The 72,089-nt window shown below is 45.2% G+C and overlaps 2 protein-coding genes across 2 annotated transcripts; one reads left to right on the forward strand and one right to left on the reverse strand.

Moving 5' to 3' along the window:
• Window positions 1-14,020: 14,020 nt before the first annotated feature.
• On the reverse strand, window positions 14,021-18,476 carry LOC120031268 (prostaglandin reductase 3-like). The gene is made up of 2 exons (XM_038976945.1): window positions 17,899-18,476; window positions 14,021-15,225 (listed from the first exon to the last, which is right to left on the reverse strand). The coding sequence occupies exons 1-2, from the start codon at window positions 18,180-18,182 to the stop codon at window positions 14,298-14,300; spliced, it is 1,212 nt and encodes a 403-aa protein (XP_038832873.1). The 5' UTR covers window positions 18,183-18,476; the 3' UTR covers window positions 14,021-14,297.
• Window positions 18,477-19,120: 644 nt separating this feature from the next.
• LOC120031291 (teashirt homolog 1-like) lies at window positions 19,121-54,256 on the forward strand. Its single transcript, XM_038976975.1, has 3 exons — window positions 19,121-19,343; window positions 19,496-20,063; window positions 49,486-54,256. The coding sequence occupies exons 2-3, from the start codon at window positions 20,024-20,026 to the stop codon at window positions 52,965-52,967; spliced, it is 3,522 nt and encodes a 1,173-aa protein (XP_038832903.1). The 5' UTR covers window positions 19,121-19,343; window positions 19,496-20,023; the 3' UTR covers window positions 52,968-54,256.
• The last annotated feature ends 17,833 nt before the right edge of the window (window positions 54,257-72,089 follow it).

Raw genomic sequence — 72,089 nt, forward strand, 5'->3', positions numbered from 1 at the left:
AGCATTGGTTTAGTTTCCCTGGCACTTTCCTAGCAGTTTCCAAATGCTAACATTTTAGGATTTATGGCACAAATCACATACAAATCCTGGTACCGATATTAGCATTTTAAGCGCATCATGTTCAAATCATCTATATATGAATCTTTTGAGCTTCACAATCAATTTTAGATACTTTTGGATTATTTGAACATGATACACGAAAAATGCTACAGTAGTATCGGTATCAGGACTTGAATGGGATTTGTGCCACAAATGCTAAAATGTTAGCATTTGGAAACCAGTGCCAAAGCATGGATTACTGTCATACCTTGTCCATAGACTGCTTACAGGTTAAACAAACCAATGTGTCATTTGGGTAAACTATCCTTTTAAGAGAGTGGGATATACGTTTTGGAGGGAACTACTGTAGTTTAAATCATAGTCAATTTAATTTAGATTCATTCAGATTCATTGTGATCACTATCTTTGTCAATGAATTAATTGACAAAGAATCAGTGTATTTATGTTTCCTTTTCACCTTTTCACAAACGGTACAGGGGATGTTTGAAAGAGAATGTAATTCTCTTTCAAATTTATTCAATTAAGCTGCCATGAGAAATAATGTTATTTACACTTCATGAGAATATCTGGATTTAATTTCCAGTTTTTTTAAAAAAATTAATAATTGACAAATAGCATGTGTGTTTTTAACTAAGCCTTTTTTTATGCGCACAGTTGAACATGTCATCAGTTAATCTTTATGTGTTTTTTTTCCACCTACGTTTCCCTTTTTTTCCCCCCTCACTGTCTCCATAGTCAACACTTATTGAATTAATAATTCTCTGCAGATCAAACAACCAACCTTTTCAATCAAGCCTTCTGGATGACGGCAAGGTCTCGTCGACATTTGTTGATGTCTTGATATGCACATTTCAGTCGGAATGAAGCGAAACTTGTCAAACAACATATCCTACACACTTCATGAAAGAAATCCTCTGTTTGGAATATTTGACATGTTTTTCTTTGCTAATAAAGCTAAACGATGCTTGCCTTAGGATGCTAGAAGTCTTCCCTCGTATCTATTCAAGCTGCCATTTGTCTCTCGCCTCTGTGAATTGGGCACGGTATAGCGGGAAAATAACAAAGAAGATGGAGATGGAGAGATAGTAAGGAACGGAGGGAAATGGAGGATAATATAAAGAAGAGCAGCACTTGACGGTAACTGGTTGAGATTAACGCCTTAGGGGTACAGCAGTGGCTGTGATTTGGATACGGCGCCCCCAGCTAAACGCTGAAGGCCGCCTTGCCTAGAGGAACCCACGTTCACCCACAGGCAGTCAAAGATTGTTTTCTCTCTTACCAGCGCTTCCCACTTTCCTCTCTCCCCTTTCCCTCCCTCTCTCTCCTCCCCACAGACACCTGTCATATCCAATGTCAAAACTCCAGAGAAAGGAAAAGACAACGCAAAGAATAAACAAAGGAAACATGCTTTTTAAGACGGCACCCTGCATACAGATCTGTGATGGATCGGCTCTTGTAGAAGGATTATATTTTATATAATCAGCTCTAACCCAATGCATACCCAATACAAACCCACTGCTCCAGTGCATGGCCCAGATTTCTCAATGTAGCCTTTGTCAATGGGGCTCCCGAGTGGCGCAGCGGTCTAAAACACTGTTTCTCAGTGGTTGAGGTGTCACTACAGACCCTGGTTTGATTCCAGGCTGTATCACAACCGCCGTGATTGGGAGTCCCATACGGCAGCGCACAATTGTCCCAGCGTCGTTAGGGTTTGGCTGGGGTAGGCCGTCATTGTATATTAAAATGTGTTCTTAACTGACTTGCCTAGCTAAATAAAGGTAAAACGAATGGAGACCGATAACGAGGGTTTAAAATGATTCTATGCACTTCCTTTTTTCTTTTCACTTTCTCTTTATCTCTCTCTCTCTCTCTGTCTCTGTCTGTCTCTCTCTGTCTCTCTCTGTCTCTCTCTCTGTCTTTCTGTCTCTCTGTCTCTCTGTCTCTGTCTCTCTCTCAATTCAATTCAATTCAATTGACTTTATTGACATGGCAAGTTCATTATTACTTACGTTGTCAAAGTATACATATCGAAAATAAAAATAAAATATACGTGTATATATATACAAAATATATATATATTTATATATAAATAAATGGTGGGACCAACAGCAATAATAACAGTAGTAGTGGACATGGGATTACCATTAACAACAACTACAACAACAATATTAATCAGAACAACAATATATTAAATCAATGGTAGCAGACCAGTGTCAATATGACTTGAGAAGACACATGACCTGGTATGAAAGACAAAACAAAACTAAGCTAAATGGGAAATATTATCAACATTACTTTGCACTTTTCACTGGCTGTCCCTCAGGTTGTGGCAGGAGGACACATATTTGGCTGCCAAAACTGCACATTTTGGCTTTTCACCCAATAAATATTAGATTTTTTCTTCATCTTTTATAGTTTCAAATTCTTTGTATTGAATTATAATTTAATAATAGGAATAGGAAATGCTCTGTCTCTACCTCTCCCTGTAACAGTTCCAATGGTGGAATGAAAGAGTCAGGTGCAGAGAGCAGGGTAATCTCCAACAAGTGGATATTTATTCCTTCCAGAAATAAAGTACATAAACGGCGACGCCACACACACAACGGGCGCGTCAAAATACTGTCCAATAAAAGTAGGACTGAAATCCACTATAAGGAACACCACCAACACAAACAGAAAAACAAGCCCGCACAAAAGTCGGCGGGCCAACTGGGTTTAAATACCCCCTAACCTAAACACAAAACAGGTGATACAAATTAGACTAACTCAAAAGAAAACAGAAAAAGGGATCGGTGGCAGCTAGTAGACCGGAGACGACGACCGCCGAGCGCCGCCCGAACGGGAAGAGGCACCATCCTCGGCGGGATTCGTAACAGTACCCCCCTCCCGACGCGCGGCTCCCGCAGCGCGCCGACTCCGGCCTCGAGGACGACCCGGAGGGCGAGGAGCAGGGCGATCCGGATGGAGGCGGTGAAAGTCCCTCAAGAGGGACGGATCTAAAATGTCCCCCACCGGTACCCAGCATCTCTCCTCCGGACCGTACCCCTCCCAGTCCACGAGGTACTGCAGGCCCCTCACCCGGCGTCTTGAGTCCAGAATGGCTCGTATCCTATACGCCGGGGACCCCTCGATGTCGAGAGGGGGAGGAGGGACCTCCGGTACCTCACCTTCCTGCAGGGGACCAGCTACCACCGGCCTGAGGAGAGACACATGAAACGAGGGGTTAATACGATAGTAAGAGGGAAGTTGTAACCTATAACACACCTCGTTTATCCTCCTCAGGACTTTAAATGGCCCCACACACTGCGGCCCCAGCTTCCGGCAGGGCAGGCGGAGGGGCAGGTTTCGGGCCGAGAGCCAGACCCTGTCCCCTGGTGCGAACACAGGGGCCTCACTGCGGTGGCGGTCAGCGCTCCTCTTCTGCCGTTCACTGGCCTGCCTGAGAGAGTCCTGGACCGCTCGCCAGGTCTCTCTAGAGCGCTGTACCCACTCCTCCACCGCAGGAGCTTCGGTCTGGCTCTGATGCCACGGAGCCAGGACCGGCTGGTACCCCAGTACACACTCGAAGGGCGACATGTTCGTTGATGAGTGGCGGAGTGAGTTCTGGGCCAACTCCGCCCACGGGACGTACCTCGCCCATTATCCTGGCCGGTCCTGGCAATACGACCTCAGAAACCTACCCACTTCCTGGTTCACTCTTTCCACCGATGTGGCACCGATGGAAACTCCAACACACCTACCTGAACACTCCTCTGACCACCCCTGAAGAGCTCCCTGTCTCCAGGAAATGAGGGGATTGTGAATGGCTAGCCAGGGAACCCCCAACACCACCGGAAACCCAGGTGAATCAATAAGGTAGAAACTAATCTGCTCCCTATGATCCCCCTGCGTTACCATGTCCAGCGGAATCGTGGCCTCCCTGATCAGCCCTGACCCTAACGGTCGGCTATCTAAGGAGTGCACAGGGAAAGGGGGGTCTATCTGTACCAACGGAATACCCAACTTACGGGCTAGTCCGCGATCCATAAAACTCCCAGCTGCGCCTGAGTCTACTAGCGCCTTATGCTGGAGAGAGGGGAAAAACGCAGGGAAAAAAATAACCAAAAACATGTGACCGACAGGAAGCTCTGGGTGAGTCTTGTGCCTACTCACCTGGGGTGACCGAGAAGTATTCCGCCTGCCATCTCTACTCCCAGAGGCGCTCCTCCAGCACCGGTCTGAAGTGTGTCCTCTCCGGCCACAATAGGTGCAAGAGAAGCCACCTCCTCCGGCCCCCCTAGATGCAGCCCCTCCCAACTCCATCGGAGTTGGAGCGGGAGGGCTGGGAGGTGGAACTGACAGGACCCCCTCTGAACGCCCGCGGGCAGCTAGCAGATTGTCCAGTCGTATAGACATGTCAATTAGCTCATCGAGAGAGAGGGTAGTGTCTCGACAAGCTAGCTCCCGACGGACGTCCTCCCGAAGGCTACATCGGTAATGGTCCATCAGGGCCCTGTCATTCCACCCCGCACCAGCAGCCAAGGTCCGGAACTCCAAGGCGAAGTCTTGCGCACTCCTCGTCTCCTGTCTGAGGTGGAACAGTCGCTCACCCACCGCTCGGCCCTCCTGAGGGTGGTCAAATACGGCCCGAAAGCGGCGGGTGAACTCTGGGTAGTGGTCTCGAACCGAGTCTGGGCCGTTCCAGACCGCATTAGCCCATTCCAGGGCTCTACCCGTCAGACAGGAGATGAGGAGGCTAACACTCTCCTCTCCAGAGGGAGTCGGATGAACGGTGGCCAAGTAGAGCTCCAACTGGAGCAAAAACCCCTGGCACCCAGCCACCGCTCCGTCGTACTCCCTTGGGAGCGCGAGACGCAATGCGCCTGAACCAGATGCCGACGTTGAAGGGGTAGGTTGCGACGTCTGGGAAGGAGCTGGTGTAGCTGTCGGGATACCACTCCTCTCCCATCGCTCCATCCTCTCCATCATCATGTCCATAGCCGACCCAATCCGATGGAGAACGGCGGTGTGATGAAGGACACGCTCCTCCATCGATGGAAGAGGGGTGGTTGCTGCTTCTGCTGACTCCATGTGAAGGTGCGGGCTTCTGTAACAGTTCCAATGGTGGAATGAAAGAGTCAGGTGCAGAGAGCAGGGTAATCTCCAACAAGTGGATATTTATTCCTTCCAGAAATAAAGTACATAAACGGCGACGCCACACACACAACGGGCGCGTCAAAATACTGTCCAATAAAAGTAGGACTGAAATCCACTATAAGGAACACCACCAACACAAACAGAAAAACAAGCCCGCACAAAAGTCGGCGGGCCAACTGGGTTTAAATACCCCCTAACCTAAACACAAAACAGGTGATACAAATTAGACTAACTCAAAAGAAAACAGAAAAAGGGATCGGTGGCAGCTAGTAGACCGGAGACGACGACCGCCGAGCGCCGCCCGAACGGGAAGAGGCACCATCCTCGGCGGGATTCGTAACACTCCCCTGGAGCAGAGTGAGCACAGCCTGTCCTCTCTGGGCAGCCAGGTTTGTCTGTGACGACCGGTCTCTATAGCCAGACTGTGCTCACTGAGTCTGTACCTAGTCAGTGTTTTCCTCAGTTTTCTATCAGTCACAGTGGTCAGATAGTCTGCCACCATGTACTGTCTGTTTAGAGCCAAATAGCATTGAAGTTTACTTTGATTTTTTGTGGTGTCTTTCCAATAGGTGATATATTTTTCTTTTTGTTTTGTGATGATTTGGTTGGGCCAGATTTTCTGAGGGCTGTCCTGAGGCTCTATGGGGTTGGTTTGGGTTTGTGAACTGAGCTTCAGAACCAGCTGGCTGAGGGGACTCTTCTCTGGTTTCATCTCTTGACATTGTAGAGCTGTGTGATGGAATGTTTTGGGGTCACTTGTTTTTAGATGGTTGTAAAATTTGATGGCTATTTTTTCTATTCGAATGAGGAGGGGGTATTGGCCCAATTCTGCCCTACATGCGTTATTTGGAGTTTTTCTTTGTACTTGCAATACAGTCTTGCAAAACTCTGCATGCAATATTTCAATTGGATGTTTGTCCCATTTAGTAAATTCATTATTAGAGAGAGGACCCCATACTTCACTGCCATATAGAGCAATTGGTTCTATAACTGATTGAAAATTTTTGAGCCAGATTCTAATTGGAATTTCGATTTTGATGTTCCTTTTAATGGCATAGAATGCTCTTCTTGCTTTGTCTCTCAGCTCATTCACAGCCATGTGAAAGCTACCTGTGTTGCTGATATTTAGTCCTAGATATGTGTAGTTTTTGGTCTGTTCTAATAGAACTGTGTCCAAATAGAATTTATATTTGTCATCCTTATTTCCGGACCTTTTTTGGAATATCATTATATTTGTTTTTTTTAGGTTAACGGTCAGAGCCCAGGTCTGACAGAACCTGTGAAGACGATCTAGGTGCTGCTGTAACCTCTCTTTAGTGGGAGACAGCAGCACCAGGTCATCTGCGTACAGCAGACACTCTCTCTCTCTCTCTCTCTCTCTCGCTCTCTCTCTCTTTGTCAGGCCATCACTAACTGATATTGCAGTCATACTTTGTCAGAAGTGAAATATGTGATGTTCTACTCAAACAATTGCAGGTACACAAACAAAAGTAAGGATTTAAATGTATTCATGATTTTTAATAATGAATCTGTTCTCTAGTTGAAGTTGGACCGCTGGTTTTGACGTGATTGGACGTTTGGATGACCCTTGTGTTAGCCCAGGGGGTGGTGTCGTAGCCAATGGGGGGCAGAGGACAGCACAGAGAGTAATGCCTGTTACATGCCACCAGGTTCAAAATAAACATTTCATCCTTTTCCCCCTTGTTTCGCCTGTTATGTTTTTCTCCATTTTAATTCCTTTTATTTGTTTGTTTGTTTGTCGACCTTGCCATGTCAGGTGACCTTCCTGCAACCACAACCGACAAAAAAGAAAACCCTGACGTTTCTGTTGGTCCTTGAGAGAGAAAAAAAGCAGGACAAATGCCCTCAGATACATTTACTCAGAAATAAGTGTGCCTGGAACGCCCGTGCCTGTCCAGGTTCCCGGCCACCATTGCCAAAGAAGTGTCAGCGGTGTCCTGACAACTTCAGCGACTGCAGTGTGAGATGTGACCCCTGGCCGGAGAGGGGGGGGGGCTTTGTCCCCCCAACCTCCCTGGATTCTGACAGATGTCATATACCTCCTCCATAGGCGCCTTCTGTTTCCTGCTCACCTTTCTCCATCCTGCAGCGTTAGGTCTCCTGTCGTTGCCGCGTCAAAGCCTCTCCCAGCACTCGCACACACACACACACACACACACACACACACACACACACACACACACACACACACACACACACACACACACACACACACACACACACACACACACACACACACACACGTCCCTGCTCAGGTGCTGCAGACACTTAGAGCTACACAAATTAGGGATGGGACGGAAAAACAATAATGATGAATTAATTTGCCTTGGGTTACAATGACGAGGAAGTCCTTGGGAAGGGGAGGAAAGGCGGGCCTTCGCTGCAGTGCTAGTTCAATTGTTTGCTGCAATAGAGTCCATATTTGTGTCTCTTTTGTCTCACGCTCTGTGTGAATCTCTCTAGAGGCAAGGCTGGCGCACCATGCTCGCTCAAATCTGTTACTCAAAACCTCTGAGAGATGATTATGCTCTTAAAGTATTTGCTAAACGATTCCTTTCCGAGGGAGATTGCCTGGTATTTAAGCATACCTCCCGTTCTACCAAGTGTTTGCTCTGATATTGCTCAACATGCATGAGAGTGACACCACTCCCTGGCAGACTTGAAGAACTCCCACCGAATGAGATTGTGTTACTCTATTGCCTGAGTACGTCAATGGCCTACTACAGGAATAACAGACACAACAAACCGTCACGCCTAATGCAATTAGATTGCCATAAGCATTTTGCTTGGCCGCCCCCGTAGGGGATTGTGTATCACTGAACCAAATGCACTCTTGGATGGAACACGCACTCTAAATCTGATCACAGGCGGAGATGTCGTTCACTTCTCACTCCAGCACGACACACTCCTGTGAAAACAGAGGGACTCTGTGAGTAAATCCATCAATCAAAGTGACGGCACGGCGGAGTGATGGATATCGTAATCTCCGCGTTATAGACAGGTCCAAGGGATGGATGGGTGACGATTAATGGACGAGACGACTGTTTCCACCAAACAATCAGCTCACATCTTTGTCCGGCACAGCTTGTCTCCGGGACGGCGAAGAAGACGAAGAAGAAAAGAAAAAAGAAGAAGAACAAGAACAATGACAAGAAGACGACAGCTGCTAGTCTATAGAGCACTTTATTTATTGGATGTCACCGTGCTGTGCGTGCTACTTTCTTTAATAGCTCATATAAGAAAGTTGAGACAACATGTGAGTCCCGAGGTGATGTAGACGTTAGCACAACGATGTCTTCTCTCTTCTGGGACCTAAAACAAGTAGTCATTTCTTGACAACCCTCAGCATCCCTGCCTCACCTCATTTTCACGCAACCCGTTTGTTTCTCACATTCTGTCGTCGCTATCACCTCCGTAATTATCCCTTTGTTTTTACTTCACTTCAAACTTCTTTCACCACGATTTACCACAAAACACCACCCTCTTCAGGCAAAGTCTTAGGGTCCAATTTCCAGTAGCTGAATTCAACCAAAAACTTCCAGATCATAATGACCATGTGTTGTCTCAATTCTGTCCCCCTCCCATTGGTTCCTCATGTGTTTTCAAAGGATCGGGGAGGCAATATCTGAAGAACCTCTGAGCTAGCGTATGATGCTAGCAGCTTTAGCTCCTGCAGTAGCTACCATGCCTGTTGGTCCCAGTTTTTTGTCATAAAACCTGGTGGTTGTCCGCGTGTTCTGAAATCAACATCTCTCTCCTTCCTTTCGCTGTGCCTTCACTCCCCGACATACCGTAGCTACAGTTAAACGGTTTCACTTTCGCTAATTGGCCGGTGTCAACGCTGACACGGTGGTAAACAAACTGAAACAAACGCAAGCTCATTAGACTGATCGGAGAGGGAGAAAAAAAAGGAAGAAAAGGAAGAGATGTTCAGAGAAGAAAAAAATGATTTCCTGCTTTGAACGTTCTTCTTTTCTAAATGCAGCTAGCATATCTTGTTCATTGAGTAGGGGAGAGACAGAACTACTTCTTTAAGCTCATCTTTGATGGGACCCGAGAGAAGGGGTTCCATTGCTTTCTTTTTTTTTTATATACAGGCAACGCAGTACTTATCTTGTGCTTTCCAGTCCACCTCTTCACCATTGACATTGAACATATAGTTATCGTCCGGAGGGTTGAGGATTTGTTTTTCATAACACCAAACACTTGAGCATGAAATCTCTCTTCCTCTCTGTCCTTCTCGCCATCTCACTTTTATCTCGCTCCCTCTCTTTCTCATCCCTCCCTCCCTGTCGGAGCTTGTCCCCCTGGCCATCTGTCATACCATGTTTATGGTCCCTTTTGCTTTTGTGTCCTGATGACCACTGTCACCGGGAGGTTCCCATTACCGATGCGCCCTGATGAACGATGTCGCCCAGATGCCTCGCTGCTGACACCCGAGTGTCCTTGGCTGCAGTGGCGTTTGGCGGGTAAAGAATGGGGACAGGGGGACCTGGTGTTTGAGCTAACTGAGGACCTGTCCGTCATTCACACGGGGCGGGATGGACTGGGTGTTTCGATCTTTACGTCTGCAGTGGAGAGACACCGACCGATGAAATTGGGACGCTGTCGTCCGGCATGGTGTGCTGATAATATCATCCATCCACTGTATGAATACTTACTGCCCTTGACTTTCACCTGCACACATAACATCAGACTCAATGACCGTAGGCTAGCCTTTCCCGACTGTACAGGTTGCACTGCGTTGTTACCTGGCTCAGGTTCGCTACTTTGTATATCGCCACCAACATCAGATACATTTGGATACGTTTGGTTTCTCTGCTACTCATATCGTATGACCAATATGCATTTTGACTGGTGTGTGATATTGAAATGCAATCTGAACAGTATTTAATACACATATAGTACGTTTATAGGCACCTGGATGTTTTTCATTCACATTTGAAATAAAGACATTGATTTGGAACATGTAAAATAACATGCGGGTTGAATCAATACATGAATTTATAGTATAATATTAAAGGAACATTCGGGCCTGTACAAAATAAAACCTCATTTAATCAGGCCTCCCTTTCGGCGCCCTCCCCTCCTCTCTCTCGGCTCTTTTTCTCTCCAACTCTGTGGATGTCTTCACTGGGCAGTGGAGCCGCTGATGAATTCTTAAGCAGATCACACTGATAATTGTATTTCCGTCAGCTGTGCGAAGGCTGTCCGTGAAGGGAGGGTGACTGCCAGCGCACTGAGGATCTATTTGTGTTGTCGCCGTGTCTCCCTGTTACACCCCCCCCCCCCCCCCCCCCCCCCACTGTAAAACCCCAATCACCAGGGATGTGCTTACTGTCTTCAGCCTCAAATTACTCAATCAGGAGACATTTATGGATGACACCTTTATTACAATTAATCAGGGGAACTTGATTAAGAAAGGTATTCCTCCTCCTCAGTGAGACTTGAGTGGCCCGGCTGCATATTCTAATTCATGTCCAACTGAGTCCTTGTGACCCTGACAGACAGACAGACGGATTGCCAGCAGTACTGACGCATGTACACACACACACTGCTAGTCTACACTCTTAGAAAGAAAGGTGCTATCTAGAACCTAAAAGGATTTTTCGGCTGTCCCAATAGGAGAACCCTTTGAAGAACCCTTTTTGTTTCCAGGTAGAACCCTATTGGGCTCCATGTAAAACCCTTTCCCCAGTGGGTTCTTCATGGAACCCAAAAGAGTTCTACCCGGAACCAAAAAAGGGTTCCCCTATTTTCTCCTATTCTCCTTTTTTCTAAAAGTGAACCATAAAAAAATGGAGAAATGCAAAATAATGACATTAGTATGGAAAATGCTCGCAAGAGAAACCTTGTGTTCATATTTCTATGCAATACAAAATGAGCAAAAGTAACATATTATTATATATTTTGTTAAATAAAACCACCAGGAAAAAAATATTGGAAGTCACCTGTTTTTACCTTAACTTACAGTGTTTGGGTGTGCATTGACAATTAGTTCAGTGGGGTTTTGTAACAAGGGGAGGAGTGATGGTGATTGAGGGGTCTGAGTGACTCCTTGTGACTCTTAGTGACTGAGAGTGGACCTGAGCCATGACAGAGTCAGACACAAAGGCACCAGGTTATACCAGACCACACCGAATGATGTCTATGTTAGGTGTTCCAGTATGGGAACAGGGACGGTAGAATCTAAAGTAACACCGTTGATTGAATACCCAGCTGATCAAATTGATTTGATGTATTACAACACTGGCATTTCACTAACTGTTGACAGTATTTTCCGTGTATTCTTATAATCAACAATTATATGGTTCAATTGAATTGAAAGCAAAGCTGTAAAAAGGTCACAGATCCCATTTTGTGTGTGTATCCGAAATGCACAAAGCACAGACCTCTGGCAAACCAAGTATCACACCTATTCATGACATGCACTTTTGGACATTTATTTTAGATTTGAACTTTTCTCACATAATTGTTGTGGTTGTTTCACGTTTGCCATATTCTAATCTTTTCAATTTTACGTTTAGGGTTTCAGGGCTATACTCAGGTTAAAGGTGGATGCAATATACTGGATCTCAAAACCCCTAACGATAGTCTAAGCAATAAAACAATCACTAATATTCTCAAACTACGTTGAGAAACACCACACTTCTCCAAAACATGTTTGTCACTCCACCAACATTTGTCATGTACCTCAGAAGGTGACTACAACGGGTATGTGTCTATATGATTTGTTAAGAGCCCGCTAACAGCTGCAAGCCAATTAAATAAAATGTGTTGTTTTCTCCAGGTTGTCTTGTGCTTTAATTGGACTGTGAATGCGCACTAATCACGGCTGCTACAGGTGGGCCCCGGAGGGCCAGTGAGACCTCGGTTGGTAATTGAAGACAGACACACATTGACAGTCCGTACCTCTATCCAGAGTATGCACGCAACTGTACTCAAGCGCGGTAAATTCACGTGAACATTCATTCGTATCACCTCTCTCACCTTTCTGTGACGAGCGTGTGAGAGTATGCTCTTGGGTTAGAATGACTGAGTGAACAATCCATTTTTATGAACGGTAAGTGCATCTGCCTTTAACAAAAGCTTTCAGGCTGCTCACCTTCATTCATGCCGTACAGTGACACTGTTCTCAAACACTTACAAGGATGGGTGCAGAGATGGATGACTTAATTTCTATATTTAACACAGGAGTAGAAATCAAAGAGGACCTCAAATTTAAAAAATACTAAAGATAGTAAAGAAGCAATCTACAAAAATAGACTGCATGCATTACACAGACCACTGTTCTATTGGAACACATATGTGTGTGTATGTGCGTGTGAGACGCACTGGTGCAGGTTCAAATGGCTTCATGCTGGTGGGTATGTTTCTGATTTCCTGAGCTGACTGCCTGGCGAAGGTAGCAGCTTTGCATGCTGGGGTCACACCTGTAACGTATTTCACACTGAGATCTTTTTTGAGTGGCCACCTGGAGGAGGATATTGCATGTCCACAGTCCATGAACACACAGACATCCCTCCCCGGTGGAGACAGGTATTTGTTTTGTGTTCCTAGGCTTGATACATAACGTATTGTCTTAGACATTTTTTTAAATGACCTTTTCTCACGTCTAAAAAAATAAAAATAAATTAAAAAAGGCCACAGAGTAACACCCACATTAACTTGTAAATAGTTTTAGAATTAATATGTAAGATAAGGCATTTCTCCATGACAATTGTATCCCACCTAGTATCTCATCTACCCTCACCTCTAATGTAGGCGATAACATGATACTTAGCTTAAAAGGGTTCTATATTTAAATTAGGAAAAAAAAAAATTGTGAATTGGCTCAACAGAATCCAAAACATCAAGTGGAACCTTATCCTCACGGTAACAAAAAAGAAAGAAAACCTTAGGCCTACCTCAGAAGGCATTCCACAATACATTCAATAGAAGTGGTTTCTGCTTGTTGTGGGAAAAACTAATGGTATTTTCAACCCCAAGTTCTGGTTAGCTGGACTAATTTTTTATTATGTGCAGCTTGGGGCATGTGAATGGAACGATGGATGATACGAACGCTGTTTCTGTCAGCCACAAACATGCTATAAAATACCAAGCACACCTGATGCTGCATTCAGCTCTGACAAGTGTATACAGATTTTACTACAACAAAACACATTTCATTTTATAATCAAAAATGTAAGATAAATAATGTATTCTAGATATGACTGTTAATTACATATGATACATTGCAAATACTTCTCAAAATGTGCTATTTTAAAACCTACTGAACATCTACAATACATTGAGAAATGTGCAATCTTTTCTGTTGATTTAAGTTAATTTATTAATTATATGAATGTGTAATCTGTTGTGTGTGTGTGTGTGTGTGTGTGTGTGATTAAACGGGGTCAATTGCTCTGGGCATGCTTAGGCCTGTATTCCAAAAGTATGACAGAGGTTAAAACTGGTAACACTAAATGTGATCATTATGCAATATTGTCCTCAGCTACTTTTGTTTCCTGTTAAACAGAGGGACAAGTTCAGCTGATATGCTGGTACATTGTCTGGAGTGCAGTAATCATGTGTAAGCTGTGGACAGTCAACGCAGCCACAGGTCTAGTTACTGTAAATACACATTTTAATAGGATTACATTTTAGTTAGCTCTAGTCTTGAGCACAGAGCAATTAAACAAGTGTGTGTGTGTGTGTGAGAGAGAGAGCATGAGAATGAGGGAGGCATTTGATCTAGAGGGGTACAATATTATTTTCTTGAGATAACCTTCTGTTGTTACACCAGCAATCTTCACTCTACAAGTATGATCCCCGTTCATTGGGACTTTGGCTTTGTTTTATTCAATACAATCATCAAAAACATTAACAAGGAACTGTCTCGAACAGAACAACATTTTAGTAATATCAAAATAGATTCAGGTGAAATAAACTGTTAAAAAAATATATTCAACTCAAGAGTACTGTAGATTGTCACAGTTTGGGTAATTTGCCTTCAACATATGTACTTGCATAGGTAATTTCAATGTGCATACATACATTTGATTTGTTTGAGGATTCCAGTGCATTCACATTAAGGCAAATCACAGTTTGCTCTCCAGTGAGGGTGGAGTCACCTCAACCACCACCTTTCCAACGTTTTTCCCAGCGTACATGTAGTCCACAGCCCTAAAGACGGACTCCAGCCCCACAAAACGGCCCTCGGGGGCCATGTCCCCACAGTCCACTTCACACACCAGCTTCCCTTTAGCAAACATCTGCATCATGCTTCCCATCGCCTCCTTGTAGTCAGCCAGGAAGTGAGGTAGGAAGAACCCCCTCACGCTGGCTGACTTCTGGAGCAGCTTCACAGGCAGAGTCCCTCCTTTAACAGTTGGGACCCCTGATGCCGTTTGGTACCCTGAGATGAACCCGATCACGATCAGCCTGCCCTTATTGGCTAGATTGTTGACCGCCATGTCAAAGATTCTGCCGCCTATGGACTCGTAGACTACGTCCAGGCCTTGTGGGTACTCTTTGCGCAGCGTGGCGCTCAAGTCCTCGGACGTGTAGTTGATGGGCCTGTCGCAGCCAATGGTCTTTAAGAAGCCAGCCTTCTCGTTGGAGGAGCAGGTGCCCACAACATGGCAGCCGGCCTGTTTGGCAAACTGCACGGCGAACTGTCCCGTGCCACCGGCAGCGGCCGTCACCAGCACCGTCTCGCCCTTCACCAGGTCGCCAAGCCGCTTCATGGCGATATAAGCCGTGGCACCGCTTAACAGCAGGGTGAGGAACTCTGGCTTCACCGCGGGTACAGGTACGGTCTTGATCATGGGTATCACTGTGTACTCTGCAAAGGCCCCATCAGCAAAGTAGGCCACGGTGTCGCCAACGGTGTAGCGGGCGCTGGCACTCAGGCCAAGGCCGACCACCTCGCCAATGCCCTCGAACCCGGCGTCAAACGGTGGCTTGACCGTAGGGTCGTAGCGGCCTGCTGAGTAGTTGATGTCCGAGGCATTGATTCCAACAAATCTGCATGGAATGGAACAGAAAAGAAAATATAAGTGAATGACAGTCAGAATGATTAACAATTGTTACATAGCATTATAATCAATTTTCAGGTATAGGATACTTTAGTGATTTTGATAATAACATGATAATAGTTTGTTATAATGACATAAAGAGGTGCACTTCAGAATGCCTACAGTAATGTCTGCCAAGGTCAAGATGTCACTTCTATTCCCTAGAAAACGCCTGCGACATCGTTCAGGAAGGAAACATTGGTTTGTTTTGGCACTGATTCCATTTTGTCTTGAAAAAACACCCACCCAAAGCACATTGCGTGATGTCACGAGTCATTGTCTTGAGAGACACACAAGAACAAACTGCACTTTTAAATCTTGTATGTTTCTTTACCTCGACATGAAAAAATAAAACTGTTTTCATCTCAGCTGATGACATGGAGAGAGAAAAAAAATCCTTGTGTGAAAGAAATGTATAAATAAATCATTTTCTATCCTCCAGAAGAACCCTTGTTGCGACTCATCATTGTGCATGTCACAAATGCATTTTTAGCACTTAAATGTACCAGCCCGGTTTAGTTACAAATAAATGGCTCCAATTAAATATAGGAACACATCTAGGTTTGACTATACTTTCCAAATCATTTTTTATTTGCAGCCCTTCTGAATTTTTCCATACCAGTAAATATTTGAACCTGCATCTCTCATAATGGACCAACAGTACGGAAACACCATGCATTAAGGAAGAGCAAGTTCAAAAGTTCAAACTAAAGTGAACTGGGATCTCTAGTCAGGGCCGGGCCTGGTATTCTTAAAGATGCTCGATTTAAAAAACGTGAAACTTTGAATGCGCAATCATCTCGGTCACTGAAACATGACATTAATGCATATCTCAATTTAAACTCAACATTTGTCAAATTCTGGTTAATAATGCAGAAAAGAAAAGACAACATTTTCCTGATACACATTGCATTGTGAACCAAAGCATTGCAGAGGCCAACAAGTGGTCCAGCCGTGTCCTGTCCGTAGACATGCCACACAACTACAGTAACGTTCTAAAACCTTTATCTACATCAATACATTATCTGATATTACGTTTAGCTATCACTAATGGTTCCACTTTTGTGCAATTACCTTAGCAGTGGAGCTGACCCACTCAATTTTCTAAACAAAGCTTGTTTCACCTGTGGTTTGCAGCTGTGTGCGTTTTAAATGATAGCCTACACTATCTAATTCATAAAGTCCAGCCTAATTCATGGGTAAATCACAGTTCAAAAGTCAAGGGTCATCAATAGCCTATGGAAATGATCATGGGCAATAGGCTATTTGTGCAATTAAATGACCTTGGACTACAGTAGGCTATGTTGTGCAACTGTCTTCTCACCTCAGATAATTTAACCAAGCAGACGTTATACAAGGCCTACATGCGACATCACAGGCATTTCTGCTAATTCCGAGCTCTGCATTGAGACCATAGAACTGGCCTTTCTGATGTAGTGATTAACAAATAAATAATAACCCATATCAAGAAATATGCCTTGATAACTAGGCCCTTAAACTTGTTTTTGTCAGTTGAAGGTGCCTGTGAAGCCTAGTTGTTAGCTAATAGCTATATGTTGTAATTTTCCAGGCCAACTCATATGATGGGGATTCATTACAGACAACACACAAAGAATTGCTAAAAAAGTACAAGGGCATAGGCCCACATTAAATTATAGAACAATACGTGATGCCATACATTTTGAATCTATTTCAATCTACAATTCAAGGTTTCGGGCGGGGGAGAATAACCTACCACTGTTCTTTCCTTTTCCCAAGATGAGAGAGAAGCTACTTCTCCATGGGAAAATGTATTTAGAATTCAATGTTCCACATTTTCAAGTTATAAATGCGTTATTTTTTTTTTATTCCCTAAATTACGCATACACAATTAAGCACACAAAACAAACCTGTGAAAAAGGTTTAGGCTACATATGAACATTTCTGTAAATGTTCAAAGCTATTTGATCTTTAGATAATGCTACTATGTCCTTGGTCTGTAAACCATCATGCAAGACCCTGCCTTCATTTCACTGATCAATTGCGCTCTAATAGGCTACACCAGCATTGACCCGCATTTTAATATCTCTTTGACTTAAATTGTAGTAAATAATCGGTTAGATTAAGTAGCCTACATTCCTGCTCTGTTACAGTACCCTGTTCATGTAATCAACATTTGTAAATATCTTGCTTTGAACCGGACAGACATATATTGAGTCTTATGCATTGGTTTTATGCAGCGGAAAATGATGATCCTGCCGCAGCCCCACATGCCATGCAAAGCTGTTTCTCCATCTCCTCATCTATTCGTGAGTCTTTACACCCCCCCCCCCCCCCATTACTTTCTGTTTGCAGGTTCGTGACGTAAGGAGACAGGACAGAGCGAGATGCCGAGATGGATTGATAGACAAATGTAGGGGCGGAACTTGGAAATATCCCTCACGTATTTTGCTCGCTCCTGAAATGGTCGCAAGTAGGCTACTAATTCTAACCGAGGTAAGAGACCCTTTCATAACTTGAAAACAATACCAAATAGTTTATCAAAGATATTGGCTCCAAAATGTGCCCAATATTGGAATAGTCTATACATAGGCTACACACCCGCGGAAAATGGGAACCTATCCAATTTCTAACAAAAACTTACCGATTTCTTACAAGCAAGTCCCCGTCGCCAGGTGTCGGGACTGGAACAGTTTGCAAGGCAACGGCGTCTCTGAAATTCTGGCTAAGCTTCGTTACGACCAGCTTTTTCATGGAGCTCGGTATCGAGGAACCTTTAAAATCCATGAAGTGCGTGGAGTATGACAAATCTATAATGAAGCGGCGCGATATAAAATTAACTCTAGAAAGTGCATCGGTTCCTCTGCACACCCCGCCGAATACTGAAAACACCCTCTTACCGTTTCTCAATAAGAACGAGGTGGACATTGCACCAGGGAGGGACTATGTGACAAAGTTCACGGGCACTGGCTGTGCGTTGATATCAATATGTTTATCGTTAGCCTATGCTAGGCTTTCTTCACGTAGCAGGGTAGGCCACGCCGATGCAATGCGATTAAAACAATATTACCAGCGCGGTTTTTGTCGCATAAAATCGACACGCAATAACGTGCTTTTAGAATGTTTGCTTTGATGATAACTAGGCTATAGCACGGCGCAACCTTGGAGCAGCAGCCAAACACCTACTGAAGCCGCGTGTCTTCTTTAGAGTCCCTCCCCTTCCGGGACATGACACACTTCCTCGTAAGGTGAAACATATCAATCGTATTCTCAAACGTATCCTCAACGATTGTACACAAAAAGCCAAAAAGTTGCCAACACAGCCAGTGCCGACCACCACCATTCATGTATTAACAAGCACCGTTAATAGGCTATTATCTGCAGAAATATATTTTCTCCTCAAGCATGCGTAAATATTGGCGCTCTCACACTGGGAAACTTCAGCCTGAATGTTCCGAAAAATATTGCAAGTTCAAAACATTGCCATGTTGGGTTTGACATAGGATAGCATATGTCAGGCAAAATAAAGTTAGGGTAAGTTTATGTCATATGATGAGGATGACTAATGATTAGCCTAGTTGTAGTAATATAGCCTAACCTAGGAATAGCTTTGTAATAATTGACTAATTGCCATAATAACATTATGCAGGAAGTTTATGGATCAATATTTCAAAAAAACTATTTGAAATTTAGCCTACTGATGCACGCTGTCCTTTGTCAGTCATTTCAATTTTAAGCGGAGGAAAAACAAGACAATTAAAAAGATTGACAGGTGGGTTCTACTGTCAGGGTGACGCTTGTAGCGCGAGGGGAGGAGTGAAAATGAAGCAGGAAAAGCCACTCGATGCGTCTGTCTATCAGTTGAGACTGTCTGAAACGCGTCTAGATTCCCTGCGTTTCATTTTTTTTCCGGAGGAGCAGACGAGACCTCAGTTCACTCCCTGGAGTTTACAGAAGGAAAATTCTCTCCGGCGAGGGTGGATGCCTGCATCTTGTTTGTTTCTCTTTAGTCGCAGGCTCCCCACCACATCAACCACCTGCATATTCCTTGGTCAGCGGCTGATAATAATCATTTTAACGACTAGAAATGTAAGTAGAATCCCAACCACCCCGACTCAAGCTAGAGAGGGGAGAAAAGTATCCGCTGACGGCGAGGCTTGATCCGAATAGGTGGCGTGGTGACGGACTGACATTAACCATCTAACGCCTGTCTATTTTCTCTCAATTCTGTTTTGTTTCAGATCTGAGCTTGAAGAAGCGCAGCCTTCCACGGAAATACATTGTGTTCGCTCACACTGGACTTATTTGTTTACCATCAGAGTTTATTTATTTTGGAGTGAAGACGATACAAAGTAGCCCCAACACCGCCATATAGCCCCATATGGCAGTAGGGGAGTGACTGAAACTTGGCTTCGATGTCTGCCTCTTTTTTCTGACACACAGAGATGAGGGAAGATGATATTTGATAGACATGTTATGAGCTGGCGAAATTCGTGCGTCGGTTTGATATCACAGAAACCCATTTTTCGTTTGTCCTTTATCTTCTGTAATTTCTTTCTATTCGTAGGCCTAAAGGACATATTTAGTTACATTGTGGCCGTTTCAGGTTGTCTGGCATAAGCCCACGATTACAAAAGAAACAAACCATTCTAATAGAAAAACTGTTCACAGTTATTTCCGAAAACAAAGCTACGGGATGGTTTTTCTCCACTGACAGACTTATTGTTTTGATTCCTGCATGAAAAGTACCGTGGAACTTGACGGTCACTATGCCGAGGAGAAAGCAGCAAGAGCCCAGGCGATCAGCAGGTAAGCACGAGCGCACACATACATTCATTTTCACCGTCTCTTACTAAATGGAGATAAAATGTTGGACTTTTTACATTTTAATTCACTAAATGTTTTATTTGTCCATTTTCCATTTCTCGTGTTATGCATACGTAATAGCCTAAAAATACGTTTTACTTTCAGCACATCTTCATTTGTTGACCATTAGTATTTTCTATTTTGCCGTATGATTTCAGTAAACCAGGTGCATTTGTAATGACACGATAGGCCTAATGTGTTAACTTGCCAGAAAAGTCGACTACTTAGGTAGCTAGATAAACGAAACGTTAGAGTTAGAGTTTCTATTGGTGTTCGTTGCAGTGTTAAAGAGCGAGTAATAATGAATAATTGACCCCGAAAGAGAGGGAGAAAACCGGCTCTGGACAGTTTTTCTTTCTTTTCGGTTTTATTTGAGGATTGGTGTCATTGATTTGATGCGTGATTGATCGCCTGTCATGTGGCAGCCTTTGATCTATTCATCCCTGATAAACATCAATACATCTCTCCGTGGAGACACGCATGCTCCTTACCGGATTTAGCCACTCAAAGGACAACCCCCCCATGTTGTCAAAAACAAAAAAAAGGACTTAAAAAGTTTTTAAAAGGAGGGGAATCCTTATCTCTTTTATATTTTCTCGAGAAAATACTAGAGGGGAGAAAGAGTGAGAATGAAAGAGGGAGGAGGTAGAAGTGTTTTGAGGATCACAGAAAGGGCTAAATCCTAATTAATTCGGGCACCTGAGCCAGCCTACCACCAGTAGCACCCCAGGTCTGGGTTAAAGACAAGGAGGTTTGCATTTCTTATCCAAATGCACACCCTCTCCTCTCATCCTACAGAACACTTTACCAACGCAGCCCGTGTCTACATCCACAGGACTGTAGTATTTACTATCTGACAACCACTGATAAACCAGATGTCGAGGTGGAGGTCTAGTGGTTTGGATTTTGACTCTCTTCTCTTTTTCATGCCGCTTTAAAAACAAATGTAAATGAGTGACAGGGATTTCCACCTCTGTGCTAATGAGGCGCAGCCTTTGAAGTTAGGCATTAACAAGTGGAGTGAACAAAAGACAGTCTTGGAATTTTAAAGAGATTCTGAAATTTGAGGTGTAAAGCGGACCGAACAGGAGGGCCGGGCAGCGAAGACTTTGAACTCGGCAGGTTTATCATTTTAAATAGGCGCCAAGTGATGGGGAGTCAGTGTGGATTGACTGTGAAAAGTATTCAACTAGTACTTCTCTCTACAGCTCATACGCTTCTGATGCACAGTGATGAATAGCCGTCTTATGCTTTATACTCACTGTTTGAGTCGCATCTGATTCATCTCTTGTCTTGTATCACATTTATAAAAAAAGAAGCTGGGTAGCAGGCTATAGGATCGCATATAGGATGGTTCCGAGCAGATCTTACATGAAAACATGCCATCACCTTGACCCCTGCACATGACCCTATTGATCCGCTTGACTGTCATTGACCGGCTTATACATCATGGCCTTTAATGGTCAATCACAACTTGGCAGACAGGAGTGTTTCCTATCTGTCATGATCATGACAGTTCGTTGGAAGTAACAGCACACTCCAACCCTCCCCTGTTAACACAAATACAGACACACACACTCAACTAAAGCACGATGGTCCAGTGTTTCAATGCTAGCTAGTAACTACTGAACCATGCCTGGTCCTCTGTAGCCTATAAGGAAATAGAGAGGGAGAGTCGAGGGGGAAATCGCCATGGTAATACCATGGTAATAGAGGTTTAGAGAATGAGTACTCGAGCGACCATCGGGGAAAAGAGGTTGTTGTGAGTTATGTTTTCACTGAGAGGGTAAACCAGGTTCAACCAAAACAAATGTGGAACCCCAGGGGTACAGGACTGGAGCTTTAGAGGAGGGCTGAACGGAGCACCACAAGGAGACATGTCTGGACAAATTTTATACGCACAATATATAGTATTGGGCACCCTTATTTTTCACTAGTGGGGGGGGGGGGGGGGGGGGGGGGTAGAATAGAGCGACATTTAATATAGGGCCTTTTGCTTTCTGTGTGTGTGCGTGTTGGTTTGTGTATGTGTGTCTGTTTGTTTGTGTGTGTGTGAACGTTTTAACGGTTCTAATGGGGCCATAGCATTACAAAAGGCCTTTCCCATATATACAGTATACGTAGTGTCATGGGAAAACCATGATATCTATCTACTCCTCTTATTTCACATATCCTGTCATTTACGGTTAAGACGAGCTACAGTTTATCTCCCACAGTGTATTTAAGGCAGTTGGTAAGAGTGTGTGTGTGTGTTACACGTCACTGTGTGTTGCTTCATTTCAGGCCTCATTTTGTCCTTGAATATCCGTTTCAGTCGAGGGTGATGAGGACAGGAGTGAAGAGGGACGCTGTCTTTCATTAAATTGGGGGCTGTGTGTCTCAGCCAGTCAGAGCTAGTAGTCTGGGGAGAAAAACATCTCTTTCCCAGGGATCGAGGCTTCTTCATTATCAGAGAAGAAAGGTAAGGTTGCTTCTCTGGGCTTCATTAGAGAAAGCCCCTAATTATCTGTAAACCTGATGGATTTGTGACAGGCCCTGACGATTAATGCTGACAAATTCAGTAAGGTGTCAAGTCCGCAGCTGCCTTGATGTAATCAAGTTGGTATTATACAGTCCCCATAGCCCCTAGTGCAGTATCAACTCAATTTGCTGGTGCAGGTGACAAATGGACTTTGCTACCTGACTAATCATGTCGGAGGAGACAATGCCACTTAATGACCTCCCTAATCCTCTGCCTTTAACGACGTAATAAAGGCCAGACGCACCGAACCAAAATCGGCTGCGTCGTCACATGTAGGCTACACTCCTGCATCAAATGGCGGTGCAATGTTTATGTTTCCCTTTATATATTATAAGAATACGATCGTTACTGTGCGTAAGAAGAAAATTATACACCTCAAACTAGTTTTGAGGGTTTGTAAATGTTTTTAATGCGGGAGTTGTAGCTACATTTTCCAGAATTTATTTTTGGGGGGCCTATTTTTTTAACAAAATTTGGTCAGTGTAAAATGAAATAATAATAATCAGATAATATGTTAATATGTTTATGCAACATAATTCTAGCATACAAAGTATAGCTTTTATTTGCTAGGCATTTTCATTTGATGGTACATTTTGTAAACGTTTTGAAGCAGCACATTGAGGGAGACACACACACACACACACACCTTTTCACGTCTTCATGTCTAAACCACGTATAGCCCTAGTCTTAATGTGTGGAAAATGTATCTCTCCCTCTCTTGTGTTTAGGGGGCATTCTAGAAACCTGGTATAAAAAATCTCCCAGTGTAGTTCTAGTGGGTTAAGAAGCCCAGTGCTCTGGGATTAATGGTTTAGCATGCCCGGGGTAGCTAAGATTACACAGCGACCTTTGTGCTCTAACTAGACGATGCTGTTACATGATATTCTGCCCTCGAAATAATCAGCATGCCGAGATTTATGTGGCCCACTCTTAAATCAACGGCCCGAGGAGGACAATCTTACACAAGGTGTATTTTTTTCCATTTTATTTCCCTGTAGTTGTCTGCCTAAAATATCTTGGGGAGTAATCTGAAAAATGATATTAGTACCGGGAAAAATTATAATCTGGAAGCCGGGAGAACATAAAGATTTGTTTTTGGAGGTGCGTGCGAATGTAGTGGACAATTTAGTCAAGGTCAAGGAAATGTTAAGCGATAAATGCTTCACGTGCTTTCTCTGAAGTCGACTGAGACATCAGCGCTGGTCGTCGTTAGAATTGTGTGTTTTTGTGTACATCTAACATTTCTAAGGAAATGTGAATATGACATTTGTGGGTGCAAAGATGTGCCTCTGAATAGGAACATGTGTGTGTGTGTGTTTGTGTTTTGGTGGAATAAGTGCTGATAACAAGAGTAGTCGTTGTAGCACTCTAGTGTCTCCCTTCTGTTGGGCCCTGCGTTTCGAGTATGTGAGAGGGCAGTACATTGACACTCTGTTTACCATATTAGTAACACAAGGACTCCAAGCTAACTAGGACACACAAGCGTCACACACGTATCACTAATGTACAGTGATATACAGTAGTTTTTTTTCTGTGCTGTGTGTGTGTGTGTGTAACAGTTCCCTGAGTGTGTTTGGCGGTCAGGCTCTCTTCTCTCTGCTTCACTAGAGGTTACTTTAATTGGAGCGCCTGTGTCGTTAGCAGGTGGCATCGATTTCTTTCGTCGATAGCCAGTTTTGCTCTTCTGCCACCCTCTGAGACTAATAGTTAAATTTGCATCTGGGAATTGAGCCAGTCAGTCGCCCAACCTCTACTGCCTTGGCTGGAGTTTGTGTGTGTGTGTGTGTGTGTGTGTGTGTGTGTGTGTGTGTGTGTGTGTGTGTGTGTGTGTTTAGTTGTGACACATCTATTCCAGATATAAGGCATGAGAGTAGTAGACATTGGGAATATTTTTTGTAAGTGTTTAAGCCGTACAACCATGCATATTTTTTTGTATGCATCAGTACTGTATGTGTGAAGCTAAGGACACATTTCATATAAGGTTTAAGCTCATGTTGTCTTTCTCTATCTTTCTCATTCTTTCACTAAGCTGCCCTCAGGGCACGAAGCTACCATCAGAAGAGTGTCGCCCTCTCTGCACTGTAGACACACACACACACACACACACACTGTGGCACGGTGGGAGGTCATAATGGGGGTGGCTTAGTATGATGGGAAATCATATCATTAAAGCAGCCAGATGTGCTTTGTTGCCCGGGAGAAAAATGTCTCTCGGAGTGGGGCAGAAAAGAAAAGCAAACAACGGCAAACATATAGAAGGCAACCCTGCGGGGTTGGATTCACTAGCCCAGTCCTCTCTGTTTGCTTTGTCACCGTTATTATAGTCGTAACTTTCTTTTTTGAAAGTGTTTAAAAAAAATTTTTTTTACGTGAAAGTATTTTAGGAATGTTATTTGTATGGATTTTTAATTCGATTGAGAACAAGAGTACATGCAATACAATAACTGTGATATACATTTCAATAAATGCGTGTTTGTTTGATGTTAAAGTCCCGTTTTGTTACATATGTTATTCCGTAGATAGCGTTTAATGCTGAGTAGCCTTATTGTTTTCCGTATACTATTTACAGCGGGTCTGGGTGGTTTAACAGCAAATTATTGTAAAAATTGTTGCCGCTTTATTTGGTTCGTAATTTGAGTCCAGTAACAGGGAAATGTTTTTTTTATCTCAAAAATGTTGTTAAGTAAAGTCTTCTATTTCCAGTGAGTTAGTTTGTTCTCTTGATCAGTGGTAATGTTCCTCCTCGAGAGGCTTGGCAGTGCTATGGGAAGTCTGTACCAGCCAAATTTAACATGTTTCTGCCATCAATAAAAGATGAGCAATTACAGAATATTTTGTCTAGTAAGTATTTGAATTCCTCGACACAGAAAAACATGTAGCTTACCCACTCATTACATCAGTTAGCAGGGGACGAGCACGGAGAACGAGAGGCAAGCGCTTTGATGCCAACAAACAAACAGACAAACGAGGTGGGCCTACTACAGAGGAGCCGAGCCCTACCCAGGGACACCCTCACACTCATCCTCCTCCTTTGCCTCTCTCTTTCTGTTTTTCTCACGTTCCTTCTTATCTCTCTCCCCCTATCTTTGTTGCCCCTTCCCTCTTTCTAACATGCATCCCTCACACTCCCTCCGCTCTTACTAGTGCAAAGACCTCTCATTGTATTTCCTACTCTTTTTCCCAACATTGCAGAGATTAGGTAAAGCTCTCCGTAACCAGCGCTTAAGATAGCCATTTTTTTTTTTTTTTACTTTTTCAAACAAAGCAGTATGTAGATTGGCGGCAAAATGCAGGCGAGCGAAAGGAAAGGGGGTGAGCATGAGAGGAAAGCAGGAGAGGGGGTAGGTACTAGCTAGGCAGGCAGCAACAGGGCTGGGAGGGGGGCAGTTCCACAGGACGGGCATTAAAGCTGACAGAGGAACGGGACGATGGACAGATTCTCCTGCAGCAGCTGTGACTGCCGCCATTATCCTGACAGGTGTCAATTAAGAATTACTGCCGGGTGGAGTGGGCCAGGGCGACCCCTCCTCTCTCACCCAGCTGTCGGCGTGTGAAAGAAATAACACTTTACTCATGTCACTTTGGTTAGCCCCCCGAGCCGTCGGCCCCCGAAAAACAAGGGGCGCCGGCGAGCGTGCCAATCGATAAAGTGCTGTATTAGTAATTATTGCGCCCTTCGGTCCGTGGAGGGCTGTGGCGTCCGATGGGTGTTGTTAGCCAGAGATAAGGACTTCCCATGACCCTCCTCTTCACCAGGCCTCGCCGGGGTAGCTGGAGAGGGGTGTGTTGAGGGATATGTGTCGGGCCGGGTGGACTCTATCCTGTGTGGAGTACCTGCGGGACCAAAGTCAGACTGGCAAACCTTCCCCCTGACAGAGAGACCAAACCTCCTCACCATCTATTTCACTGACCCACTCTACCCCTCTCTATTTCAGGACAGGCTAATCTCACAGTCGCACACATTGTAAAGTGGCTAGCGCTGTTCAGCGAGTGAGAAAATGAACACTTGTCATTGGCAGTCCTGAAGGCTTATTTCCTCCCTAAGTGTTGCTTTAACTCGCGTCTAACACACACACCACTACTCGTCCCAATCCATTTCACTGTGGTTGGCACGTGTGTGTATTTAGAAAGTCAAAGAAAGTCAAAGAAACAGGTTTTTCCCCAACTGTTGGCAGGGGTTTAGTTGAGTGTGAGTGTAGTTGGATGTTTGAAAGACAGGGAGGGAGGAAGTCATTTTGAGGCCCATGCTGCTTCCACCTCATCATTGCTGAGGAACGGCGTCCTCCCGAGCAGGGAACTACTGGGAAAGAGGGTGCTGCTGGGAGTTGTAGGAAATGATGTCATTGGCATGACTGGTAAAATGCTCTTTTCACTGACTATGCTCAGCTCTTGTAGTAGGGGGTGCAGAGACGTGTGTTGGTTTGTCATTAGGATAGTTTAGCTGGAGGTGTGTGTGTGTGTGTGTGTGTGTGTGTGTGTGTGTGTGTGTGTGTGTGTGTGTGTGTGTGTGTGTGTGTGTGTGTGTGTGTGTGTGTGTGAGAGAGAGGAGAACATAGATAAAAAGTGGTAGCTGAGCAGTATGACTGTAGGTGTGTGAATATCATTTTGTATTGCACCACGTCTTCCACATTCCGAATGATTGTTTTTCCAAAGATAATATTTTTGATCACAACACAGTCTCACACACGGTTGTTGAGAGAGTGAGTACGTATCGCATACATATTACATAGTATTACCAAACCAGTTAAACACCTAGTATGGGATATAGAATATGAATATTCTGAAACCATTTTAGAAACAGCCTTCGTGGAATAGAGAATCGGTGACAGAAGAGAAGTAGCCTAGGAGAACTGAATTCTGGGAATATTTGGCTATGGAGATTTACGTGCTCACGCGGGAGTTATTTCTTTGGAAATTCCTCCCTAGAAATCATTTGCCACACAAAATTACTGGGAAAGCAAGATACTATCAGTGTTATTTTTCCATTCTGTTGTATTTGCATATCTCCTTGTTTTCAATAAGGCATCCCTCCAAGTGGAATGCTAGCTTTTTATAGCCTCTGTGATTCACCTTTTCCTACTCAGGCCTTCCTGCTCTCTCTCTCTCTCTCTCTGTGTCTCTCTCTCTCTGTCTCTGTCTGTCTGTCTGTCTGTCTGTCTGTCTGTCTGTCTGTCTGTCTGTCTGTCTCTGTCTCTGTCTCTCTGTCTCTCTGTCTCTGTCTCTGTCTGTGTTTCTCTGTCTCTGTCTGTGTTTCTCTGTCTCTGTCTGTGTTTCTCTGTCTCTGTCTCTGTCTCTCTCCCCTCTCCCTCAATTTCTCACACTGGCCCCAGACTGCTCCAAGCTATTATCAAACTTGCGTTTTATTCCATCATATTCCATATTCCATCCCCATGCAAATCAGATGTGCTCTCTCTTATCACTTTCTTCCCCCCAAACGTTTGTGTGTAATCAAAAGTAAACGGCAGAGCTAAAGCTAAAGGGAAGCAGAGCTTCGCGCCGAGATGGATGGAGGGATTAAATATTAACCGGATGCGGCTGACTTAAGGCAGTGTTTTACACAGTAGCTCCCGTCGCGGCGGTCCGTCATGCATTGATCCCCTCGCCCGGGCGCCTTCACATTTTTTTTCACCATCATCTTTTCCAACGGCCAGCCCTGGCGCGGTGGGTGGTGTGGGGGGGACAAGGGGTGTACAACCCCCTGCTCTTAAAGGGGTAGGTGAGATGGATGATAGCAATTTGAAATGTTGTTTGTGTGTGTGATCATGGAGATTGTTTTATTATTACCACAGTATAACCACTGGGATGATTCATTGAGGCAAACACACAGCGTACCAAGGCTCAGGGAGCAGAGGTACCGGGAACCACAGAAATATAATTACTAGACGGGATGAAGCCCCTCAAACTAAGGCACTTTGACTCAAATCAGTCTATTTCTATGCCTTTCAGCATCGCTGGGCCAGTTATGTGAATTTAGGGTTCTGTTTAGCCTCCCGTGATCAACCATGGAGTCCGACACTGTGGACTGTGTCGTTTAGCGACCTGCCCCTGTACGGTCGCTTATATACGCACTCTGAACTGTGCAACTACCATACACTGGCCTTTCTGTTTCATTTTTCCCCTATTTCCTTTCCCCACCACTTCCTCTTCTGTGATTAAACGTGAACCCCCCCCCAAAAAAACTAAAAACAAAATGTTAACAATGGCCTCAGTGTGTTTGTAAGCGCAATGACGTTCTACTAGCTAAAGGCAATGGCGTTTGTTGGGTCGGTCAGTGGTGATGCCTCATGAAAAACAGCCAATATGCAGCGGGTCACACAGGCATGCTATGCTGTTAGCAGGGCTGCTACGGGTGTGTGGGGTTAGTCTCAGTAGCGGGTTGCTCAGGAATCGTGTCGGTGTGTTTTATGTGTGTTTAGGCAGTTTGTTTCTCTCTCTCCCTCTATGTGTGTGTGTGTCTCTCTCGCTCTCTGTGTGCGTGCACGCGCCTGTGTGTGTGTGTGTGAAGGCCCTCTGGCATTTATAAATGCAGTGTCGGTCCTATGGTGGAGCGTTGCAGCCCTGTAGTCACTGAAGGAGGAGGTCAAACATGGCAAGGGGCTCATCACTCAGCCCTAATGATGCCTTGTTTTCCCGCCCCTCTCCCTGCTAGCACCCAGCCAGAGTGCACATCTGACGGGGTCATCCGTGGGTCACGACCCCCAGGTGGCTGCCCGGGCCCTCTCACCAGACGACTCTTGTTTTTGTTTGCTCTCTCTAGCTCTGTGCTCTCTCTCTCCCTCTCTCTCTCTCCTCTCTCTCTCCTCTCCTTTCTCTCTTTCTCTCCCTCTCTCTCTCCTCTCTCTCTCTCTTTTCTCTCTTTCTCTCTCTCCTCTCTCTCTCTCTCTCTCTTTCTCTCTCCTCTCTCTCTCTCTGTCTCTGTGCTTTAACTATCTCTTGTCTCTCTTCTCTCTCTCTCCCTCCCCCCCTCAGTCAAAGTAGCTGGTCCCCATAGCAACACATTGTGAACTCTTTTAATGTTGTAGTGGCTCAGTGGACCAATAATGTGTGGAATCCGTGTTGATGAATACCCTGTGTTGGTGCCTCTCCTATTCCTCATTCCTGACATTTCGGACGGAACCCGAACTGATCTCGTATCAGTCGCTTCTCACTCTCCCTCGTCGTTCAGGAACGATATCAAGTGATTCCCTCTGCAGTATCTGGCTGTCTTTTTTTTTCTTCAGTCGACCACATGGTTGGATGATGTGTACTGAACTACTGATCCGTATTCCCACCCACTTTGTTGAAGGCCTCTGATTTTCGGGACTGGCTTTTGGTCGCATGTCGATTGAGAGGTGACACTCAAAGATTTCCTATGTCACAGCTGATTCACACGATGGGGTGTGTTGGCTGTCAAATCTCCAGAGAACTGATAACAGGTCAGCCGTTATTGAGAGAGGGAGGGAGGGAGGGAGAGAGAGTTTGCCTCACATGCTGCTGTGTGGGCGGCGTGCGCAGTCGAAGGGTCAGTGGGGAGCTGTGATAGGCTAATCTGACAGGAAGGGAGGGTCGGCCGTGTCTCGCGGAGCTCTTTATTGGCTGTGCTCGCTTTCTCTCTCATTTGTTCCGCCAAACTATTTTGGAGTCTGATAGTCAAACAGATATATACAGAGCTATTCGTTAGTTCGTGCAGTGTACGTTCATTCTGTGGGATCATGTTTTTTACTGCATTGTCCTTGTCATAGACAGATGGATGACAGATGACCCAGTAGGGAGACAGTCATCCTGAATAACCGGAATGTGCTCGGGCCCCGCTATGTTCCGACTTTGTTTACTTCCTCACTGTGATAAGTCTTCGATTCACCTCAGACGCTGCAGTGTCTTTCCTCGAGTTACTAGATTAGGGTGGGGGGGGGCGTACTGGGCTAAAGAAAACCTAAATCCTCATCAAAAAAGAACATGCACTCTGCCCAGGACAATAGAGAGAGAGAGGTAGGGAGAGAGAGAGAGAGAGAGAAAGAGAGAGAGAAAGAGAGAGAGAAAGAGAGAGAGAAAGAGAGAGAGAGAGAGAGAGAGAGAGAGAGAGAGAGAGAGAGAGAGAGAGAGAGAGGAAAAAAGTTGATTTCCTTTTTCAGCAGAGCTATACATCACAGGGCCTCCCAGCTGCAGTGTCACGGGCTGACAGAATGACATGTGTCATTTATCAAAGGGGCCAGGCCGGGGCCTTGGGAAACGTGCACCACAAAGCCTGAGAGAGTTCATTCCAACCTCAAACCCCCCCCCCCCCCTCTCTACGTCTCCACTCCGCCCCCGCCGTTCTCTCTCTTTCCTCACCCCTTCGCTCTCCTCGCTTCGCCTGGTGCCAAAAAAAGGCCCTGTACTGTTTTCTGTCTTCCCAACACCAATGCTGCACTACTCTCTCTCACACACACACACACACACACACACACACACACACACACACACACACACACACACACACACACACACACACACACACACACACACACACACACACACACAGGGGCCATGCCTGTACTCAGCTGTGGTGTGTTTGTGTGTGGCTCACTGTAACTCCTCCGGGGAACTGTTACTAGTGCTAAGCATGGTTTGGCCCTGCCTGCCCCCCTTCCTCCCACATCATTCTTCACTGTAGTCACTAACATACTAGTAGCTACTTATGTTACCTTCGTGTTTTTTGTCTCTTGCTATGGTCTACAACGTCGTCTCCCAGTATCTCGTTTTGTTAAGGGTTTGTGTGTGCGCCCGTGCGTGTGTTTGTTTATGTCCGCGTGTGTGTGTTTACGTTTGTGTTTGTGTTTGTGTGCGTCACTCGTTACCTGCTGTTGCCGGAGTTGTTTGTCAGAGTGATTATCTCCTACCCAGGCTCTTATCCCCCAGTGAGGTCCTTGGGGTTAGCAGCACTACCAAACACCTCACCCCTACCCCCCCTCTACCCCCACCCCCCTCTACCCCCACCGGCCACGCCAACAGGGTTAGAACACGACATCACCAGACGCCTCCAGAATCAATAAACAAACTCACCTTGGCGTGGCAGGGAAGCAGGGGCACGGAGCACCAGACAAGGCTTAGGTGTCTGCTCTCTCCCTCTCTCTCCCTCTCTCTCTCTCTCTCCCCCTCTCTCTCTCTCTCTCTCATTTCCTCTATCGTAGAGACAGATTGGGGTGTGTGGGAGGGCCCCTGTCAAAACGCTGCACTATATCACAGCGTTACTTAGGTTCTCTCGGATGCTTTGTTAGTGCAACTTAAGCTACAGCAGATAGTGTTTACAGTAGGGCTAGTACTACATCTGGCCTTGTTGAGTCACAACCCTCTGTTGTGAGTGAGGCCATAGAAGTGTATGGCGACAGGAAGCATATGCTAGTCCAATTATGCGACAAAACTCTTGGAGATCGCGTGAACGGACGTAAATGCCTTTAAACCTTCTTCAAAGTTCTCGTTTGGTGTCATTTTCAGAGCTTTGATAGTGCCCTTTTCTAATCTGTAAACCCGCCGGAATAATCCGAAAGCCTAGTTTATGATTTATTGAAGTGTTTGCTCTCACACCGCGGCCAAGCTCGATAAAAAACCTCAGGTCGCGCGCCTTATGACTGAGTAAATGTAACGTGCGTACCTTTACATTTTTGGGGTAAGAAAGTAGAAGATATTTTGACTGGAGCAGAAGCAGCGGCTGGGTGGACATCTCTGTTTAATAATTAAGTTCAGACTCAGGGAGAGAGAGAGAGACGTTAAAAGACGTGCTACATCATTAAGGGGGAACATTCACTGTGGTGTGGCTGAGTGACAATATCGGGATATTATTTTTGACAATATATGGTAGCTTATCGTTTTGACAATATCGCAATATTATTTTTGCACTAGTTGGCTGTACCTGCACCAAAACGGCATCATTTTTTCTTCATAGCTTGTTCTCCATCTTTTATTTCCATGACCGATCAGAACTTCCTCATGGCTCTCTCTTGTTCCTCTGCAGCAGACAATATGTGAGCAATATGTTTGGAACATCCAATTGCAATCAAATCTAATTATCGAATCGCAATACATGTAGAACTGTGAGAATCGCGATACATACAGTTGAAGTCGGAAGTTTACATACACCTTAGCCAAATACATTTAAACTCAGTTTTTCACAATTCCTGACATTGAATCCTAGTAAAAATTCCCTGTCTTAAGTCAGTGTATTTTACACCACTTTATTTTAAGAATGTGAAATGTCAGAATAATAGTAGAGAGAATGATTTATTTCAGCTTTTATTTCTTTCATCACATTCCCAGTGGGTCAGAAGTTTACATACACTCAATTAGTTTTTGTTAGCATTGCCTTTTAAATTGTTTAACTTGGGTCAAACGTTTCGGGTAGCCTTCCACAAGCTTCCCACAATAATTTGGGTGAATTTTGGCCCATTCCTCCTGACAGAGCTGGTGTAACTGAGTCAGGTTTGTAGGCCTCCTTGCTCCTTGCCTTACCCTTTTTCCTCCAAACATAACGATGGTCATTATGGCCAAACAGTTCTATTTTTGTTTCATCAGACCAGAGGACATTTCTCCAAAAAGTACAATCTTTGTCCCCATGTTTACAGTTACATTTAAGTCATTTAGCAGACGCTCTTATCCAGAGCGACTTACAAATTGGTGCATTCACCTTATGATATCCAGTGGAACAACCACTTTACAATAGTGCATCTAACTCTTTTAAGGGGGGGGGGGGGGGTTAGAAGGATTACTTTATCCTATCCTAGGTATTCCTTAAAGAGGTGGGGTTTCAGGTGTCTCCGGAAGGTGGTGATTGACTCCGCTGACCTGGCGTCGTGAGGGAGTTTGTTCCACCATTGGGGTGCCAGAGCAGCGAACAGTTTTGACTGGGCTGAGCGGGAACTGTACTTCCTCAGAGGTAGGGAGGCGAGCAGGCCAGAGGTGGATGAACGCAGTGCCCTTGTTTGGGTGTAGGGCCTGATCAGAGCCTGAAGGTATTTCAGTTGCAAACCGTAGTCTGGATTGATTTTCACTTTTCGCACCAAAGTACATTCATCTCTAGGAGACAGAATGCGTCTCTTTCCTAATGGGTATGACGGCTGCGTGGTCCCATGGTGTTTATACTTGCGTACTATTGTTTGTACAGATGAACGTGGTACCTTCAGGCGTTTGGAAATTGCTCCCAAGGATGAACCAGACTTGTGGAGGTCTACAATTTATTTTCTGAGGTCTTGGCTGATTTCTTTTGATTTTCCCATGATGTCAAGCAAAGAGGTACTGAGTTTGAAGGTAGGCCTTGAAATACATCCACAGGTACACCTCCAATTGACTCAAATGATGTCAAGTAGCCTATCAGAAGCTTCTAAAGCCATGACATCATTTTCTGGAATTTTCCAAGCTGTTTAAAGGCACAGTCAACTTAGTGTATGTAAACTTCTGACCCACTGGAATTGTGATACAGTGAATTATAAGTGAAATATTCTGTCTGTAAACAATTGTTGGAAAAATGACTTGTGTCGTGCACAAAGTAGATGTCCTAACCGACTTGCCAAAACTGTAGTTTGTTAACAAGAAATGTGTGGAGTGGTTGAAAAACGAGTTTTAATGACTCCAACCTGACTTCAACTGTATCATATCGGCACCTAGGTATCGTGACAATATTGTACCGCGAGGTCCCAGCCCTAGTTCACTCCCCCCCCAATGCATCTTCAGACACCCCCATGTCTACACTGCACAATCACTGAGGATGAAAGGAAGGAGACAGTGTCTTGTCTTTGGTCTTCTTCATACTGCGGCCATATTGCCATCTAGAATGTTCCTGTCGTGCCACTCAACGACTGATTACAAGAGAGGAAAAAAGAAGAGAGAGAAGAGAGAACGACAAGGTTTTGACTAAGTGAGCTCGGTGTCTTTGCAGCGTGACTACGTTAATGGCTGCTTTGCTTCTCTCCCCCTCGCTCCCTTTTTTATTCAGTCTCTCTCTCTCCGTCTCTCTCTCTCTCTCTCTGCCTCTTTGTCTCCTCTCTCCCTCTCCCGCTCTCTCACTCTCGCCGTGTCTCGGCGGTGGCGGCAGGAACAGCCCTTTTCATTTGTCTTCATAAGCCGAGTTTATTTTCCCAGCCAGATGTTAGCTGACAGACATCACTCAGTAGCCCGCCTCCACCGGGTCCCCCCCGTCCCCCCACCCTAGTCCCCCGCCAGGAGGTCAGGAAAACAGTCACGTCTTCCCTCGGCTCCCCCCTCCCCTCCACACCTCTCACACTCCCCTGGAACCCCCCCACCCCATCAGAATTACTGAAGATGGATGTGTCTTTAAAGCAGAGATTGATTGTGGATATCAGAGTTATGGCGCCATTTATCACGGCCGATATTATTTAGACGAGAGGGATTGAGCGTGGAGGTGTAACTCAGAGCCCTCCTGGGTGGTAGGGGGAACAATATGCGAGGAAGTTTAATAGATTGAAGACAAGCATGTGTCTCAGTTACTCTGCGCCTTTGTGAGAGGGTATGTGCGTGTATGTTCAAGGGTGTATATGTGTGTGTTTATGAGGCTGCTGTTCAGCCTGTGTGTACTTGCATGCGCTTGTTTGTGTCCTTCTAGCTGTGTGTGTGTGTGTGTGTGTGTGTGTGTGTTCGCGGGCTGTGTTGTTGTCTCCTCCTTTAGATGTGTCTCCATTGATCCCCGGCGATGTGATCCTCCTTCGGAGTCTTTTCTCACCGGACGTTTGATTTATGGCTTCATTAGGATCCGTGTGCTGTCTCCCCTTTTCCCTTTGTCTGTTTCCTCTCTCCCAGGTCACTCCTCTATGGAAGAGCCAAACCAAAACCACTCTCTGTGGGGGAGACCAGGAGAAAGGGACCCCACTCCCAAATGTTTTTTTGGGAGGTGTTTTCTCGTTGAGCGTAAGTTGGTTCTCTCGTGGTTTTCTGCCTTGTGCCCTGAAAGTACCTACCCTGCCAGAGTTGCACCCCAGCATACCCCCCCTCTAAGCCCCTCTCGGGTAAAAGCCTTCATTGTGTGTGTCGTCTTTTATGGTTCTTGTCTTCTCTCTGGATGAAGAGGAGGGATGCACTCCAACCGACATTCAAATGCATGTGGTCATGTGGCCAACAGTGCAGGACAAACACCACAGGGTGTAAACCTTGGCACTGAAAAGGAAGTGTGTGTCTGTGTGCATGTGTACGAGTGTGTTCGTTTGCTCTTGTGCACGTGAGTGTGTGTGTGTGTGTGTCTGTGTTAACCTCCACTTTTTGAGTACAAAACAATGGGAACACCTGCTCTTTCCAGGAAATAGTGAACCTGGCAAACCCAGGTGAAGGTATGATTCCTTATTGATGTCTCTTGTTACGTCCACTTCAATCAGTGTAGATGAAGGGGAGGAGCCAGTTAAAGATGTATTTTTAAACACTTGAGACATGGATTGTGTGTGTGCCATTCAGCGGGTGAATGGGCAAGACAAAATATTTAAGTGCCTTTGAACGGGGTATGGTAGTAGGTGCCAGGCACACCGGTTTGTGTGTATCAAAAACTACAACGCTGCTAGGTTTTTTCACACTCAATAGTTTCCCGTGTGTATCAAGAATGGACCACCACCCAAATGACATCCAGCCAACTTAACACAACTGTGGGAAGCATTGGAGTCAACATGGGCCCAGCATCTCTGTGGAACGCTTTCAACACCTTGTAGAGTCCATGCCCCGAAGAATTGAGGCTGTTTTGAGGGCAGAAGGGGGTGCAGCTCAATATTAGGAAGGTGTTCCTAATGTTTTGTCCACTCGCTGTGTAGCTCACATTTAAAACATTCTTTTTTCACTCCTCTCCTATAGCCAGTCGCCTGCCATAACTTACCTGCTTTCCTTCACTAAGAAGGGAATCTAAGTGTATTCTTTCTCCTGTTTCAAATCCTCGCCATTATCAGAAGTCGTGCAGAAATGTAAAAATAGGCAAGGTAATCACACTTTGTGCGGCTGCCTTTGTCGTCAGCGCGTGATGGAAACGGGTCCAAATATGAGATTAAAAGCCGCCGGTGACTGACGCTGTTAGCCAGATTTGCCATAAACTTGACTATCTCCTATTGCGGATTAGCTCAAATTATACAGGGAGACAGCCTTGGTTCCTGCCGCGCCTGTTCTTAGGTGGGCATTTGAGGCATTCTAAGTTGACAGTGTCTGTCTCTGCTTAGCTCACTGAGACAGGTCACGTGACAGCAGATGCCCGGCACACTGCTTGCAAAGTGTGTGTGGTGTGTGTGTGTGTGTGTGCGAGTGAAAGAACGAGTTATTAAATGACAGAAAGCATGTGTGTTTCAAAGTGATTGTTTGTGTCTAGATAACTGCCAAGGAGTGACCAGTTTGAACCTCTGTATCTTTCTGTTGGTGATATTGTTAACTTGTGTAAGTCTTATATTGATGGGCAATAAGGAAATAAATACAGACTGATGTTGTTATCAAGTTTTCCCGTGAGTCAGTTCAGGCGAAGTCGGGTAGCGATGGTCTGCGTCCGAAACGGCTCCCTATAAAGCAGTGCACTATGTAGGGAATATAGTGCCATTTGGGACACAGACTCGGACAAGGTTAGAACTGGAAGTGATAGAGCCGGTGCTGAATTTGCATTAGCAGGGCCCTGTTCATTAGAGCACTCAACAGACATTGTTTTGCAACAGAAAGGGAAAATGAGCCTTCCTCATTGGAAAGGTCAAGGTGGTCCCTCCCTGTTTCAGTCCGTCGGCTTCCAGCTGATGCTTTATGAACAAGTGCTGAATTTGAACGCTGCAATGCGGTTACGGTTTCTCTATTGCCTGTGTCCACCCCTTTCTTTAAAAATACGACCAGCAAGTTGAGTGATTAAACTGAGGTCCTCCACATTTACCTAATGATTATAATCTCTGGTTTAAAGAGTTTCTCAGGTAGTTTTGTGTACTTTTTAGCCAGTAGTTCTGAAAGCAGCCAAAAGTGTCCCCCCCCCCCCCCCCCCCCAACGTTGTCTACTATGTCACCTACGGTATGTGCAGATATGTGCAACACGTCATTGCTCTCTCACTCTGCTGTGCGTGCATCTTGCTAGCCGTCGGTCAAAGGGCGAGGGGCCGAAGCTCATTGGCTGGAACTCGAATTGCTAGGGGGCTGGTCCGCATGGGGGAAAATGTAAGGGAAGTGGCCACGTACAGCTTCCAGTGAATAGCCACTTTCAAACTAGGGATTTCGTGGCTAATTGAGGTGAGACAGTAATTCTGCTCATAGATTATGCGTGTACTGCATGGACTACGCATTGAGAGATCCAGGCCAAAGCAGGAGGTTTAAAAAATATTTACTACTCACCAAAATTCTGGAGCATGTCTTTAAGTGTTTGTACTTTCAAGTTAATACACACCAGTCAGTGAGGGATTTTCTCATCCGATATCCACTCCCCCGGAATGTTGGAGCGCCAACATGCAAATAGAGCCTGTTTTGAACTTCCATCTCCAACGCAGAGCCGGAGTGATTTGCGACGGTGACATGTCCTTTAATGTTATGCAGTAAAAATTGGAGGGGATTTATCAGCGAGACCCCTGTTTCCCTCGCGCTGAACGCTCTCCTGGGGTCACATGATGGCAGGTAGTTACAGCCTCGCCGCAGTTATTTACCGTCACCACACTTTTGATTTATGGCTTGCATCCTCTCTCTCTCTCTCTCTCTCTCTCTCTCTCTCTCTCTCTCTCTCTCTCTCTCTCTCTCTCTCTCTCTCTCTCTCTCTCTCTCTCTCTCTCTCTCTCTCTCTCTCTCTCTCTCTCTCTCTCTCTCTCTCTCTCTCTCTCTCTCTCTCTCTCTCTCTCTCTCTCTCTCTCTCTCTCTCTCTCTCTCTCTCTCTCTCTCTCTCTCTCTCTCTCTCTCTCTCTCCTCTCTCCACACTCCTCTTCATTTTTCTTTCCCTTTGGTCTTCACTCTCTTCTCTCCCCCTCCTCCTGTAATAATTGCAGTTTGCGATGTACACGTGACATGAAATTGAGCGAGTTACTCAGTAATAACCTCTTTTGCTCAGTAGTGCTCAGGGTGACACAGTTACACAGTAGTTTTGTGGCTGGGACTCTGGGCTCTTATTGTGTTATCCAACCCCCCCCCCTGCCACTGCACATGTGTTTCCCCATGAACGACAGTAGGCCTACATGTCCAACCCTTTCACTATGCTGACGGATTACACCTCTCAAACAGAGACCGAAAGAGAGAGGGGGGGGGGGGACGAGAGAGATTGAGCCATGGGGAGAGAGAAAGAGAGCGAGACAGGAAGTAGACGGGCGGTGTAGATGTATTGAAGGACAAGGCAACTTCACGCCGGCCAGAAAGACTGTGCTGAACACCTGCTCCTGCCTCCATCGCCCCTTCAACTTCCCCCATTACCTGTCAATCTATCACACGCAGAACCAGGTCAAACATCTGGAACGGGGAGGGGGGGAAAGGGGGGGGGGGGGGGGGGGGGGGAGAGGTAGGGAGGTGTGTAGGCAGTGGGAGAGAGGAAGAGAGGGAGGGAGGGAGGGGAGTGGAGCTGGAGGGAGGAGTGAAGTAGGAGGCAGAGAGAAGGGACAGTTTGTAAGACTAGTAAAAAAAGGCTGAACCTTTGCTAGTGAGTAAACTGTGCTTTGGACAGTTCTACGTGAAATCTTTAGGTTATTTAAACTTGTTTTGGACTTTTTGTCACCATTCCTCCTCAATCCAAGTGTGTGGCTTTGTTTTATACTGGTATGCTATACAGTGCAGTGCACCCCCTCCCCTCTGGCTTTTGGACCGGTCTGCTCTCCCCTGCCTTCTCAATGTTTTGGGCTGCTCTGTCTGGCCTTTGATTGGCGCCTCTGTGTAAAGAGGTGAATCTCTGACAGACAAGCGCCTCTGCAGGGAGGCGGGGAATGGGGTGTCGGATTACAGCGACAAGGCTGCTGCCTCTGTGTTCCTGCCTGTGCGTTTGTGTGTTCCTGTGTTTTTGTGTGCGTGTTTGAGTCAAGGGTGGGGGGGTCTGAGCTCATCAAGGTGCATTAGTGCATGCATGACCAGTTCCACCCCCCTCTATTTTTGATCTCTCTCTCTCTCTCTCTCTCTCTCTCTCACCCTCTATTTTGCTCTCTCTTTTGTATTTCTCTCTCTCTCTCTCTCTCTCTCCTGCTCTCCCCCTTAGTGTCTGAGCTCTTGTGATTTACGGTAATTATCCATCGTTGGGGTCATCTATCAGGCTCGCCGTTGCTAGGCGATGGAGACAGCTGCGGCTGGCCGGGCCGTTTTCTAGGCTGCACTGTTGTCTTGTCGAGGTGGAGGGGAGGAGGGGTGGGTGGGTGGTAGCTCAGGTGAAGTTGGGCTTGCTGGATTGTCGGGCCTGGGCAGGGCCTGACACAGAGATTTAAAGTCACAGGTGCCTTTATAGCGAGAGAGGGGGAAGGAAGGAGAGAGGAAGGGGTATTGATGTTGAAAGGGGGCAGGTGGAATTCAAAGGAAGTGTTTGAGGGGGAGGGAGGGACGGGGGGGCGGCAGCTTAAAAGGCACAGGTGACGTGTGTGTGTGTGTGTGTGTGTGTGTGTGTGTGTGTGTGTGTGTGTGTGTGTGTGTGTGTGTGTGTGTGTGTGGTGGTGGGGGGGTACGTTTTAAAAAGGGATTTATATGGGCAGATGGACGTTTGGGGCCTTGCGAGAGAGCGGATGTTTTAGGGGCTGTGAAAATTAGGGTGGAGGGAGAGAGAAAGGATTTTATAACTGTCGTCAGGTGCGACTCGGAGCCTTATGGCGTTGTGTTAGCCCTCAACCCCTATGTTATTTTGATGACTCTCACTATGCTAATCGGAAGGTACATAGACTGGGTTAACTGTGGCTGGACCGTTGAACTTTTCACAAAGTGGCAACTACATTATGACAGTGTTGTTGTTAGTCTGACATAGATGCGGTCCCTTTACCAAAACAGCACACACACACACACACACACACACACACACACACACACACACACACACACACACACAACCCTGCCCTCTCCACCCCTCCCTTTACCCAGAACTAATTACAAGCGGTTAGTGTTTGTCATCACGTTGTTTGGGTGGGAGATTAAGAACACCTCTCTGTTAATTTGTAATCAGCTGTTTGTTAATTAGCTAACCTGTTGTAAGTGGCCTTAAGGGCTGTTGTGTAATTAGCTAAGCTGCTGGAAGCGACGAGTGTGTGTTGACATTGACCTGAAGCGTCCACTCGACCGTCCCAGCCACTGTCGTGTCTGTCCCCCTGTCGTCTGCTGTCACGGTCACCCTGGACAAGGAGGTGGCCTTCAATCAATTATTATACCTTCAGCCCATTGTGTTTGTTCAGGGAACACACACACATAATGCATACACTGCCGTGTAATACACACACACACACACACATCGGGCATGTACGGGCACTCACGCACACACACCCACACCCCTAGTACCTGTACCCACTACCTCACCAGCCTACTACTTTCCAAGCATTCCTGGAGAAGTACCAAAAAAAATTTAAAAAACACATACGCACACACACACACACACACACACACACACACACACACACACACACACACACACACACACACACACACACACACACACGCATTCTTTTGAACATTACATCTTCATATAAAACATATAAAACGACATCCCACCTAAATGAACAGCATCTGTGTCGGAGCGGTTTTTAACTCCTCTCTTCAAAGGCGCCTGTTTACTCTCCCGCCTCCCGACATTGTCTCTGGTAATTAAACGGACGCGTTGAAATGTGTGATTTAGTTATACAGGGCTTGTTATGCAGAGGAGACGACGGGGCTGAAACACCCAATAAATACATTCCATATTGTTTTATTGAACCTCGTACTGTTTGTGTGCGTGTGTTTGAATGTGTGTGTGTGTGTGTGTGTGTGTGGTGTGTGTGTGTGTGTGTTTACATGCACGCCTATACGTGCACGAACGTATTTTGTCCCTCTCCTAACAAGCTAGTAACATGCTCAGTGTGTGTGTGGGTGAGAATGAAAATATAAAAAGTGAGATGAATTGCGATCGATCCCTGTTGGTCGACTCTATTGAACACACAGCACTTCCCAGCCCAGCTGTACTCCACCAAGTGCTTTCATTCAACACCCTCTGGAAACAGCCACTCGTTTTTACATCCCCCTCTTTACAACCAGACAGGAGAACCAACAATCATGTTGCTAAATAAGTATGTGGGTGTGTGGGATAGTGTACATGAATACATGGTGCAGAAATTATGTCTGTGTGTGTGTGTGTGTGTGTGTGTGTGTGTGCGCATGTGTGTGTGTGTGTGTGTGTGTGTGTGGTGCTTCTGTTTTATTTATAGAGCCAGGTCTATTAATGCGCACACACACACACACACACACACACACACACACACACACACACACACACCATACCTCTTGTATCTACACACACATACTGTACATGTACACCTCACACCTCCCCTCCCTCAATATGTCATTCAATATGTCTAAACCTACACACAGAACAGTGCTACCTGTCTGCCAGGCAGTCGTTTTCCTCTCTATGTCCTCTAGATGTGTCATGTAAGAGCTGTTACCACACAACACTGCAGTGTCCAGTGTGTGTGTGTGTGTGTGTTTCCCATCATAATCTCACATTTGAATCTCACGACTAATAATGGTATTTTGTGCCGTAGTGAAGTCACTAAGCTGTGGTACTACTGTATGAACACAGAAGGGAATAGAGCAATCTGGAAGGAATTCTGTTGACATGACTTCATCGCCTCACTCTTCACCCTTGGCTAACACTGAAGCTGACAGAAATATTCAAGGTTATGAGGCCACATTACAGCGACTGTAACTATGCCTCGCGAGTTGTGTATACATCAGCTTTCAACCCCCAACCTTGTGGGGACACACAATTGATACCCATTCAAACTCCTATTTTCATTAACCCCTAACCTTAACCTTAAAGCTAACCTTTAACCCCTCAGCCTAATTCGAACAACTGCTCTCCGCACCTCTCTGATTCAGAGGGGTTGGGTTAAATGCGGAAGACACATTTCGGTTGAATGGATTCAGTTGAGCAACTGACTAGGTATCACCTTTCTCCTAACCCTAACACTAATTCTAACCCAACCCTAAATCCCTTACAAAGAGCCTTTTTCCTTGGGGGGACTGTCAAACTGTCCCCAGTCGGTCAAATGTTGGTTTGTTTACTGTTCTTCTGGTCCCTACAAGTATTGTTAAACATGTCTACACACACACACACACACGCGCGCTCCGGCTCTGTCTACAGGAATAGTGTGTGCGGCCACCGCTCCACTCTGCTCCGGCTGGCAGTTTTCTCAGATGAGTGGAGATGAATCGGTACGGTGAGGTGGAATGGCGCAGCAGTTATTTAAGGCTCTTTAGGTGCTTGGCCATATGCTCTATTCTTCCACTCGGGAGGGGCTGACGTCGGTGGTTGGACCAGTGTGGAGGACAAGAGAGAGAAGCAAGGGAGGGAGGAAAAGGAAAGGAAAGGAGGAGGAGGTGGAAAGAGGTGGGGGTGGCAGTGGAGGGGGATTGTTTTAGGAGAACCTATATCACGCACATCTCCAGACTAGATATGAGGACTTAGGAAGACGATGCAAGGGAAACAAATAACGTATTGCAGAAATGGATAATTATCTTATATCTTTTGATTTCTCTGTATTTTACAAATACTTTTTACCTCTTAAGTTTAGGTAAGATGGTCCCTCCAGTGGTGCTAAACTCCAGACACTTACAGTAGATATCCGTTCTCTCTTACACATCTACATGTAGCCTACTCTATATGGTCCTGTATGCAACCCACTGTATCATGGAGGGTGGGGAGTGGAGGGTGCCAGGCCCAGAGTGGAGGGTGCCAGGCCCAGAGTGGAGGGTGCCAGGCCCAGAGTGGAGGCTGCCAGGCCCAGAGTGGAGGGTGCCAGGCCCAGAGTGGAGGGTGCCAGGCCTAGAACGGAGGGTGCCAGGCCCAAATGCTGGCCCGCTGTTGTGCCTACAATCTTAGGAAAAAAAGGTGCTATCCTAGAACCTAAAACGGTTATTCGGCCGTCCCCTTAGGAGAACCCTTTGAAGAACATTTTTGGTTCCAGGAAGAACCCTTTTGGTTCCATGTAGAACCCTAGAACCCTATCACTGTCAAACTCTCCCTAAAACACTTCAGCGAGCAGGCCTTTCTAATCGACCAGGCCCGGGTATCCTGGGAGGATATTGACCTCATTCCGTCAATAGAAGATGCCTGGTTATTCTTTAAAAGCGAATTCCTCACAATCTTAAATAAGCATGCCCCATTAAAAAAATGTAGAACCAGGAACAGATACAGCCCGTGGTTCACTCCAGACCTGACTGCCCTTGACCAGCACAAAAACATCCTGTGGCGTTCTGCATTAGCATCGAATAGCCCCCGCGATATGCAACTTTTCAGGGAAGTTAGGAACCAATATACACAGACAGTTAGGAAAGCTAGCTTTTTCGAAGGCTAGCTTTTTCAAACAGAAATTTTCATCCTGCAGCACAAACTCCAAAAATTCCTGGGACACTGTAAAGTCCATGGAGAATAAGAGCACCTCCTCCCAGCGGCCCACTGCACTGAGGCTAGGAAACAATGTCACCACTGAAAAATCCACAATAATTGAGAATTTCAATAAGTATTTTTCTACGGCTGGCCATGCTTTCCACCTGGCCACCCCTACCCAGGTAAACAGCCCTGTACCCCCCACAGCAACTTGCCCAAGCCTCCCCCATTTCTCCTTCACCCAAATCCAGATAGCTGATGCTCTGAAAGATCTGCAAAATCTGGATTCCTACAAATCAGCATGGCTAGACCCTCTCTTTCTAAAATTATCAGCCAAAATTGTTGCAACCCCTATTACTAGCCTGTTCAACCTCTCTTTTGTATCGTCTGAGATCCCCAAAGATTGGAAAGCTGCCGCGGTCAGCCCCCTCTTCAAAGGGGGTGACACTCTAGACCCAAACTGCTACAGACCTATATCTATCCTACCCTGCCTTTCTAAGGTCTTCGAAAGCCAAGTTAACAAACAGATCACCGACCCTTTCGAATCCCACCGTAACTTCTCCGCTATGCAATCTGGTTTCCGAGCTGGTCATGGGTGCACCTCAGCCACGCTCAAGGTCCTAAACGATATCATAACCGCCATCGATAAAAGACAGTACTGTGCAGCCGTCTTCATCAACCTGGCCAAGGCTTTTTTGACTCTATCAATCACCTTATTCTTATCGGCAGACTCAACAGCCTTGGTTTCTCAAATGACTGCCTCGCCTGGTTCACCAACTACTTCTCAGATAAAGTTCAGTGTGTCAAATCGGAGGGCCTGTTGTCCAGACCTCTGGCAGTCTCTATGGGGGTGCCACAGGGTTCAATTCTCGGGCCGACTCTTTTCTCTGTATACATCAACGATGTCGCTCTTGCTGCTAGTGATTCTCTGATCCACCTCTACGCAGATAACACCATTCTGTATACTTCTGGCCCTTTGGACACTGTGTTAACTAACCTCCAGACAAGCTTCAATGCCATTATTTCCCCACTATGGCCTATTTATGCCTTACCTCCATTATCTTACCTCATTTGCACACACTGTACATAGACTTTAAAAAATATATATATATATTGTGTTATTGACTGTATGTTTGTTTATTCCATCTCTGTGTTATTGTTTGTGTCGCACTGCTTTGCTTTATCTTGGCCAGGTCGCAGTTGTAAATGAGAACTTGTTCTCAACTGGCCTACCTGGTTAAATAAAGTTTTATTTTTATTTTTTTATATTGAGTTCCATATAGAACCCTTTCCCCAGAAAATTTTACATGGAACCCAAAATAGTTCTACCTTGAACCAAAAAGGTTTCTCCTATGGGGACAGCCAAAGAACCCATTTGGAACCCTTTTTTCTAAGTGTGTACCGTCAGGGGAGGGAGAGGAGGGCCTCGGTGGGCAGACCGACATGCAGGCAGACCACTGCTCTCTCACATTAGCCGCTCCAGAGGAATCCACAACCCAGCATGCTCTCTGTCTGCTCTCCCTCTCTCTGACACGACGGGCCCGGCAGCAGACATTACCATAATTGGGTTTTCTACATGACGGGACAGAATAAGTAATAATGTCATTTTATTTACAACCCCCTCCCCTCTTGTCCTGGTCCGAGGAGCTATCACCCCCCCACCCGTCCTCCTCATCCCCTTCACATACACTCATCCTACCCCCCCACCTCCCCCTCCTCCTCTTCTCTATCTCATCCCTCTCTCTCTGGCTGGCGCAAGTCGTTCTCGTCGGGCTGCCACGACGCGTAGGTCAAGCGATGGCTTTTTGATCAGCTCCTGTCCAAAGCCATCAGGGCTGAGAGGACTGTAATGGAGGAGCGGGGTGACAAACAGAATGTAGGGGAAGGAATAAGACTGCCAGTTTCCCATTAGAGCGTGGGATAAATGGCCCCTGGCCCCCACCTCCCTCCCAGCTCCCCATACCCCCAATAGCCCACTCCAACACCAGCCTAAATCACATGAGTGAAGGGGGCCGGGATTGGACATTAGTGGCGCAAATGACTGCGGTGATTGCACCCCTCTTCCCAAAATCACATCAGATAAATAGAGAGATGTGTGTAAGGAAATAGGAGGGGTGTTGGGGACGGGAAATGGGGTCGGATGGCGGAGTAACTGACTGGTCTCATCCCCCGTTCTCTCCCTCTCTCTCCCTCTCTCGTTTCATCGCCTTTCTGCTTTTCTTATCTGTTTTGTTTGGGTTTGATGGCGGCCAAATGGTGAGGCACCGCCAGCCTGACAGAGAGGTTTATTGATTTAACAACTAGCAGAATTCGGAAAGACAACAAAAACACAAAATGGAAGGGCCAGACCGAGATGCCAAAGTTTGAGAAGAAGTGATATGACGCCGATCCACTCTCTGCTAAAACGCTGATGTGCATGTGATTACATTTCATTTATCTTTCCCCAAATCAAATGAAACAGACTAGGGGGTGTGTGTGTGTGTGTGTGTGCGTGTGCGTGTGCGTGTGTGTGTCACCTCCAGCCCTAACATTATGTTGAGATAGTACAGAGTGAAAAGGAACACAGTCATCCTAGACTCATTAATCGTAACACCGTCTAAACCCGTGTCTCTCTGTCGCTCTGTCTGTCTGTCCGTCTACTCTCCGACAAGACTACACACATCTGGAAACCCCCTAACGTGAGACGAAGCTAGGGTTTACTCTGTTTGGTAACAGTTAAGGCTCCCCTGTTACATGTCCACAGACGTGCAGTAGGCCTGTTACTGATAGTGTAGTTTGTCGCGCATAATATAGATGGACTGTCCACTAACCACTTTTTTCAAAACAATGTAGATCTTCCGTTGTGTTGATGATGTTTATTATGTGTACGTGTGTGTGGTGCCCAGAAATGGCGTGACGTTCAGTGTGTGTGTTGCGGTGACATGGCGTGGCTTGATCCCGGCCGTTTGTGACAGCACAGGCCTCGGACACATCCTGGCCGCGCCACCACCTGTCCCCTTGACGGCGAGGCGTCCCGGAGCAGAAGTGACAGGCGCCTTTACGCCCGTGCAGATGGCCCCGCTCACAGCCATCACCCGCTCGGCAAGCTAAACCACCGGGGACGGCACGCCAAACCCCTCCCCTTGCTCCCGTCTCCCCTCGTATGTGCGTCTAGGTCTAGGACACATTGAGGAGGCGGGATTCGGTCACCAGTCGGATTTTGAGTCGTTGTGTTCGATCGGGTTTCATGAATGGTTGAACTGGTAAAGCTGTCCTATTTTTACATTTTTTGGGGGGGGGGGGGCATTGTCATCTGCTTGCAATTTAATCACAGCGTCAAAATATGTAGATTTTATGTTTCACAATTCTCTACCTAGGCTTAATTTTCTTATGTGTTTCATCATAATATCCCACATTCATGGTTTCTGAAGCCTTCCACTTTCCAACCTGTGATTTTACAGATGTTTTAGGTCGTTCTTTTGTCGGCAGGCTCTCTTTGTTGTTTCCATGACAACATGAGGGGATAAGCATTTGATTGACAGCTATCGTCAAAGGGTTTCCTTCACGTCCTGTCGTTCACCATTCCCTGCCCCTCCCCTCCCTGTCTGTATTTTGTTATTCACTCACAGATATTTTTCTTCCGTTCCATTCACCTTTTCATTACGTAGATTTGTGGGCCAAAATGCCGTTTTTGGCACCGATGATGTGGACATAGTTATTCACGTGGGTAATTCACATGAGTTCACTGGAACTGATCAGAGGCTAGTGACGACTGAATAGCCATTTTACTGTATGATTTCATAGTCCTCTTTCTTTTCAAGCACAAGTTGGCCGTTGGTGAGGGGAAGGCTGGCATAATAACGGGGACATGTCTTACAGTTAGAGTTTGTACAATATACAGCTAATGCTAATCTGCTGTGTTAGGGATTTTCAGAGTTTTAGGAACTGTCTCAGCTTCTGTCTGTCAGTGGGATTGAAACACAGCCAGGTTCTCCTGTGCTGCGCTCGTTTCCCTCCAGATCCTGTCAGGAATCAAGAGAATGAGGAGAATACAGTATGTGGCTCGTTTGGAGAGAAGGGCCTATCAGTCATAGACAGAAAATACAAACCTATAGACCACGTTAGGGCCTTTATGTTCGAAAGCTACCGTGTGAAAACCTACACGCATGAGAACATGCGAATTGCACACACCAATGCAGGCACACACACACACACACACACATCCACACACACACACTTCCGTATGCAGCTGCTCGCCTTCTTTCCCTCCCATCTCCTCTCAAGCAGCAGTAAATGGTGCCAGTGCACATATATCAGGTATTATGTCCACTTAGATGATGATATGACAGGTTAGCGTGCTGTTTGGAGCTGACAGCACGTCTGTTTCATCAGGAGAGACTGATGCTGGCATCTGGGACACACATCTCGCCATGGAGGAAGGAGATAAAGGGAGGACTGAGGGGGCCGTCTTTTCTGTCTCCCTCCCTTGCTCCGTCTCTCTCGCTCCCTCTCTCCACCTCTTTTTACTCTGTCCCCCCCCCCCTCTCCCTGACGTTCTACTTGCTCGCAGACACCCTCACAATATTTTCCCATATTCTCTCTCTCTCTCTCTCTCTCTCTCATGTTGTCTAACCTGTGCATTATTTAGTTTCAGCCCCTGTGTTTTTGATGATAAGTTGTCTACACGCTGTATGTGTCAAGGAAAATGATACAGAACGCCATGTATAGTGTGACCCATACCCACGTCCACCTCTCAATAACGCTGTCAAACGTAACGGAGACAGTCAAGGAGTGTCACTCCCCTATTTGACATTGTAGAGACGACTTGACAGTACTGTCTGGTATTTAATATAATTGTATTTGTTAACTCAGCGAGAGTGGCCTTTGGCACATGAGTGTGGGTGAAGGAGACGCTGCAACATCCCAGAATGCTTGTTTTGTTTCCCTCCCTCCTGATTGGTTGCGTAAGCTCACCATGTGAATGACTAAACAAAGTGAAGTTCACTGTGTGTGCGTGTGTGCGTGTGTGTGTGTGTGTTGAATGATTGGGTGTAGAGATAAGGCATGAGGGAGAAGGATAGGAGGAGAGTCAAGTAGCTGGCTAACAAGGCCAAGCAGTTAGCGATATCCCAGGGAACAGGAGGCATGGGCAATGAAATAGGGAGGAAAGAAAGAAAGTGTCAACACTTGTGTCTTTTTTCTCTATGAAACTAGATTTCTTCACCACTGACACTCAAAGACATACACACACACACACACACAGATAAAAGCCCATATTTCCTGCCACAGATTATTCATCGCTATGTTTTGTCAGTGGTCGTGTTAGTGCATTGTAAATCTTTTATTTCACTTTGTTGACCTCCTTTTTCCCTTTTCTCTGTCGCTCTCTCTTCCAGCTTACTCACCAGAGGACGAGTTTAAGGCAGGAGCAGTCGATGAGGAACACCTGCAGGATGACGGGCTGTCACTGAACGGGGAGGACACCGCGTACCTTTGCAACGAGGAAGAGGATGGAGGCCAGCCGCCCAGCTACCGGGCCTCTCCACTCAGCAACGGCACCAACCCAGACGCTGGCTACGGCTCCCCGCTCAGCGATGCCAGCGACCGGCTCACAGACTTCAAGAGCACCTCCTCCAGGGATGGCCATGAGAGGGAGGAAGCCCCCCTCCCCTCTGGACCGAACAATGGTCTCTCCCTGAGGGACAGCCTGGCTCAGATGAAAGCTGTCTATGCAAACCTGATCTCAGATGCCTCCTGGTCCAGCATTGCCATGGACATCATGAAAGCCACACCGGCTACTGCTGGCGCCATCCCCACCGCCACCAGCCCCACCACTACCACCACACACAACAACAACAATAGTGAGAACAGCAATGCTAGCAGCCACCACCACAATGGGAGAAGAAGTACCGCCACCGCCAACCACCACACAAGCAGTGGCAGCTCTAACGGCACCGCGGCTAACTCCATCAGTAGCAACAGTGGCACCAGCAGTGGCGGTGGTGGTGCTTGTAACGGTGGGGCTGTGGCCTATGACTGGCACCAGGCAGCCTTGGCTAAGACCTTCCAGCATACCCCTTACCAACTGCTGCCTGAGCCCAGCCTGTTCAGCACGGTGCAGCTCTACCGCCAGAACAACAAGCTCTACGGCTCAGTCTTCACCGGCGCCAGCAAGTTCCGCTGCAAAGACTGCAGCGGCGCCTACGACACGCTGGTGGGGCTCACGGTCCACATGAACGAGTCGGGCCACTACCGTGACGACAACAAGGACAAGGAGGAAGAGCGGGGCAAGCGCTGGTCCAAGCCCCGCAAGCGCTCCCTGATGGAGATGGAGGGCAAAGAGGACGCTCAGAAGGTGCTCAAGTGCATGTACTGCGGCCACTCCTTCGAGTCTCTGCAGGACCTGAGCGTCCACATGATCAAGACCAAGCATTACCAGAAAGTGCCTCTCAAAGAACCGATGCCAGCCCTGGCCACTAAACTGATGCCCTCTGCCAAAAAAAGAGCCCTCCAGGACGCCCTGGTATCCCCATGCTCCCCAGACTCTGTACATGGTAGCGGTGGCCACATGCCCCAAGGGGACATTGGGAAAGACCCCAAGTCCACGACAAACCCCTATGTCACACCCAACAACCGATACGGCTATCAGAACGGTGCCAGCTACACTTGGCAGTTCGAGGCTCGCAAGGCCCAGATCCTGAAGTGCATGGAGTGCGGGAGCTCCCATGATACACTGCAGCAGCTGACTGCCCACATGATGGTCACGGGCCACTTCCTCAAGGTCACCAACTCTGCCTCAAAAAAGGGCAAGCAGCTAGTGTTTGACCCAGTGGTGGAGGAGAAGATCCAATCCATCCCTCTGCCACCCACCACCAACAGGCTTCCCGTCCCCAGTGTCAAATCTCAGCCTGTCTCCCCTGCACTCTCCTGCGGCTCTGATGAAAAGAGAGAACCGGAAGACGAGAGGATGGAGGCGAGCGAACCCGGGGAGAAAAAGATCAAAGAGGAGAAGGAAGAGCCAGGTGAGAAGACTGAGGTGAACGCTGGGTCATATAAGTATCTGACAGAGGAGGACCTGGAGGAGGCTCCTAAAGGAGGTTTGGACATCCTCAAGTCCCTGGAGAACACTGTGTCCAGTGCCATCAGCAAGGCCCAGACGGGCACGCCTCAGTGGGGTGGTGGCTACCCCAGCATCCACGCTGCTTACCAGCTCCAGGGCCACATGAAGCATGCAGCACTGCACTCCTCGGTCCAGAGTGTGCAGATCCAGCCGGTGTTCAACAGCGGGCTCCGCGGGCTGGTGACCCAGGACTCCGGCTCAGTGATCCACTCCCCCAGGAGCCCCGCATCTCCGCCCTCTCTCAGGAGCAATGTTACTGCCATGGAAGAGCTGGTGGAGAAGGTCACAAGGAAAGCTGCTGCTGCTGCTGTGAAGAAAGAGGAGAAGATGGTCAGCTTGGACCGCCACAGGCATCCATCCTCTCTCAAGTCGCCATCTCCTGTACTGAAAGAGCAGAGGGACCACCACTCAGCACCCAATGACCTCACCGTCGGGAAGCCCCTCGTGAGGAACAGCAGCCCTGGAAATGTAGAGTCAGAGCTGGTCTGCAAAAAGGAGCCCAAAGAGAGCCTGGTAGACAACCACCACAGCCATTCAAAGAACGGCCCAGAGACTCGCCAGTCACCCATCACCAACGGCACCAACAGCTTGGGCATCATCACCGATCACTCACCAGAGAGGCCTTTCATCAACCCCCTCAGCGCACTTCAGTCAATCATGAACAACCACCTGGGCAAGGCCTCCAAGCCCGTTAGCCCCGCGGGCGACCCGCTGGCCATGCTCTACAAGATCAGCAACAGCATGATGGAGAAACCGGCCTTCAACCAGACTCAAGCCAAGCAACCCGAGCCCATCAACTGCTACTATCAGTACGAGAGCAACGACCAGCCTATGGACCTGAGGAAGTCCAAAAACAGCAACAACAACAACAGCAACAACAACAACAGCAACAACAACAACAGCAACAGCAGCACTGTCATCAATAGCAACAGCAGCATAAATGGTAACAAACCCATAATGTCAAGCCTGTCTCTCTCTGACATTTCTTCTCCTCTGAGAGAGAATGCTTTGATGGACATTTCAGACATGGTGAAGAACCTTACAGGCAGGCTGACACCCAAGTCCTCCACCCCGTCATCCATCTCCGAGAAGTCAGACGCAGACGGTAGTGCGTTCGAGGATGCTCTGGACGACCTCTCCCCGGTCCAGAAGAGGAAAGGGCGGCAGTCCAACTGGAACCCCCAGCACCTCCTCATCCTCCAGGCTCAGTTCTGCTCTAGCCTGCGGGAGACCCCGGAGGGCCGCTACGCCATGACGGACCTCGGCCCCCAAGAGCGGGTTCACATCTGCAAGTTCACAGGCCTCTCCATGACCACCATCTCTCACTGGCTGGCCAACGTCAAGTACCAGCTCCGGCGGACTGGTGGGACCAAGTTCCTGAAGAACATGGACTCCTGCCAGCCTGTGTTCCTCTGCGGTGACTGTGCCTCGCAGTTCAGGACTGCGTCCGCCTACATCGGCCACCTGGAGTCTCACCTGGGCTTCAGCTTGAAGGACCTGTCCAAGCTGTCCAATGAGCACCTACGGGAGCAGCAGGCTGCCTCCAAGGTGATCACAGACAAAATGACTTTTGGCAGCACCCTGGCATCCTTGACTGCACCAGACGACGACACTAGCTCAGTTTACCAGTGCAGGCTTTGCAATCGGACATTCGTCAGCAAGCACGCGGTCAAACTGCACCTCAGCAAGACCCATGGCAAGTCACCAGAAGATCACCTGGTGTTCGTCACTGCTCTTGAGAAACTGGAGAATTATTAGAGGGGTCTGGAGCTGAGGGAAGAGACAGATAAACAGACAGAAAGACGGCTGTGTAACTGACCAGAATTTCATTGCACTAAAATAACATTGTTCACAGTTACTGCACTGGGCCAAACTGAGCTGTCAGAATCAGTCTTATTTTTTTGTTGTGATACTGCCTGACTGGACCATGTCTTATTTGATTTTTTTTGCCAAGCTTTTTTAACACTTATTTTGTAATGTATTTATATGCTATTTGTCTGATCTGTGCATGTATTTTAGTGAACCAAGGTTAAACACACGTTTTTTTTGTATCTTTTCATGACAAAAAAAAAACGACTACTGTTTCAATGGTGACTAAAGTGGTGAAAATGAATTAAGGGGAAAAGAAAACTGTACAATACTTGATATGAAGAAGGTGAATATTCATTGTACACACCAAAAGAATGGAAGAACCCCTTGAAAGGCTGAAGTAGCACCTTATAGACGTTTAAGATTTTATTTGTAAAGAGAACATGTTTTAAGATATTCTGCATTTGTCAAAATCTGTTTTAATTTGAAAGATAAATTATTTTCTTCTCTCGGTTCTTGTCACACTGCAACATCTTTGATAATGAATGGCCTGCTCAGAAATCTGTCAGTGTATTACAAAAATAAGCAGATAATGTAAACATTGAGTAATTTAAATGCTGCTTCCGGTTACATATCAGTCAGTGAAAATGAATGGCCGTACAGTATGCAAGTTTGCTAAAAAAAAAAACATTTTTATGTGAAGTATCACTTACAGTAATTTTCCAATTGTATGGTTTGTTACCAACTCCTCTTTTAAAATGTTGCCGCTTTGAATTCAACCATAAAAAGAGCAGTCCTTTACATGTAAATGACTCGCAGTGAAATGTCATTCTCCATAAGACATATCTTGCCATTTGCAATAGCTCAACATTCTTTGTTCTTAAAGGTGTGTGCATTCTTTAACTTTTATATCATCATTTTATATTTAAAAAATAATAAAAAATGTTTAAAAAAATTGTGTATATAGATATATACTGTAGATCCACAAAAATGTCATTTTTTAAGAAATAAGAATTTAGCTTCTTTGGCTTGGTTTACAGAAATTATTTGAATTATACTTGCATCCAATTTGATGCATGATATGGTGTGAAAAAGAATTAAGCGATGCACAATGACTATACATTTCAATGTTTTATCAATGATATTGTAAAAAAAAATATTTCTAGCACCGATTAGTTTGTTTCATTTTGTTTTTTCTCAATTGTAAAATAAATCTCAAAACAGTTCTTGTTAACAGTCATGGATTTGTGAGTGTGTTAATTTTGCATGGAAGTACTTACAGTTGAAGTCGGAAGTTTACGAACACTTAGGTTGGCGTCATTAAAACTCGTTTTTCAACCACTCCACAAATGTCTTGTTAACAAACTATAGTTTTGGCAAGTTGGTTAGGACATCTACTTTGTGCATGACACAAGTCATTTTTCCAACAATTGTTTACAGACAGATTATTTCACTTATAATTCACTGTATCACAATTCCAGTGGGTCAGAAATTGACATACACTAAGTTGACTGTGCCTTTAAACAGCTTGGAAAATTCCAGAAAATTATGTCATGGCTTTAGAAGCTTCTGATATGCTAATTGACATCATTTGAGTCAATTGGAGGTGTACCTGTGGATGTATTTCAAAGCCTACCTTCAAACTAACTGCCTCTTTGCTTGGTATCATGGGAAAATCAAAAGAAATCAGCCAAGACCTCAGAAAACAAATTGTAGACTTCCACAAGTCTGGTTCATCCTTGGGAGCAATTTCCAAATGCCTGAAGGTACCACGTTCATCTGTACAAACAATAGTAGGCTAGTATAAACACCATGGGACCTCGCAGCCGTCATACCGCTCGGGAAGGAGACGCGTTCTGTCTCCTAGAGATTAATGTACTTTGGTGCGAAAAGTGCAAATCAATCCCAGAACAACAGCAAAGGACCTTGTGAAGATGCTGGAGGAAACGGGTACAAAGTATCTATATCCACAGTAAAACGAGTCCTATATCGACATAACCTGAAAGGCCGCTCAGCAAGGAAGAAGTCACTGCTCCAAAACCGCAATAAAAAAGTCAGACTACGGTTTGCAACTGCACATGGGGACAAAGATCGTACTTTTTGGAGAAATGTCCTCTGGTCTGATGAAACAAAAATAGAACTGTTTGGCCATAATGACCATTGTTATGTTTGGAGGAAAAAGGGGGAGGCTTGCAAGCCGAAGAATACCATCCCAACCGTGAAGCACAGGGGTGGCAGCATCATGTTGTGGGGGTGCTTTGCTGCAGGAGGGACTGGTGCACTTCACAAAATAGATGACATCTTGAGGCAGGAAAACGATGTGGATATATTGAAGCAACATCTCAAGGCGTCAGTCAGGAAGTTAAAGCTTGGTCGCAAATGGGTCTTCCAAATGGACTATGACCCCAAGCATACTTCCAAAGTTGTGGCAAAATGGCTTAAGGACAACAAAGTCAAGGTATGGGAGAGGCCATCACAAAGCCCTGACCTCAATCCTATAGAAAATTTGTGGGCAGAACTGAAAAGGTGTGTGCAAGCAAGGAGGCCTACAAACCTGATTCAGTTACACCAGCTCTGTCAGGAGGAATGGGCCAAAATTCACCCAACTTATTGTGGGAAGCTTGTGGAAGGCTAACTGAAACGTTTGACCCAAGTTAAACAATTTTAAGGCAATGCTACCAAATACTAATTGAGTGTATGTAAACTTCTGACCCACTGGGAATGTGATGAAAGAAATAAAAGCTGAAATAAATCATTCTCTCTACTATTATTCTGACATTTCACATTCTTAAATAAAGTGGTGATCCTAACTGACCTAAGACAGGGAATTTTTACTAGGATTAAATGTCAGGAATGGTGAAAAACTGAGTTTAAATGTATTTGGCTTCGGTGTATGTAAACTTCCGACTTCAACTGTAGACACATTGAAAAGACTGGGGCTAACTTCGATAATTCTCTGGTTAGTATTTTATGGTTAAGAAAATAAATAAGACTCTTATAGTTGCTCAGATGAAATACTGTCATGAAATACTCACCTCGCACAACATTCTGTGTTTACAAGGTTATATAAGGTGCAACATATTATAACAAGTTACATAAAATGATATATTATGTGTAGGACACACACAAAACAACATTAGCTTTCCTTCATCATTGATAAAAAATAATGATGTCTATAAAAAGTCTATTAAAAAAACCTAGTGTCATACCACAGACTAATGACTGAGAATCATCATATAATGAGGATGAGGGTGATGATAAGCTGTAAGGGTGTTTGTTGTGCTGTGAGCCCCATGCTAGGCTTGTGACTGGCCTTTGGAGTTTTCGTAGCTGAAAGAATCAGCGTTGTCTTCATGATGGGAATGAATGTGCTTGTGCCTGTCTTCCTGGAAACGAGTCAGATGGGTGTCTGTTCCAATTGATCCAGACTGCTGACCACCGACACTGAGCAACTCAATAAATAACACAATTAACATGTCACACAATGAGTATTTTGGACTGAGACAATACTATTATATGAGTTTCTCTTAATAATGTCACACAGCCAACTTTTACACAAGTTAATACAGTAGATCAGGGACAGAAAGATGAATCATAGTATTCACACACTGGTTGAATCAACGTTGTCTCCGTGTAATTTCAATGAAACGTGCCCAGTGGGAGGTGACCTTTGTTTGACCTTTGCTGTAGTTTAACAGTCTCACATAAGATGTTCCTCGAGCAGCTGTAGAGAAATGGCACCATCAAGAATTTGATCGCTCATCTCTCCCTCCAGGTCTCAGATTTCAGACTGGGTACTAACTAGACTTTGTATCAGCAGAGGAGCACAACAGCGGGATGACTCGCATTCCTCATGACTCGCATTCCTCATTCTCAAAACGTGTTGTATTGGCAGAGTGTGCTGTGCCTATCACTGACACACACACGCACACAAACACATTAGTGAGTAGAGTCTTTGTGACAAACCGACAGACCCTTTTTGATCCAGCTGCACCTTAGCATGTGCTACATGGATTCGGTGACAAAGGAAACACAGAGAGTGAAGATTAACCCGGAATGAGGATGCAGTTTTCCTGGAAGGGGTGTTAGGGAGTTGGGTTATAAAACAAACAGAGCAGATAAGCAAGGAACACTTTGAGGAGATACTGTTCAATCCACACAAGAAATAAAAAAGGGAAAAACCTTGTAGATTTGTCGGTTTAATACCCTACGGTTAAACCTGTCATGTTACTCTGCTGTCAGATCGCGGTCTGTTGAGCAGATAGAGGCTCTCTCCCTGCTTTGTTAGAGATCAGCACACTGTTTCCTGTACGTATTCTATGTAAATTACATGCAATAATCGCAACGCAGGACACAATGCTGGTTCCCGTGGTGCAAACGGAAACCGCGGGTAGATAAACACAGTCTGGGCAGATTTGCATAGCTTTTGTGTTTTGGGCGCGCAGAAACGTGCGCCTAGAGGATTCGTGGGGATTTCCTCGAGGTTTTGTATTAGTAAATGCCGACTTCCTCCCAGGGATCGGACCATTATGTACAGGAGCAGCAGACAGAGGTGGGTGTCGAGAAGGGCCACAGACAGAATAACTAAATATTACCTGGGATTGTAACAGTATGTGGAGGTGAACATATCAACTTCTCTGCCGTTCCTACTGTAACAAAACATGAAAGAATAACAATCGTTACAAATAATAACCTACTGTAGCCTACAGTATAGGGAAATGTTCCCTAGATGTGAAGGTGTATGTAACATTAGTCACTCCTAAGCTCTATCAGATCTCAATAGTTCAAATGCTTGAGGAAGTGTGTGTGTTGCCACGTTTTCATTTCCTGTATGACTTTGCATCTGATCCCTCACAGGAGCATTAAATCCCCTTCAAGGTGTATTATAAAACTAAGCTCTGCCTCTGGGTTTGTATTCTGTACATTGCGTACATACGCACGCACGCACGCACGCACGCACGCACGCACGCACGCACGCACGCACGCACGCACGCACGCACGCACGCACGCACGCACGCACGCACGCACGCACGCACGCACGCACGCACGCACGCACGCACGCACGCACACACACACACACACACACACACACACACACACACACACACACACACACACACACACACACACACACACACACACCTCAAGTACCTTTTAGGTCCATGTGTCTGTGGACTGTCTTACCTGTGAATATGTTGTGGTTACCGGCAGGCAGATAGATCAGAGTTACTCCCTCTTAAACAAAGACAAGCGGCAGCAGAGGATCCCACCTCCGGGCGCTTAAAGCCTTGAACTCTGTGCGCTCCAACGTACGCTTTAATACCCCCTCAAAATACCACACACCCAACAAAACAATGCCTGACAGTATCAGCACAACAAAACCAACACAGACAAAAGGCAACTTTGTACTATAACTGAAACGAACACACGGAGAATCTGTTTGTCTCCTGATATGAGTAGCTATTGTCGACATTGGAAGTTATCGACGTGTGTTTTGCGTAACGTGGCTAAACAATGCCGTTTCCTTTTCTCATTCCATTGTCAAATGTCATGTTGACCTGATATTTGCTTCAGTTCGAATACAGCGCTCCACGGAAATAGTTTGCTCGAGATTAGGATATGAAATGTCACTCTCTAGTTAAGTTTCCATGTTTTCTATGCTGCTGATCAGTCTGCTGTATCATTGATTCACCCTGAACAGTCTCCCTGGTGTTTCAGGGTGTTGTAACTCAACGGAGTCCGTCGTGTTGCAGTCACACTGCTTCCTTCAGCTGGATGTAATTGATATCTTCTGGTTGCCACCGAGGCGCCCTTGTAAAATGCCATATTAGTGTCAGAAATGGTGCAGTTGTTTTAGATGCCCGGCCAGTGGCCCTTTTATCAAAGCAAGGTTATGTTGGCGTAGGAGGGAGATGTGACAAAGTTGTCTTGGCAGAATGATGGTGGCTGACACATGCGGCTATAACGGATGTTGTAGATAATCTTTGTCTGCCACGTCTTTAGTTATGATCTCTTAGCCTGCCTGGATGAGGACGAGGTGTATATCGCCAAGCCTCTTCATCCATCACATGCCCAGAGAAAATGCTGAAGATTAAATGTTTCTCCATCTTGGGGATGAGGGATGTGGTTTTATTGAACACCCTCCCCTCCCGCTAAAATCTCTCCATACTGCCCGACCTCAGGTTACTTTCTCCTAAGAAGGAGAGTTGTTGTGCTGTTTTTTTTCTCAATCGAGGAAAAGCAATTTTTGGATCCATGTTGAAACGCACAGTGTATCTATAGCAGAACAGTAAATGATCAAATGCTCAAATACATTTGATCGTTCTCTTGCCTTAGCCCACCTTTTGCGACACTTTCAACACAAGTGTCGTCAGTGAATACAAAATTCACTGTTACGCGTCTGTTTCACAAAATATTTGCACGTTGTTTCAGAGAGAAGTGTGCGCAATTGTGTTCACTTTTTCTGTCAGTCAGTAAACACTACTGCACAAAATTCTAAATCACCCCATCAGTGTCATACAGTGGTGGTCGGTGCCATTTATTAAGATGAGGGAGGACAAAAAACATTTCATGAGCATGGCCTTATTTCTATTACAGCATATTGGATGACTGTCTTTCATATTCTATTCACCCAGTTCAATGTAACCCAGTTCAATTATTCCTCAAAGTAGCAACCCTTTGCCTTGATGACAGCTTTGCACACTCTTGGCATTCTCTCAACCAGCTTCGCCTGGAATGCTTTTCCAACAGTCTTGAAGGAGTTCCCACATATGCTGAGCACTTGTTGGCTGATTTTCCTTCACTCTGCGGTCAAACTCATCCCAAACCATCTCAATTGGGTTGAGGTTGGGTGATTGTGGAGGCCAGGTCATCTGATGCAGCACTCCATCACTCTTCTTCTTGGTCAAATAGCCCTTACACAGCCTGGAGGAGTGTTGGGTCATTGTCCTGTAGAAAAACAGATAGTCCCACTAAGCGCAAACCAGATGGGATGGCGTATCTCCACAGAATGCTGTGGTAGCCATGCTGGTTAAGTGTGCCTTGAATTCTAAATAAATCACAGACAGTGTCACCAGCAAAGCACCCCCACACCATAACACCTCCTCCTCCATGTTTCATGGTGGGAACCACAAATGCGGAGATCATACGTTCATCTACTCTGCGTCTCACAAAGACACGGCAGTTGGAACCAAAAATCTCAAATTTGGACTCATCAGACCAAAGGACAGATTTCCACCAGTCTAATGTCCATTGCTGGTGTTTCTTGGTCCAAGCAAGTCTCTTCTTCTTATTGGTATCCTTTAGTAGTGGTTTCTTTGCAGCAATTTGACCATGAATGCCTGATTCACACGGTCTCCTCTGAACAGTTGATGTTGAGCTGTGTGACATATTTATTTGGGCTGCAATTTCAGAGGCTGGTAACTCTGATGAACTTATCCTCTGCAGCAGAGGTAACGCTGGGTTTTCCTTTCCTGTGGTGGTCCTCGTGAGAGCCAGTTTCATCATAGATGGTTTTTGTGATGGTTTTTGTGACTGCACTTGAAGAAACTTTCAAAGTTATGAATATTTTCCGAATTGGCTGACCTTCTTGTCTTAAAGTAAAGATGGACTGTCATTTCTCTTTGCTTATTTGAGCTGTTTTTGCAATAATATGGACTTGGTCTTTTACCAAATAGGGCTATCTTTTGTATACCACCGCCACCTTGTCACAACTCAACTGATTGCTTGTAATGATGTACGCTGAGAGTCGGGAAGCAAGTTCAGGGAGTGAATACATTTAATAAATGAACAAAACAAGAAACACAAACAGCGCACTGATATGAAACAGAAACAATGACGACTGGGGAAGAAACCAAAGGGAGTGACATATAAAGGGCAGGTAATCAAGGAGGTGATTGAGTCCAGGTGAGTGGCATTATGTGAAAATGCGTGTAACGTTGGTGACAGGTGTGCGCCATAAACAACCAGCCTGGTGAACTAGAGGCCGGAGAGAGAGCACACATGACACAAATGCATTAAGAATGAAAGAAATTAGACAAATTAATTTTTAACAATGCACACCTGTTAATTGAAATGCATTCCAGGTGACTACGTCATAAAGCTAGTTGAGAGAATGCCAAGAGTGTGCAAAGCTGTCATCAAGGCAAAGGGTGGCTACTTTGAAGAATCTAAAATCTAAAATATATTTTGATTTGAATAACACTTTTTTGGTTACTACAGGATTCCATATGTGTTATTTCATAGTTTTGACATTTTCACTATTATTCTACAATGTAGAAAATAGTAAAAATAAAGGAAAACCCTTGAATGAGTAGGTGTGTCCAAACTTTTGACTGGTACAAAAGTATGTGGACACCCCTTAACATTAGTGGATTCAGTTATTTCACCACACCCGTTGCTGACAGGTGTTTAAAATTGAGCACACAGCCAGACAATCTCCATAGACAAACATTGAACGTAGAATGGCCTTACTGAAGAGCTCAGTGACTTTCAACATGGCACTGTCATAGGATGCCACCTTTCCAACAAGTAAGTTGGTTACATTTCTGCGCTACTAGAGCTTCCCCGGTCAACTGTAAGTGCTGTTGAAGTAGAAAATCTAGGAGAAACAATGGCTCCGCCGCGAAGTGGTAGGCGACAGAAGCTCACAGAATAAGACCGGCAAGTGCTGAAGAGCGTAGCACGTAAAAATCGCCTGTCCTCGGTTGCAACACTCACTACCGAGTTCCTAACTGCCTCTGGAAGCAACGTCAGCACAAGAACTGTTCGTCGGGAGCTTCATGAAATGGGTTGTCATGGCCGAGCAGCCACACACAAGCCTAAGATCACCATGCGCAATGCCAAGTGTCGGCTGGAGTGGTGTAAAGCTCGCTGCCATTGGACTCTGGAGTAGTGGAAACACGTTCTCTGGAGTGATGAATCATGCTTCACCATCTGGCAGTCCAACTGACGAATCTGGGTTTGACGGATGCCAGGAGAACGCTACCTGCCCCAATGCATAGTGCCAACTGTAAAGTTTGGTGGAGGAGGAATAATTGTCTGAGGCTGTTTTTCATGGTTCGGGCCCCTTAGTCCCAGTGAATAGAAATATTAACGCTACAGCATACAATGACATTCTAGACGATTCTGTGCTTCCAACTTTGTGGCAACAGTTTCTGGAAGGCCCTTTGCTGTTTCAGTATGACAATGCCCCTGTGCACAAAGTGAGGTCCATACAAAAATGGTTTGTCGAGATCGGTGTGGAAGAACTTGACTGGCCGGCACAGAGCCCTGACCTCAACCCCATCAAACGCCCAATCGCCCAACATCAGTGCCAGACCTCACTAATGCTTTTGTGGCTGAATGGAAGCAAGTCCCCGCAGCAATGTTCCAACATCTAGTGAAAAGCCTTCCCAGAAAAGTGGAGGCTGTTATAGCAGCAAACGGGGGACCAACTCCATATTAATGCCCACGATTTTGGAATGAGATGTTTGACGACTTTTGGTCATGTATTGTATGTTTATCCCCGTTTCATTCCGTTTGCTTCCGTTTTAAGAAATATTTTTCAACAGAATCGGCGGAAGGAATACACCCCTGATATACACCCCACACGCAATACACCCCACAAAACAGTTCCCTTTCATAGCAACCACATACAAACAGCGTGATCCCTTTGACCATTGTATAATTAATTCTTGCATCTTCGCGCTCTCCTCCTCTCACCTTTTCCCTTCGCTTGTGGACTTCAGTGCACAGTAAATCAGCATTCTGTGACCAGGCAAAAACCATACCATATCATAACTGCTAACCGCCACACACAGCCTACATCGTTGTCACCATATTAGCTAGCAACTTAGTCAACATAGCTACTAGAACCAACACATTAGTAAACCTGCTACAATCATGCACCACGGCCAATAAGCAGTTTAGCCGTTACACTGGCGGGCCCTGGTGGCAATAAATTAATACAACCAAAAGCTTACCTTGACTTGGAAGAGTTAAAGTGTTGGATAGCCATAGCCAGCTAGCTAACATAGCATCCCTTTCTGTTTTACCCAGGTGTTTGAGTAGGCTAAACTAGCTAGCTGCATTCGCTAGCTAAGTAAGTGAAAGTGGAAATAAAAATACAACGAAATATCTCTCTCTCTCGCGCTTTTCATTCCTTTTTAAATAAATATTTGTTTTCAAAACTTTGTCTTTGAGTCAACTACTCATCACATGTTATGCACTGCTAGATAGCCGTAGCTCAGGCTTTCAGTACTAGATTCATTCCCTAATCCTTTGATTAGGTGGGCAATATGTCAGTTCATGCTGCAAGAGCTCTGATAGCTTGGAGGACGTCCTCTGGAAGTTGTCATAATTACTGTGGAAGTCTGTGGAAGGGGGTGAGAACCACGAGCCTCCTAGGTTTTGTATTGAAGTCAATGTACCCATCCTCAAGCTACACCATGGTGCTACCCTACAGAGAGCTGTTGAGACTACTGTAGACCTTTGCAAAACAGTGTGTTTTAATCAATTATTTGATGACGTGAATACATTTAGTATAGTTTTATCTAAAAAGGATAACTTTTTAATGTTCAACTATTTATATTTTACAGAAATTCAATGAGGAGGATGGTCCTTTTCTGAGGAGCCTCCAGTAGGGTCATACCATGTACAATATATGGAAAGATCTAGGCAATGGGGACTGTCTAATTGATATGCTTTTTCAGATTTTTGCAGAAATGCAGATATGCAGTGTTAATTTCATCAACAGAAATAATGACTCAAATATTCAGCAAACATTATTTCAGTGGCAATTGAGGAGACTAAATAATAGACCCAGAAAAAACTACAACTAAACGAAAATGATTTTTCATTTCAGTTGACTAAAACGAGAAGACACCAAATGATCTCACTAACCACGTTTCCATCCGTACTTTTTATGAGTGAAGTCATACCCTATTTAAAAAAAATAAAATAATGACAGCTGTGATGGAAACCGGTAGCTTCGGTACAATTTTATAAATGCCGACAGATACTGTCATTTGTTCATTCAACATGGTGGGATCTTTTTCTGTGGGTAAAATGAATTGCTATGATATGGTGTGTGAAACCATGCAGTTTATTTGGCTATCGGTTGTTTCACTTCACAGGGTGGTTTAAGTGCATGGTGATATCGATGCTCCAATCCAATAAATATCGAGGGTCTTATTCTGGTGACATGATGCTCGTCGCTTGACTGCGGTTTGACAAATACAAAAATTATCAATTCTTATCCATAATAATCTCATCATGTAGACTAGCCTACCAGCACAGCCTGCCCTTCTGTACTGTATCTGCCAGGCTCTTGTCCATAATAATCGCATCATGTAGACTAGCCTACCAGCACAGCCTACCCGTCTGTACTGTATCTGCGAACTGTTGGCTAGAGCGCACGTGCCAAAACCAGAGTAGGCACATTTGCTATTCATCCGCAGAGTTGAAAATGCGATGGAAACACATTGAACTTTAGATTTGTATTCAGTACATGAAAACTTAAGCATAAAGTACATTTTGTGTTCACTATGTCATCACACAATTATTTTTATCAGCAACAAGTCCGTTGGGTGGAAACGCACCACTGGTGGGAAAATGTGCATATTTTCTTTATTCGGGAATTTAGAATATTCGCATGAAAATCTGTTGCCAATTGGATGGAAACCTAGCTTGTGACAAAAAATCTGACTAGTAAATGGACTGGACAATAGTTTTTGGAGAGTGTAGAGATTGACAGATTTTCATTGATAAGGTCAATTAATATTAGCAGTACAGATGCACAGTGCAGTTGTGTTCAGCAGTGGGAAAGACTCGCCACACCCGTCACATACAGCCTACATCAGCTGGTGAGGTTCGGGGAGCAAGAGATGAGTGTGTGCAGAACGGCTCTGCTCCAGCTCAGCCTCCGATTATACACATTTCACAGGGGACTCTCTTTCTTCCCTGTAGATAACCAGTCACCGCCTGCCTTCTAGTTAGCAACCCTTCTCGCAGGCAACTCTATTGCTTACCTGTAGCTAACCAGTCATCACCAGCCTTCTATGGTAGTGAACTACCCATTGCCCGGATAAGAAACGTAAGCTGCTTGACGAAAGAAAAACAACAGCATTGAGTGTAATAGTAAAATAACAGTCGAACTCTGTTTTTCTCTCCCTTGAGTATAAAAAGTAGGCCGTCTTTGAATTTGTAGTCTCCCTCCCACTTTCCCCAATGGATTTCATAGCCAGGTTGTAGCCAACGTAGTCAAGTCTCCCTCTTTTTCTCCGAAAAAAATGGCTTGATTTTAACCCTTAATTCAAATGATGTGACCCGTAACAGCAGCGCTACAATTCTTCTTTCTACGGCTAACCTGAGGTGCGTTCAGCAGGATGCAACATTTTGAAACGTACAGATAGAAATATGCTAGGTAGAACAAACATACCTCTCTGACATGTTGAATAAGAAATAACTTTGGAACTATTCATTGGGATTTCTATCAGCAACGTTTGAGAACGTTTTGCAACTGAACGTGGCCTTTGTAACATTAGCAGTAGCCTACAGTCGTGGCCAAAAGTTTTGAGAATGACACAAATATTCATTTTCACAAAGTCTGCTGCCTCAGTTCGTATGATGGCAATTTGCATATACTCCAGAATGTTATGAAGAGTGATCAGATGAATTGGAATTAATTGCAATGTCCCTATTTGCCATGCAAATAACTGAATCCCCCAAAAACATTTCCACTGCATTTCAGCCCTGCCACAAAAGGACCAGCTGACATCATGTCAGTGATTCTCTCGTTAACACAGATGTGAGTGTTAATGAGGACAAGGCTGGAGGTCACTCTGTCATGCTGATTGAGTTCGAATAACAGACTGGAAGCTTCAAAAGGAGGGTGGTGCTTGGAATCATTGTTCTTCCTCTGTAAACCATGGTTACCTGCAAGGAAACACGTGCCGTCATCATTGCTTTGCACAAAAAGAGCTTCACAGGCAAGGATATTGCTGCCAGTAAGATTGCACCTAAATCAACCATTTATCAGATCATCAAGAACTTCAAGGAGAGCGGTTCAATTGTTGTGAAGAAGGCTTCAGGGCGCCCAAGAAAGTCCAGCAAGCGCCAGGACCGTCTCCTAAAGTTGATTCAGCTGCGGGGTCGGGGCACCACCAGTACAGAGCTTGCTCAGGAATGGCAGCAGGCAGGTGTGAGTGCATCTGCACGCACAGTGAGGCGAAGACTTTTGGAGGATGGCCTGGTGTCAAGAAGGGCAGCAAAGAAGCCACTTCTCTCCAGGAAAAACATCAGGGACAGACTGATATTCTGCAAAAGGTACAGGGATTGGACTGCTGAGGACTGGGGAAAAGTCATTTTCTCTGATGAATCCCCTTTCCGATTGTTTGGGGCATCCGGAAAAAAGCTTGTCCGGAGAAGACAAGGTGAGCGCTACCATCAGTCCTGTATCATGCCAACAGTATAGCATCCTGAGACCATTCATGTGTGGGGTTGCTTCTCAGCCAAGGGAGTGGGCTCACTCACAATTTTGCCTAAGAACACAGCCATGAATAAAGAATGGTACCAACACATCCTCCGAGAGCAACTTCTCCCAACCATCTAGGAACAGTTTGGTGACGAACAATGCCTTTTCCAGCTTGATGGAGCACCTTGCAATAAGGCATAAAGTGATAACTAATTGGCTCGGGGAACAAAACATCGATATTTTGGGCACATGTCCAGGAAACTCCCCAGATCTTTATCCCATTGAGAACTTGTGGTCAATCCTCAAGAGGCGGGTGGACAAACAAAATCCACAAATTCTAACAAACTCCAAGCATTGATTATGCAAGAATGGGCTGCCATCAGTCAGGATGTGGCCCAGAAGTTTATTGACAGCATGCCAGGGCAGATTGCAGATGTCTTGAAAAAGAAGCGTCAACACTGCAAATATTGACTCTTTGCATCAACTTCATGTATTTGCAAATAAAAGCCTTTGACACTTATGAAATGCTTGTAAGAATACTTCAGTATTCCATAGTAACATCTGACAAAAATATCTAAAGACACTGAAGCAGCAAACTTTGTGGAAATTAATATTTGTGTCATTTTCAAAACTTTTTTGCCACGACTGTTTATGCAAACACTTGGTGGCATAGAAAGAATGGAAAATGGATAGCAAACAATTTATTGATTAAATTCCTCTTGCAACTACACTATATCTGACTAAGTGAATAACTTTATTTTGAGTTAATGTGGACCCATTGACTCAGACTTGGGCACTTGGACCAGGACTTGAGCACTGGGATTCGAACTTCAGCCATAAGGACTCGTGACTTGATTCTGACTTGAGCCAGGGGACTTGGGACTCGATTCGGACTGGAGGTTCAGTGACTCGACTGCAACACTGGGCGAAACAGTCATTAGCCCCTGTTCTACTTTTGGACACCAATGTGGCTGCGGCGTCTGTGGAATGTTGATAACGATGGCAATGACGCGACCGAGTGACGGAGGTGCAACCCATATTACTTTTCCAACACTTTGTAGCACCATCTGGTGATTGACTCTCTCTCTCTCTCTCTCTCTCTCTCTCTCTCTCTCTCTCTCTCTCTCTCTCTCTCTCTCTCTCTCTCTCTCTCTCTCTCTCTCTCTCTCTCTCTCTCTCTCTCTCTCTCTCTCTCTCTCTCTCTCTCTCTCTCTGTCTCTCTCTCTCTGTCTCTCTCTCTCTGTCTCTCTCTCTCTGTCTCTCTCTCTCTCTGTCTCTCTCTCTCTGTGCTTGTGTGTGTCTTGTTAGTTTTGTATTTACCAATATCTATTCATTCTGAATTAGGAATTACGTGGCCAGATAATTATTTTATATTCTTCTATATGTTTGTCATATTTCTGCTGTTGGGAAGAGAATATGGTGTTATGCAGCAAAATGTGTTGGTAGGACAAAGCTATGTATGTTTGGAAGTCAGTGATTTATGTTTACTATAGGTTAATGAGGCAATGCAAATGTGATGTGACTAAAATGTGACTAAAATGAAAGGGCATTTTGTTTACTAAAATGGTCCACTGTTTTCGTCATTTTGACAATAACTTAACTAAATCACTATTCAAATGACAAAAATGTTATTAAGACCTAATCATATTTTAGTCAAAATCACTAAGACTAGACTAAATCTTAAAAGAGATACAGCGAAAAAAGTTTGGTTACTTCTAAGTAACCTTGGGTTACTCCTACAGTAAATAATCTCGAACATTGTGACCTTTCATAATAGAGCCATGATCTACTGGGCCTAACTTTCTGTATTTTCTGCTTGGACTCAAGAGATATCTACGGTTGCATTAATATTTTTTGAAAGCAGTCGTGTTCTTTTAATGACTGTATTTGCAATTTTGACGGTATAATATAGTTTTGATTCATTTATTTATGTTTTGAGAAGGCATCTACATTTCGAAAATGCATTTGCTGTTTTGTAAAAGGCCACAGAGTTTTGTGTCTTGTGGACTCTGAAAATCAAATCAAATCAAGTTTTATTTGTCACATGCGCCGAATACAACAGGTTTACCTTACAGTGAAATACTTACTTACAAGCTCTTAACCAACAATGCAGTTTTAAGAAAATACCTAAAAAAAAGTAACAAATAAAAGTAACAAATAATTAAAGAGCAGCAGTAAAATAACAATAGCGAGGCTACATACAGGGGGTACCGGTATAGAGTCCATGTGCAGGGGCACCGGTTAGTGGAGATAATTGAGGTAATATGTACATGTAGTCCTTGGCCTATATCTTAATCTGACTTTAAAAGAGTGTATATACAAATGTTGTATAAATATTTTATATTTATTAGATGATGCTTACCCAGACAATACTATAACCACCCCCAGCCAAATCTAGCTAAGTGGAGGGGTCGCTATTGTCTAGACATATACACATGTTCATGAAATACTAGCTAACTTGACGGGTCATGTAATCATTCTCTTGCAAGTGGAGTCTTTTGTGTAGACATGTAGCTAGCTAGCAATGAACCATAATCACAACCCATAGCTACAGTACAAACAGATTGCCATAGCTTGCCACCATGCAGGAAATGCTGGAGTATGAATCTGCAGGTAGCTAAAGCTAACCAACTAGGTTCAATGTTAGATAGCTAGCTAACATTACGCTATAGCTAGCAATGCAAATAGATATTTTGAGATACAAATAATATTACTACACAGATCATACACGTAATGTTCGCTAGCAAGCCAGCAACATTAGCTAGCGAGCCAGCAAGCTAAAGTTCGCTAGATAGCGAACAGTATGCTTTAACTTGCAATGAAAACAACTTTCTGACAAAACGTATGATATCTGAAAATGTAGCTGGACTCTTACCCGTATACGTGAATGAATGCTTCACGGCAGCTTGTCTTTTCTGTTTGGTTTATAGCTAGCTACAGCTTGGTTGGCCCGTTGTTGTGTCAAGTCACTCCGGTTCACACTGACAGTGTGCAGAAAGTAGTCCATCACATCACTTTTTCCCACTGCTAAATTCTGGGCAGCAATGTTGTTGGGAGCAGTAGCAGCATTTTTGCAGATCTCCATGGGTAATGGTATATCTTTCAAAAAAGCTGTGGTAGCAAGGATTATCTACACATACTGAGCAGCTCATGTTATAGACAGAAGTGGGCTACATGGCAGACCAATCCAATCTCATCTCTCGGCATTTCCAGCCCAGCCATTATCTCAGCCAATTAAGTTCATAATTTAACAATTTTATTCGGATTTACAGATGGCATATACGTTTGTTACTAAGGCACATGAAAGTTCACATGTTCCAGAAGGTATTTCTGTCCCCCCAAAAAACGCATATTGATAAACAAAAAGCAGTGTTAAGTAGCGATGTGGGACATACACCTAACTTCTTGAAATGGGTCACAAATATGGAATAAATAACAACATATTTTATGATAATAATAGACCGAGAAATATATCTAGAGGATCTCGTCAATAGTGTTGCCAGGGGACACATTGTCAAAACCCAAATGTACAAAACATATACAGTAAATCTTTAATGATGCATTTCCCATTATCTGTTGTGTGTGTATGATTTAGTCATTGACCTCTTGAGAGGTCTCTGAATATGCGATGCACCATGTCCCTGTCGCTTCCTATTTTATATCAAAGAGGTCAATGTAGAAAATGACTCGAAACCAATTTGTGTTACAAAAAAATGCTCCTTAGAAAACACTGCGCTTGGTGTTGTGTTTCATATGCACAGAGACACTTATCCATCCGTTCACTCCGCCACCCCGCGAATAGAGAAGTGCTCCGGGAATCGCCGCCGCCGCCGCTGCCGCCACCGCATCAGCGAGATATGATGCTGGTTAATTTTGATCATTGACATTTGCTTTTTCGTGCATTCCCCGAAAACAACGGCCTCCCTTCCATTAAGGAATTATTCAAATGACCTTCAACGATGCATGTTTTCCTACAGTTTTGTTGTGGGAATATGAGAACGCATACTGACATCTCAATTACTTATGCAAGGCTCAGACTAGGCCCAGTGGAGGCAATCACCATGTGTGGAGTCCTCAGTCACTCCGAATCAAAGAGAAGCCCGGACAGACACACATAATTCAGACAAGTCAGACAGGATTTGCATACAAAGACAAAAAGCAAAAAACGAGAGACAAGGCATAAATAAAAAATGCATCTTGAGTGGGAAGTCAAGGTAGAGTGTGTGTGTGTGTCTGTGTGTGTGTGTGTGTGTGTGTGTGTGTGTGTGTGTGTGTGTGTGTGTGTGTGTGTGTGTGTGTGTGTGTGTGTGTGTGAGAGAGAAGGTTTGAATTGTTAAAAAAGGGGATAATGTGTCATGTTGTATGTGTGGAGTTCCTCAGCCATCACTAGCCCCTAGCCCACAGTGGACCAGACAGTCGTAGTCCATCTTTATCCTCCAAAACAGAGGGTCCTTCCCCCCTGGAAGTGACACGTTGTCTAACGTGTGCTGATGGGGGTGGAGGGATCGGGTGGGGTGTGGAGGGAGGGTTGGAAGAACGGCAGGCGGGGGTGGAGGGAGGCTACCCGGAGTCACGTCATTAGCGCGTTCGGAGGGAGACGCAAGGCCTCCCTGACACATGTCACGGACAGCAAGCCCAAGCCCACGTATGAACCTGACACACTGCGCATAATTTATCCCGTGACACGATCTGCATGCCGAGTTGTTGATCTGTTGTGTTTGGTTTGGACATGGGCGCTGGCAGGGAAGACAGAGGGGGTCATTATGCAGGTGGCGGTGGGGGGGGGAGTGGGGGTGAGGTCGGTGGTGGAGGTTAGAGGGGGGTGAGGTGCAAGAGGTGGCAGGAGGGCATCTCCGTACTGTAGCTACACCACACTGAAGGGGCGACACATTTGTCATGTCCAGTGAAAAGCGATATACACAAACAAGCACAGCCACATATAATACACACACACACACACACACACACACACACACACACACACACACACACACACACACACACACACACACACACACACACACACAAATATATACAGTCACCTTCAAAATTATTGGCACCCTTGATAAAGAATAGCAAAAAACACAGGATAAAATAAATAATACAAATATATTTTTTTTATTGTTGTATGCTAATTGATGAAACAAAAATACAGTGCTTTGTTTCATCCCCATATTCAAGTTCAATGCATGAGACATTGGAAGTTGGAAAACAGTGAACCAATAGGGGTTAAACAATAGTCATATACCTACCCGAATTCTCACTAGTCATGGAACTGTATGACAACTGTCCAGTCCTCGTGAACCACGCGCCAGGCCCCAGGTTTAAACTGCTACATGTGGTCTGAGTTCCATAATGATTAGAAAAAGGCTGCATGTCCCAAATTATTTCACAACTGTTAGCCTAATACGATCCATTATTGCTGGCAACCCTCAGGAAAATCTACATGAATGTGACAAAATAAAGAAAGGCAAACGGAATGGAATGGAAGGCTACAAAATTAAGGACATTTACATTAAATTATAAACTGGATGGTTCATGTCCTGAATGCTGATTGGCTGACAGCCGTGGTATACCACGGGTATGACAAAACATTTATTTTCGGCGACGACAGAGAT

The sequence above is a fragment of the Salvelinus namaycush genome, chromosome 37 (genome assembly GCF_016432855.1).
Source record: "Salvelinus namaycush isolate Seneca chromosome 37, SaNama_1.0, whole genome shotgun sequence".
Lineage (NCBI taxonomy): Eukaryota > Metazoa > Chordata > Actinopteri > Salmoniformes > Salmonidae > Salvelinus > Salvelinus namaycush.

Excerpts from the sequence above, each read along its gene's own strand:
- LOC120031268 (XM_038976945.1), bottom strand. The coding sequence starts at position 18,182 with ATGTCCACCTCGTTCTTATTGAGAAACGGTAAGAGGGTGTTTTCAGTA. Across the intron at positions 15,226-17,898 it reads GACTTGCTTGTAAGAAATCG|ATTTGTTGGAATCAATGCCT; the intron begins GTAAGTTTTTGT and ends CATTCCATGCAG.
- LOC120031291 (XM_038976975.1), top strand. The coding sequence starts at position 20,024 with ATGCCGAGGAGAAAGCAGCAAGAGCCCAGGCGATCAGCAG. Across the intron at positions 20,064-49,485 it reads AGAGCCCAGGCGATCAGCAG|CTTACTCACCAGAGGACGAG; the intron begins GTAAGCACGAGC and ends TCTCTCTTCCAG.